This window comes from Vipera berus (genome assembly GCF_964194415.1).
Source record: "Vipera berus genome assembly, chromosome: 13".
In the NCBI taxonomy this organism is placed as follows: domain Eukaryota; kingdom Metazoa; phylum Chordata; class Lepidosauria; order Squamata; family Viperidae; genus Vipera; species Vipera berus.
The window spans coordinates 4,889,319-4,955,746 of record NC_138216.1 but is presented as its reverse complement, the minus strand read 5'-3'; the positions used below and the strand labels follow the sequence as shown (position 1 = coordinate 4,955,746).

Sequence of the window (66,428 nt, the reverse complement as noted above, 5' to 3'; positions counted from 1 at the left end):
ACCAGACAAAGGATCAAGCAGAAAACAATACCTTAAATTCAATCAAGGAACTACACCACACCTTCTCCGACACTGGCAGGGCAAGCGATTATACATAAATTGGGAACAAACCAGCGGTGGGATTCAGCCAGTTCGCACCACTTCGGCAGAACCGGTAGCTAATTTTTTGTCGCCCAGGCCCAGAATGGATTTCCAGAAGCGGCATCCACGCAGAGAACCGGTTGTTCACCTGTTTGAATCCCACCACTGGAACAAACCATACACCCATCCCCACTGATAGAGTTAGCTAGTTGGGTCGTGCGACGTCTGCAAGAGACCCACCGACTCAGACAGCCCCAAGGACCCCAACCCTGAGCTACAAATACTCTCTTCTCTTGAAAATCTAGAAGTCCGCCCATCCTAAAAACTGGCCGAGGTTGAAAAACATTGTCTCAAAAGGAGGAAGGCTCTCTCACGTGGCAAAACATCATGGGGCATCGCTTGCACGATGATGTCACAGCAAAGATGACATCATCATAGCTTCCAGCAAACCCTGATGCTTCCACGCAAGGCTGAGTTACTCAGGCACTGACTCATCTCTAGATAAAAGGCCAGTTCCGAATACAATGGAGAACTAAATTATACGAATCCTTTCCCACCAATCAAAGGTCATTATTTTAATTAATTCCAGCATCTCCCCTGCTAAAATGTCTGCCACGTGGCCCCGGAGCATTGATGAGCAATGAAAGCAATTCAACAGCTGAAGACAGAACCAAGGTTATATATTCTGCTTAGAACCCGTGCCATTCATTCCTGCGTTAAGATGAAAGAAATGGTTGGGCCTTCAAACAAAGCCATCCATGCCGGTAGTCCTCAATTTAGGACCACAGCTGAGCCCCAAATTTCTATTGCTAAGTGAAACATTTGTTATGTGAATTTTGCCCAATTCTACGACCCTCCTTGCATTGGTTGCTACGCAGTGAATCACTGCAGTTAAGTTAGTAATAAAGCTTCCCAATGACTTTGCTTGTCATAAGGTTACAAATAGGGGATCACATGACCCCAGGCATAGCAACTGTCATAAATATGACCCAGTTGCTAAATGTCTGAATTTGGATCACGTGAGCCTGGGAGACGCTGTGGAGGTCGTAAGTGTGAGAATAACTCACTTTTTTTCCCCAGTGCTATCAAATGGTTGTAAATCAAGGACTATCAGTGTTCCAGTGGCAATAGTTGCATCAGGAGTGAGATGGGCGGCATAGAAATTGAATACATTTTTTAAAAAAATAAATTGGAAAATGCTAACACTCTTTTCCAACAACCCAAGAGACGGCTCTACACATGGACATCACCAGACGGTCAACACAGAAATCAGATTGACTATATGCTCTGCAGCCAAAGATGGAGAAGCTCTATACAGTCAGTAAAAACAAGACCAGGAGCTGACTGTGGCTCAGACCATGAGCTTCTCCTTGCAAAGTTTAAGCTTAAACTGAAGAAAGTAGGGAAAAGCACTAGGCCACTCAGGTATGAATTAAATCATATCCCTGTTGAATATACAGTAGAGGTGACAAATAGATTTAAGGAATTAGATCTGATAGACAGAGTGCCTGAAGAACTATGGACAGAGGTTCGCGACATTGTACAACAGGTAGCAACCAAAACCATCCCAAAGAAAAAGAAATGCAAGAAAGCAAAATGGCTGTCTGAGGAAGCTTTGCAAATAGCTAAGGAAAGGAGGGAAGCGAAAGGCAAGGGAGAAAAACATACATATGCCCAATTGAATGCAGAATTCCAGAGAATAGCTAGAAGAGATAAGAATGCCTTCTTAAATGAACAGTGCAAAGAAATAGAAGAAAACAATAGAATAGGGAGGACCAGAGATCTTTTCAAGAAAATTGGACAGATGAAGGGAACGTTTAATGCAAAAATGGGCATGATAAAGGACCAAAATGGCAGGGACCTAACAGAGGCAGAAGAGATTAAGAAGAGGTGGCAAAATTACACAGAAGAACTATACAAGAATGAGCTTAATGTCCCTGATAATCACAATGAGGTGGTCACTGACCTCGAGCCAGACATCCTAGAATGTGAAGTGAAGTGGGCCTTAGAAAAGCTGAGCAACAACAAAGCTAGTGGAGGTGACAGTATTCCAGCTGAGCTATTCAAAATCTTAAAAGACAGTGCAGTAAAAGTGCTACACTCAATTTGCCAGCAAATTTGGAAAACTCAACAGTGGCCACAGGATTGGAAAAGATCAGTTTACATTCCAATTCCAAAGAAAGGCAGTGCCAAAGAATGTTCAAACTATCGCACCATTGCACTCATTTCTCATGCTAGTAAAGTCATGCTTAAAATCCTACAAGCTAGACTTCAGCAGTATGTGGATCGAGAACTACCAGAAGTACAGGCAGGATTTCGAAGAGGCAGAGGAACTAGAGATCAAATTGCCAACATACGCTGGATCATGGAGAAAGCTAGGGAGTTCCAGAAAAACATCTACTTCTGCTTTATTGACTATGCTAAAGCCTTTGATTGTGTGGATCATAACAAACTGTGGCAAGTTCTTAAAGAGATGGGAGTACCAGACCATCTTATTTGTCTCTTGAGAAACCTATATGCGGGTCAAGAAGCAACAGTGAGAACTGGACACGGAACCACTGATTGGTTCAAAATTGGGAAAGGAGTCCGGCAAGGCTGTATACTGTCGCCCTGCCTATTTAACTTATATGCAGAGCACATCATGAGAAAGGCAGGGCTAGATGAATCAAAAGTTGGAATTAAGATTGCCGGAAGAAATATCAACAACCTTAGATACGCAGATGATACCACTCTAATGGCAGAAAGTGAAGAAGAACTAAAGAGCCTCTTGTTGCGGGTGAAGAAGGAGAGTGCAAAAGTTGGGTTGAAACTTAACATTAAGAAAACCAAGATCATGGCATCTGGCCCTCTCAATTCCTGGCAAATAGATGGGGAAGAAATGGAGGTAGTGACAGATTTTATTTTCCTGGGCTCCAAGATCACTGCAGATGGGGACTGTAGCCAAGAAATTAAAAGACGCTTGCTCCTGGGGAGGAAAGCCATGGCAAATCTAGACAGCACACTAAAAAGCAGAGACATCACCCTGTCAACAAAAGTGCGTATAGTCAAGGCTATGGTCTTCCCAGTTGCAATGTATGGCAGTGAAAGTTGGACCATAAGAAAGGCTGAGCGCCAAAGAATTGAGGCCTTTGAACTATGGTGCTGGAGAAGACTCCTGCGAGTCCCTTGGACTGCAAGGCGATCAAACTGGTCAGTCCTAGAGGAGATCAATCCTGACTGCTCTTTAGAAGGCCAGATCCTGAAGCTAAAACTCAAATACTTTGGCCACCTAATGAGAAGGAAGGACTCACTGGAGAAGAGCCTAATGCTGGGAAAGATTGAGGGCAAGAGAAGAAGGGGACGACAGAGAATGAGGTGGCTGGATGGAGTCACTGAAGCAGTAGGCGTGAGCTTAAATGGACTCCAGAAGATGGTAGAGGACAGGAAGGCCTGGAGGAATGTTGTCCATAGGGTCGCGATGGGTCGGACACGACTTCGCAGCTAACAACAACAACAACATCTTCTGGGCTAATTTTGCTCCCATCTCCCTAAAAAAAAGAAAAAAGGAAGAAGAGAAGTAGTAGTAGCTGAACATCAGAACTACCCAAAGTGGAAGACAAATGTAGATTTTAAATGGGTGCTTTAACCTACCTAAAGCTTTTTGAACAAGTGGCTCTCTTACTGAAATACAGGAATTATTATTTTTTCTTTGTGCAAAAAAATTGGGTTATCTAACCCGAACAGCTGCAGGTTTCTTAATTATGCACCGCTATTGTCACCAGCATGCTTACGCAAATTGCTTGGCGTGGGAAGTGTTTTAAAAAAATCTTTTTTAGGGGATGTTAATTGGATCACGAAGAAGAGATGGGTTGGTTTCTCCTTTCCCTCCCCCACTTTCTGCTTGATTTTTAAAAAAGTATTTCTCCCTTTGCAGAAAGTCTGGCTGAGTCTACCTAAAACGCAGAGACCGAAAGGGGGAAAAGCTATGGAGCTTCAAGGAAAATGCCTGGGTTAAACTGCTAAGGACTTGTTCGGCCCTTGAGTAATTTCAGGTAAAACAAAAGGAGATTTTGGAGCTTAACAGCAATGGATCCAGACCACTTCCTAGGATGTTTACCACACAAATAGTGAGGAATAGTCATTTGCTCTGTTATAATGAGAAGGCTCTGTTCAGTAAACCAGTTTAACCTGCAGTGCCATATAATTTAAACAAGTTTAATTTGCATTTAGCACCTGAAAGCAGGACAAGAAGCAACGGATGGAAACTAGTCAAGGAGAGAAGCAACCTGGAACTAAGGAGAAACTTCCTGACCGTTAGAACAATTAACCAGCAGAACAACCTGCCTCCAGAAGTTGTGGGTGCTCCAACACTGGAAGTTTTTAAGAAGAGACTGGACAGCCATTTGCCTGAAATGGTATAGGGTTTCCTGCCTGAGCAGGGGGTTGGACTAGATGACCTCCAAGGTCCCTTCCAACTTACTTATTATTATTATTATTATTATTATTATTATTATTATTATTATTATTATTATTATTATTATTATTATTATTATTACAAATAGTGAGGAATAGTCACTTGCTCTGTTATAATGAGAAGGCTCTGTTCAGTAAACCAGTTTAACTTGCACTGCCATATAATTTAAACAAGTTTAATTTGCATTTAGCTGGGTTTGGCTAATCTTGGAAAGCTATGGTTTGTGCCTCCAGTTGATTTCAGTCAGAAACACACACACACACACACACACCAAGGAAGTCCATTAAACACAACTTACGTAGAGTTTTCCTCCTGTGCAAATTATATGCCGAATTAGCGGACTGAATACTCAAGAATTATATTCACAGACTAATATTTATCCAGTCTGCCCCCTTAAATAAAGTGAAATTTGGACTTGTCCTTAATTGCAAACGTTTGCAGGTACCGACTGTGATAAGGAGAAGGCGTTTCATGATAAGCATGGGTGCTTGCATATTTTTTTTCCCCCTTTACCCTTCCCGCGTCCTTTCCTTTTGTGCGGTGCCTGCCAATCTGCCAAACCTCCCTTGATTTATCAGTAGCTTTGCAAAGGTCAAGCTAGCCCAGGGAGCCGCCGCAGAACTAAGGGCAGAAATGAACCTCGCGGACACACCTCTGAGCACGCACAGAGTGCATTTCAATTAGGACCAAGCCGCAATCCCTTCGGAGCCCGTCTTTTGTTCAAAGCCCGCCCCCTCTCTCATCTGATGGGTGGCACCTCCTGCCAATCACAAAATCTCAGCCGCGAACTCCTTAACTCCGCCTTCCTTCTCCCAGCCTGGGGGGGGGGAGTGGGGGTGGAGGAGGAGGAGGAGGAAAAAAAAGGCAAAATGTAATTGCTGGCTTCTCCTGCCAATCTGGAGACCAAAGCCCGCCTCTTGCAGCTTTCTCCTTTTTTCTCCCCCCGCCCCACGCGCTGGTTGTCTTGAGGCGGAGGAGGCGGGGCAACGCCTGCGGTTGGCTGCGACGCGACTGCCACGCCAGGGCGGACTCGCTCCGCCTCCTCGGGGAGCGGATCTCAGGCCGATTGGCCGCTCGGCCAGCCAATCCGGCGGCGGCGGGCCAATCCCCGCGTCGCCCTCTCTCTCTCTCAGGTAACCCGGAAGATGGCGGCGGCGGCGGCGGGGACGAGGCGAGGCGCCGCTGCCGGCCGTGCCGCGTGAGGGAAGCGGAGCGGCGGCGGCGGCGGCGTTGGCGGCGGCTCCTGCCCTCCTCGGCCTCCTCCTCCTGCTGCTGCTGCCGCTTTGCGCCGTCCTTCTCCGGCGGGAACCCATGCCGGCCTTTCCGAGCCCCGCCGGCTGAGGCGAGACAGGCCCGGCTGCGGACCGCGCTGAGGACTCGGGATGCCGGGCCGGCTGCTGCGCCCCGCGCTCGGCTGCGGCGGCCTCGGACTCCTCTGCCTGTGGCTGGGCGGCAGCCAGGCGGCTCCGCTGCCGCCCGCAGGGCCAGGTGAGAAGCCGGGAAGGGCGGGGGAAGGAAGCCCCCCCCTCTCTCACCCGGGGAAGGAGGCAGGGCGGGGGGGGTGGCTGTGGAGGAGCCCGCAAGAGGCGGGGCTTGGGTTGCCTTCCCCCCTCCCGCCATGACCCCCCCCTCCCTCGCCTTCGCCTCGAATCGCCCAGCCTGGCCTACCTGGCCGGGTTGTTGTGAGCCTCAAGGGCGGCGGGGGTGGGGTAGGGGGGGTGTCTGAAGCCCCTGCAGGGAAAGATTGGGGGGGGGGGTTGTTTCAGTCGAGGCCCTGCAAGAAAAGAGAGAGAGAGAGAGAGAGAGAGAAAAGCTTTTCTTTCTCAAGTTCGTTTCTCCCCCCCCCCCTTCCAGCCTGTCCCCTTATTTGATCTCTCTATATTGTGTTATTTTATTGGGTTTTAAAGATGTATTTTAGTATATGGGCATTTATTTAATCTTGTTTTAACTTTCGTAATCTGTATTTTTATTCTTGCCCTGTTCACCGCCCTGAGTCCTGCGGGAGAAGGGCGGTATAGAAATATTATTAAATTAAATTAAATTAAATTAATAAGATTAATTGATTCATCCGTTCTGGGCCTTGGAGAGAGCCCAGGGTGGGATGGAGGCCCTCCAGGGGCCCCTTGGATTGCTGGTGGTCATTGGGGTGGGGGGGTGGGGGAATGCTGTTGCTTGTATTCTTTTTATACTGGGATTTCAGGGGGGTTTTTATGGCTTGTAAGCCCCCCCCCCAGTCACTGAGGGTTTAGCGGCTTTATAAATCCAGTTGGTCAATCAATCAAATGAATAAATATCCCCATATAAATCCAATAAATGTCGCCATATAAATCCCATAAATAAATATGATAGCCATATAAACTCAATAAATACATACGCAAATAAATACGATTTATATAGCTGCCCACCCAGACGGGTATAGGTTCTGGTTAAGCAGGGGGCTGGACTAGAAGACCTCCAAGGTCCCTTCCAGCTCTATTCTATCTCCCTCTCTTGTGACTCTGGGCAGTTCTTTTCCTTGTTTTGTGTGTGTGTGTATGTGTGTCTTCTCTTCGTCTGGTTGCCTTTCCCATTATGGACCTCCTCCACCAGCTTGGGACCTTGCCTGGATCGCTCTGTCTCATCCCCAGTACTCCAGCGTCCATCTTCTCCAGTGTAAGGGTCACTCTGGCAGGCCAAGATCTCTGGAGAGGGCTGGCATGCAAAAAAAAAAGAGAGAGAAGAAAAACAAGCTGGTTTGGTTTGATTAGTTTCATTTCAAGATCCATTGCTTCTTGTCCTGCCTTCAGGTGCTTTGGAAAATAGGTTGACCGCCTCTTTCGTGTGGCTGCTGTCATGCTTAAACATTTGTGTTTTAAACATCTGGAGTGAAGGGAGACTCCACGGTCTCCAGAGGCAGCCTGGTTCATGGTTGAACACCTCACAAGGTTAGGAAATTCTTCCGATATGAAATCATAGAATGTTGGGAAGGATCTCTGGTGATCATCAAGTCCCACCCCAGGCCCTTTGCAGGAATTCTCATTCCTTAACAAGTGGCGGACCAGTCTCTGGTTTAAACGTCTTTTCCATTATGAAATAGCTTATTGTTATGACATTCTTCCACATGTTCACCATCTTTCTGTTTTAAGTCCTTTGCCTCTTGGCCTTGCTTTCATGTCCTCCCTGATCCCATTTTTCTGTTCCTTTTCTTATGGCACTTCTTCATCGTTAATATCCATTTGCCGACCACAATCAGCAATTACAATTCATCATTTATATCTCCCACTGGGGTACATCCTAGAAAGCCTACAGCTTGCAAGTAGCTTAGGTAGAAAAAAAAAGTAATACCGGTATGTAGACAGAAAAGAATATAGGTGTAATCTCTCTCTCTCTCTCTCTCCGTTATACATTTGCAGATGTGTGTGTTGATGTGAGAAATGAAGAATCTCACCTTAACATGGATGGAAGGGGGGAAAAGTGAGGATAAAAGAAAGATTGTTCAGTGCTGCTGTTATAAATCACACTTCACCTATTTTCTAAGCAAACCTGAGTGTTGGGTAGAAGCATCCCAACGTTAAGATTCTTTTTTTTGCATTTTGACCTGATTTTTATGTGTTTCCTGTGTTGGTGTCTAAAAATTACTCCGTTAACAAACAGCTTTATGCCAATAGGGATGATATACTTTAGTTTGTGAAAACAACTGTGTTAAATAAGTTAATTTTTAAAATGCCATGAAATACTCCCCTGTGAATACAAGAGAGTGAAGTTTCTTATAGGGTATAATCATCAAATCTTCCTTTATGCATGTATAAAGGTTTTCCTTCACTGGGGCAAGCCTATTGTGTAGGTAAATGGCACACACATTAGTAGCACAATGTAAAAAAAAAGGGAACTACAGTGGATAAGAGTAATTATCATTATCACTGTGCAAATAACTACCCTGTCTTGGTTCCATTTCTTCCCACGTATTTAAGAACCCCCCACAAATTATTCTGTGTCTAAACCTAGAAATTCAGTTTGTGACAAGTTGTGACAAATAACTGGACATAACCTTTCGGGATGTGTTCATTCTTTATAGAAGCAACTTATTGGTTAATATGCCTTTTGGATTTCAAACATCTTATGAAATGGTTCCCCACAGTGATTCAGATGCTAAACTAGTCTTAAGGGAATAATACAATTGAATCTGTTAGCTTGATTCATTGAGTCATCTTGGGTGTTAGGTTTATCTCAGGTCTTGAATAAATTATAATTGCTCTCAGAAGATTATCGTCATTGTCTGAAGTTTAGTAGAAATCAAAAGTAGCTTAACATTTTCACATCTCTCTTTTGCTGCAACCGATGCGTTCTTTCTTTGTCTTCCATATCTTTTTCCCCCCCTGAGACTTAATTTGGAAATTATTGGCCTGTGTTTAATGAAATAGAAATTCTGCAGAAGCAAAAAGGAATTTGAAAATGGCCAAATGTCAGCATTTGAAAGAGTTCCTGATAATACTGTTGTGAGGAGCTTTCAAAATATAGCATGTGCAGAGTGTAATATGTTGTATTTTCATACGTAATGGTAGACCTGGGAAGTACGATGTGCAATACCTGAAATGCAACATTTCATTCTGGTGTTTTTACAGTTTCTGTGTTGAAACAGGATGTGCGGCTGCTTTAAAACTGATCTGTGTGCCTATCCCTTGATAAGTTTCCTTCTGCTTTTCAAATAGAATGTTCATCTTATTTGCAACAAATTCCCCACCATACAGGTAGTTCTCGGGTTACAACAGCTCATTTAGTGACGGTTTCAAAGTTATAACAGCACTGAAAGAAGTGACTGACGAACATTTTTCACATGACTGTTGCAACATTCCCCAGGGTCTCGTGATCAAAATTCAGATGCTTGGCAACTGACTCCTATTTACGACGATTGCGGTGTCCCAGGGTGACGTGATCCCCTTTTGCGACCTTCTGACAAAGGGGGAATCCAGCTTGACTTAAACCACTGTGTTATTAAAGAAGTGCAGTGATTCACTTAACCACTGTGGCAAGAAAGCTCGTAAAATGGGGCAAAACCCATTTAACAACTGTCTCGCTTAACAAGAAAGATTTGGGGGCTCAGTTATCGTCGCAAGTTGAGGACTGCCTGTACAATACTAAGACTTTGGTTCGGTGTACACTTACCAAAGTGCCAGCTCCATTGTTGAATACGATAGCCGTTACTTTCAAATAAAATGCATAGGGTCAAATAGAAAAGGCTTCAGGAGTAATTGTCATTAACCTATAAAGATTTACTGCCTTACATTTCCATTATTTAAACTGGGACACATGCTGCAGTCCCATTCAGAGCTGGATGATGAAATGCACAAACCAGCAAAATATTGAAGGGAGAATTTAACAGGTCGCCTTTTTTTTTTTTGGCCAGTTTTGATGCTTACGACCCTTGGCTGTGCTGTTAACAAAAGCTAAGCCACTGCGTTCTTCTTAGTAACTGATCTACCAGTGTCCGTCATTGCAATCCCACAGCTGAATGAAGATATTTGCTTTTTTTTTTTTTTTTAGAAATAGTCAGTGAATGTTCACTTGCATGTTGTGGCCAAAGTCTACATTCAGGTGTGAAAGCAAAACACCTTTGACCTCATGTCATGAGACACAAGTTTTACATTGGGCAAGGAATGAACTGTTGCTTGAAAAGGTTAAGGTAGATCTTTGTTTTGCTTTCCAAGTGTACCTGCCTGATTGTCTAAATCAGTATTTCTCAAAATTCGGCAACTTTAAGACGTGTGGTCTTCAACGCCCAGAATTCCCCAGCCAGCCAGAGACGCTGATAGGAATGGTCCCACAGCCCAGAGGATGCTACTGCATTTGTGTTGCTTTGTGGTCTAGTGGAGTCCAGATGTTTTGACCAGCTTCACTGAGTGACAATTAAAGCACCCCCATCTGCAAATCATAAACTTGCCCGGCTGTAGGTACGTCCTGTGTGTAGATTGAACATGGTGAGCACAAAATACACATACTGTGTTAGTAGCAACTTTGCCCCTCCAGCTGAAAGGCCTAAAATTTGAGGCACTTTCTGTCCAGTTCCATGTCTGTAGGGAATTACAACAATCCACCTTTGCTTTCTGAGCTGTTCCAACTGTTGTTTTGAAATTTTTTCCCCCCATTCTTTTATTGTTTTGGGGTTTGGTCTTCAGTATGCAGGCAATTTCTTCCTGCTTTCTGTACACAGGATTTTGTTTCTTGCTACTCCAGTTTTGTTACATACCTCCCTGGATTTTGCCTGCTCTGCGCCCTTGAACTTAACAGACCTCTTTTGCTTTAGGTCAGCGTTTCCCAACCTTAGGAACTTGAAGATGCGTGGACTTCAACTCCCAGAATTCCCCAGCCAGCTATGCTGGCTGGGGAATTCTGGGAGTTGAAGTCCACGCATCTTCAAGTTCCTAAGGTTGGGAAACGCTGCTTTAGGTTACAGTGTGATCTTCATGATTTAGACTTCTCTCTTTTCTTAAACCATTTCGCAGTTCCGTTTTTCTCCCCCATTTCCAGGGGCAAAATTTGAAATGGGCAACTTCCAAGTAAAATGAAGAAATATATTATCGTTGTTTTAAGAATGAACGAAAAAGCCCTACTTTGTTTTAACCCTATATCATTAAATGCCGGACCAAATAGTGAATCTCCTAGAGCTAATTGAAAACACCAAGTCTTAACTTTGGAATTATGTCAGGAGAGGAACGTCGTCTATGTTAATATAACCAGCCACAAATCTTTTGATACATTGGCACCTACTTTTTTGCTCCGTAGGTTATTTACAAATCACACCGCAGGGATCCCATATTATGCTGTAGCAGCTCATCCTGTACCCCAAAGCAGCAAATACCTACTTCTCCACCCACCCCACTTTCTAAGCTGTTACTTGGGACCTGCTTATTTTAATAAGTAAGTTGGAAGGGACCTTGGAGGTCATCTAGTCCAACCCCCTGCTCAGGCAGAAAACCCTATACTATTTCAGGCAAATGGCTGTCCAGTCTCTTCTTAAAAACTTCCAGGGTTGGAGCATTCACCGCTTCTGGAGGCAGGCTGTTCCACTGGTTAATTGTTCTCACTGTCAGGAAGTTTCTCCTTAGTTCTAGGTTGCTTCTCTCCTTGACTAGTTTCCATCCGTTGCTTCTTCTCCTGCTTTCAGGTGCTTTGGAGAATAGCTTGGCTGCCTCTTCTTTGGGGCAGCCCCTGAGATACTGGAACACTGCTATCCTGTCACCCCTCGCCCTTCTCTTCATTAAACTACACATACCCAATTCCAGCAACCGTTCCCTATCTGTTTTAGCCTCCAGTCCCCTAATCATCTTTGTTGCCCTTCTCTGTACCCTTTCTAGAATCTCAACATCTTTTTTACATTGTGGTGAAAAGCATAAAGTAGCTTTTGTGATGAGCAAAAATCTTTTTGAATCACCGAGCAGCGTGTGGACTACGATTATTCCCAGGCAGGTCAAAAAGGAGCCTTGACGCTTGGGTTGAATTGCGTTTGAAAGTTCAATCTCTGGACTGAATTTTTGTGAAAGATTCAAGGGTGGGGGAAAAACGGAACTTTGAAATATCAACACATATGAAAGATGCCAAGTTATAAAAGGTGTTATAAGATTTTGAGGGCACATACGTGTGTGTGTGTGTGTGTGTGTTTTAAATAGGAAAAAAAAATCTTATGGCGATGAGCAAATTCCCATGGCCTGAATAACCCTACTAGACTTGATTGGCTGATGACCTTCAATATTGGAGGCTCTGATTGGTTGGGATAATGTGATGGGGCTGAAGACAGCCCTGAACAGACTGCTAGGATTAACGCATCTTTTTACATGTACTGCTTTCTGAGTGGAAAGCGGAATTAATAGCTGTGATTATTTTGTTTGTTAAGGGAGAGGCAAGGTGACGTAGCAAGTTCACAATTGGGTGTGATATAACAGTGGCACACTCTTCCCTGTTCTTCTAGCTCTAATTTCTGGCTTTGCTTGTCCTCTTACAAATAGGCCTGAGATAACTATTTCTTTAACTTCTGATTGTACGGTTGCATTATGAACATATGTTGTGCTTGTGTACAGAAGTGCCGTCCCTCTTTCAGGGTGCCACTATTCAAATTATTAGTTTGTCCCTGCAGAAGAGTAGCATTAGCATCATATTAAAACTTAACTGGCTAACATTTAAAAAAAGGAGGAGGATGTTAAACCTTGGACTTAATCTATGCCCCGCTGGCTGAGGAATTCTGGGAGTTGAAGTCCACAAGTCATAAAAGGGACAAATTTGAAGACCCCTGGCTTATACGGTCCATGCTGGCTGAGGAATTCTGGGAGTTGAAGTCCACAAGTCATAAAAGGGACAAATTTGAACACCCCTGGCTTATATGGTCCATGCTGGCTGAGGAATTCTGGGAGTTGAAGTCCACAAGTCATAAAAGGGACAAATTTGAACACCCCTGGCTTATATGGTCCATGCTGGCTGAGGAATTCTGGGAGTTGGAAGTCCACAAGTCATAAAAGGGACAAATTTGAAGACCCCTGGCTTATACGGTCCACGCTGGCTGAGGAATTCTGGGAGTTGGAAGTCCACAAGTCATAAAAGGGCCAGGTTTGAAGACCCCTGTTGTCAAAGCAAAGGGAAGCTGAAGTGAGATTGTAAAGCCACTGTTTTGCTTAGTGGCCAAGTTCTCTTAAAAACCAAGTTGCCACTCCCATGTGTGGTTGCTAAATGAGGATGACCTGTATCTTGGATGGATAGTTCACCTCACTTATATTGAAAGAGAAGAAGACCCTTAGTCAGGCCTTGGGTCTTAGGAATTAATGGGGCAAATTGATCACTGTCACCCATCTTTCAAGGACCCCGGCACCTTCACGTTTAGCTCCATGAAGGTCAAAGCCGCCATGGCGAGGAAGGAACACCGCCTTTGATGCCTCCTTTTTTTGAATCAAACTCCGTAACGATCAAGGGCAAGCATCCTCATAGCTTTCCATCCAAGCCGTTTGGGTGAAATTGCGGCAGGAGTTGAGGGAATCTCCACCAGAATCAGAAAGGGAATCAAGCAGGTCCTTCTCAGGTCCAGGCACGCTCACTTAAAAATCAATTTACATTCACGAGTTGCTCGTGCTTCAGGATGACTTCTAGTGCAATATGAGGCATGCCTGTATAAGCATGCTTCTTGCAGACCCGAAAAGCAAATATGCAGATTAAGTAGAGTTTAAAGACTTGCTCTTTGATCTTTTTTCTGGGGGGGGGTTCGTGATCTCCAACTAAATCCCGTCAGAACGTGAGTTTTATGCCCTTGTTCTGTCCTAGTTTTAAGGAGAGCATCTTGAGATCTCTCTGCACTGCGATTATTCAGCGGCATAATTCTGCTTTTCAGACTCCCACATCCCGCCTGTCAAATCAGTACAGCACTGTAATTTTTATTCTCATTGAGATTTCTTACCCAGCATGGTATTTGTCCCTGTATATTGTGAGTCTATGGCCAGCATAAAGTGTAGATCTTTTTTTTTTAAAGTTTCATAAAATGTTGAACTTAAAAAAACACATAATTTTTGGACAACTACATTGGTGTTCAGTAAATTATTATTTTTTCCTCGGTAGCTATTATTTTTTTTTAGGAGAGGCTGTATGTGTCACAAGGCTGAACTGTGTTGTACGTCTTGTTGAATTTTCAAAGCATTATTATTCACTAAAATATAGCTTTGATTCTCCCTAGGTGGAAGCGAGTTTAGACTATTACTGAAATATTTGTTTGTTTATTATCTGTCATGTCTAGCTGAACAGTGGCATTCAACCTCAGGATTAGTGTTACACCTTGCTTTAGATTCATTTCACCCTGCTCAGACTCCTTTATCCTCTGTATAATTTCTTTTAGAGATTTTTCTTGATGGAGATTTTTTCTTCGTTGATTATAAGTATTACTCAAAGACTTGGTTTATTTGAGTGGGATGAAAATTCTGTGTCAAAATTTGGATACGTTTTTATATCTGATATTGCTCATGTCACATTTAAAAAAGAGCTTTTGTTCTAACCAACAAATTATAATAGTTAACAGTTTGGCAAATAAGCTTTAGGCGGTAATTTAAAAATCATTGCTAATGCCCGCCATCAGTGGACCCCTCCAAGGGATAATAATTAAGAATCTTTTTAGCCTGCGCATATATCTTATTTGGAAGACTTTATATAACGTTGTTTAGTTGAGCGAAAAATTGGGTCTGGGCCAGCAAAATGTAATAATCTTGGACAAAATCCCATTTTAATCTAACCTTTGGTTTAAGGTGTGTCCAATCAGATGCTGCTGTAAAACATTCACAGAGAATCTGTTTGTTCCCCAACATCCAAACAGTTGGAGACATCCTACTGTTGAATATGGAGATCCTGTTGATGTTACCCCACGTGTCTAATTTAGATAATTTGAAAGCCATTCACGTGCAATAACTTGTTTCTGGTGCAAAAATATTCCTCTGGTGGATTTAAAGCATACAACCTGCTTTACGCCTAGGACAACAAACAAACAGGAAAAAGATATCCACGCTAAGGCTTGTCTGCTAGTTGATGTACTGCAAGAAGCAACAATGAAGGCATCCCAGTGCTAATTAACATGTTAAATTAGAAAGAGTGCGTGGGAAGGGAAATTGTCAGAAATCAAAAGCCGTAAATTGAGGTTCACTGATCCTTAAAACCTGATAGTTTATTATTTATGCTGTCTTCCTTCCAAACGGTTCCTTAAATATGCCAACAAGCAGGGATCTATTATCAAGAGTAAATTGTGAGAAATGTTACATTCTTTTCCCCTACTACGGTTTGCAGTGTTTGCATCTGCTGTATAAGTGCCCTAAAACCACATTAAAGTAAGCCCCATTTTATTTTTCCAGGAGAAGAGGCAGCTTTTGAAATTTCCTATTCACTGGTGGTTCTTTCTGCCGGTGGCCTCTTAGTTTTGATACTACTGCTTGTAAACTGTGTTTCCTGTTGTAAAGATCAAGAGATCAACTTCAAGGTGAGTAGCATCAAGAAACAATTTTCTTCGTTGGACGAGTAATCCTCGACTTCACGATCACAACATTTTCGCTGCTAAGGGGAACGTTTGCTCGGTGAGTTTTGCCCCATTTTGTGACCCTTTCTTGCCATAGTTGTTAAGTGAACCATTGCAGTTGTTAAGCTAGCAACGTTGTTCAAGTGAACCTGGCTTCCCCACTGACTTTGCTTGTCAGAAGGTCGCAAAAGGGGACCCCAGGACACTGCAGCCGTCATAAATATGAGCCAATTGTCGAGGGTCTGAATTTTGATCACGTGACCCTGGGGAGGCTGCGGAGGTCGTAAGTGTGAAAAACAGCCACAAGTCCCTTTTTGCAATGCTGTTGTAGCTTCAGACGGTCGCTCAATGAACTCTTGCAAGTCGAGGACTACCTGGGGAGGCTGCGGAGGTCGTAAGTGTGAAAAACAGCCACAAGTCCCTTTTTGCAATGCTGTTGTAGCTTCAGGCGGTCGCTCAATGAACTCTTGCAAGTCGAGGACTACCTGGGGAGGCTGCGGAGGTCGTAAGTGTGAAAAACAGCCACAAGTCCCTTTTTGCAGTGCTGTTGTGACTTCAGACGGTCGCTAAATGAACTCTTGCAAGTCGAGGACTACCTGTGCGATTGCACTGGCAACATAGCAAAAGATACCGACAAAGAGAAATATTAACTAAGGAATGTTAAATGTCATTTTATGCAAAGGAAGCCTGGGGTCGTTTTCTTTAAAAGTGACTTCGCCAAGGTCATTTAAAATAGTTTAGAACCGCTATGCATTTTGAATTTTTGCCACATTTAACCACGGGATGCTAAGAAAGAGCTAGCGTACTGCAAACTGTAGCCCCTCGTCCACAGACTTGAGAAAGTCTCACCTTGCTTGGCTTTTCAAGGTCAGCGCCAGATGCCATCATCTTGTGAGGCTGCTTCACACTCCAGAACTGTCAGGATGAGGATTGATTTCTGGGAATGCGGAGAACGAAACAAACAAGATAGCAAACCACCTTCGTTCAAAACACCCGAACGAACGTTGAGCTTAAAAAAAGATCCTCTATCGGTCATTTTTTCCTGGGGTGTTCATCTCTGCCTCGTGTTAGCGTTGCCTTCTTCCCAGCCATCTTAGCACAGCAAAATGACACCAAAGCCTATGGCTTCCTGTGTGGGCCCAAGTACCAAGAAACAGTCACGCGGATCACACGAGACTAAAATAAAATAAAACTCAAATCCATGTGGATTTTATAGGACACAAATTGAACAGAATCCAGCAAAAATCCAAACACCAGGACTGGGGGTGGAGAGTGAAACTTGTTCTGTGCTTGGAAATGGTAACCATAACAGGGCTTGTAATGCGTGTCTCTTGAGATTTTTTTTTTAAAAAATCCTCCTTTTGCAACCTTCTGACCAGCAACGTCCACGGGGAAGCCAGTTTCCCGTAACAGTCGTGTCGCTAACACAACACCTGTGATGGTCTGCTCAGCAACCAAGGCAAGAAAGATTGTAAAATGGGGGCAAAGCTCAGTTAACAACTGTCTCGCTTAGCAACAGAAATGTTGGGCTCCATTGCGGCCGTAAGTTGAGGACTGCTGGTTGGAAATAGGGGAAGGTCGTGTTTGTATTGTTCAACTGCTCTCCGCGCATGACATTATCATCATTAAGAGGGGCTAAAAATGGCCTAGGCCCATTTCCCTCAATCTATAAATAAGAAAGAGTGGCTGGAACCGCACACCGCTTTGCCCGTGTTTTGTTCTGGGCGATGTAGAAGAAGAGTAAGCCAGAATCATAAATCATAAATTGCCTTCAGTGCAGAGGATCAAAGGTTGCGTAGCCGAGCAGTTCTGTTAAAAGACCATTTTCACCCGCCCAAGTTTTCCTGGTGGCAGAATTTGACACTTCTTATTCCCTTTTGCACTCCAGGTTAAAAGGTTTTGTAGCTCAATTAAGATTGGCTTCTGCAGCATCCGTGGCTGACCAAAAAAATGGTTTTTCAAAGAACTAGGGTGCTTACATGGTGCACGATGTGTTTTGCCATCAAGCCTGATTTGTCCAAATTTTAAGTTCAGTGGGGGGGGAAAAAATAGCGAAGCAAAATCTTTTTGGCAGCCATGCCCACGTGCAGCTTAAGCCACGAATATATTTTTAGCAACGCATTACTATTCTTGCATCTTAAAATGTGTAAAGACCTTTGAAGATTGTGTAGCGATTAAAACCATCCTTTTGGCCAAAGAGAAAAAAAAATGTTTTATCTTATCTGTGAACTATTGGGGGAGATATCTCCTTTGATCTTGTTCCTGTTATGCTTCGACAGGAGATGGGCAGCAAATACATTTCATAATAAATAAATAATAAATAGATATCGGATCTGCAAGTCCGTACAAGTCCAGGAACTAACCTCACAAAGGATAAGATCCAACTGTATAGTTGGCTGAATATCTGTTTCCAGTAGTCGTAACTAGTGAGGGAGGTTAACCAGCATCTGGTAGGCCACAGTATACTCAAGAAATACATCAATCGTGTGTTGAATGATACACCCTACATCAAGGTTCTCGGCCTTAGCAATTTTAAAATGTGCAAACTTCAGGGCTGGCTAGGAAATTCTGGGAGTGGAAGCCTACATGTCTTAAAATTGCTGAGGTTGAGAAACACTGCCCTAAACAAACCCCAAGTTGACTAATCTTTTTTTCTTTTTCTTTTACAAAAGCGTAATGTGCATTCATCCATAAAACGTGGCATTATAGCATGACTAACGGGCTTAGGAGCGTTTTGACGTCTGCGATCCATATAGACGTATAAACTGGGTTTGGCCTGCCATATGCAAATGCAGTTCTTTTCTGTCGGGCACGTCTGTGTCAGTCTGCCAATCTCTCTGCCTTGGTAGGAATTTGAAGACAATTTTGATGATGAACTAGACTTCACGCCGCCTGCAGAAGACACCCCGACAAATCAGTCTCCAGCGGAGGTGTTTACACTCACGGTCCCCAGTGTTTCTCTCCCGGCTCCATCCCAATTCCAACTTCCAACAGGTATGATGATCCCCATCAGATGCTTGCCCTTCTGTATCCTCCAGTATTCCATTATGGTGTCGTTGGTGTCGTTTCTTCTTGCTATCCTAGGCACAGCTACAATCCTGTGATATGGTTCAGAGAACTAGACCTGCTTAATTTTGAGGTTTGGGATCCCAGCCAGGCTGTTGTGTCCCGGCACAGGGACTCGTTACAATCCTTGACACGGATGCAACGTGAAGGAGGACTTGGTCAAGCCGTTAGTTAAATACCGTGGATGTCTAAGACTTAAGTATTGTGGGTGTACTTTTGAAAGAAAAAAATCCCCTTTAAGCTGGAAGGACGATCATTAAACTTTGAATTCTGGCCGAGTTCGGTGTGGCTTACTCTCCAGTATACCCTGTTGGGCGGTAAAGGCAGAAGTGAAAGTAGCTTTTTTTCCCCTTCCCCTAAACATGAACGGGATTAGCTTGTGCAAGTTTCTGGCGGATAGGAAATTTGTCTCTCGAGTTCGTTTGGGCTTTTCTACCTTGAATGCCGCAGCGAAGAGAAAAAGGAACACAAAGCTACTGAAATCACTTGGTCTCCCCTGGAAATGTTGACGAAGCTGGATGCCGTGTTCCCGACGGCACAGATGGCACGTGGAATGGTGGGATAATCTTCCTCACACAAGACAAAAGAAGCCTGGGACCGCTGTATTTGCAGGACATGGAAAGATAGCTAAAATAGGGGTGTGGAATCCCTGCTATTGTCTCCGTATACAATATGAAACCGGCCATTGTGCTAGGCCATTTTATAGAACAGGGGTCTGCAACCTTGACAGCTTTTAAGACGTGTGGACTTTAGTTCCCAGAATTCCTCAGCCAGCATAGCTGGCTGAGGAATTCTGGAAACTAAAGTCCACATGTCTTAAAAGTTATCAAGGTTGCAGACCCCTGATGCAGAATATTTGTTTGAGTGTAATCCATTATATAAGGGACACGGTGGCTCAGTGGGTTAGGACGCTGAGCTTGTCGATCAGAAGGTCGGCAGTTTGGCGGGTCGAATCCCGAGTGCCGCGTAGCAGAGTGAGCGCCTGTTACTCGTCCCAGCTTCTGCCAACCTAGCAGTTCGAAAGCACGTAAAAATGCTAGTAGAAAAATAGGGACCACTACGGTGGGAAGGTAACAGCGTTCCGTGCGCCTTTGGCGTCTAGTCATGCCGGCCACATGACCACGGAGACGTCCTCGGACGAGCGCTGGCTCTTCGGCTTTGAAACGGAGATGAGCACCGGCCCCTAGAGTCGGAAACGACTAGCACGCATGTGCGGGGGAACCTTTACCTTTTACCTTTTTAATCCATTATATAACTACAGCTATTCTGTTAACCCGTTTACTTAGAGTTTAATGTGTGGCATGAACCCAGCCTCGGAATTTTCTCTCTTCCTATGGCACTCCGTGGAATTGGAATAGATTGGTTCATAACATTATTGGTGGTGCTGCTTATACTGTAGGAAACCCATATGTTGGGTTGTAATCCAGGAGTCTCGTTCCTCTGGCAGATGCTGTTACCTCAACAGAACAGTTTGTGATCTCAGGGCAGATGTTGGAAACGAGACACGGAGAATGCCTTGGCTTCAGACTGATAGGACAGGACAGGGCAGCTATGATTTTGCCCTGCTGTATTGTAACACAAGAGTGATATTGGATTTCTTTGGGGGGGAAAAAAAGGCTTTATCTAGCCAAACTGCGACTGCTTCTTTTAACGTCTTTGCTTTCTTTACCCCACAGAAGATCTGAAAGCTCAGGTCGCTCGTCAGAATCTCAACTACATCCAAGAAATAGGAAATGGCTGGTTTGGGAAGGTAAGCAATCTGCATCCTGATTATTCTTCCGTTCACTTACCTATCACTTGTTGTTGTTGTTAGCTGTGAAGTTTTGTCCGACCCATCGCGACTCCATGGACAACATTCCTCCAGGCCTTCCTGTCCTCTACCATCTTCTGGAGTCCCTTTAAGCTCAGGCCTCCTGCTTCAGTGACTCCATCCAGCCACCTCCTTCTCTGTCGTCCCCTTCTTCTCTTGCCCTCAACCTTTCCCAGCATGAGGCTCTCCTCCAGTGAGTCCTTCCTTCTCATTAGGTGGCCAAAGTATTTGAGTTTCAGCTTCAGGATCTGGCCTTCTAAAGAGCAGTCAGGGTTGATCTCCTCTAGGACTGACCAGTTTGATCACCTTGCAGTCCAAGGGACTCGCAGGAGTCTTCTCCAGCACCAGAGTTCAAAGGCCTCCATTCTTTGGCGCTCGGCCTTTCTTATGGTCCAACTTTCACTGCCATACATTGCAACTGGGAAGACCTATCACTTAGAAATATTTTTAATGGTAAAATGGAGCCCACAACAACAAATCTCTTGAATCAATTGTGATGTATAAGCTGGCCATCTTGTTGGTAAGAAGCTTAAGGGTAGGGGTGTCCAACCTTGGCAACTTTTAAGACCCGTGGACTTCAACTCCCAGAATTCCCCAGCGAGCCATGGATGCTGAAGTGGAACTGAGGTTTAATTCTTTTTTGTTTCAGGTTCTGCTGGGGGAGGTTTACACTGGCACTAGCGTAACCCGAGTCATTGTGAAGGAGTTGAAAGCCACTGCGAATCCTAAGGAACAGGAGCGGTTTTTGAGACATGGGGAGCCCTATTTGTAAGTAGCCCCCTTGGCCTTTCCTAAGGGTACATTTGGAGCAAGTATAAGAGCAGCGATGACCTTGGCCTCCCCAACCGGGCACGTCACCAATGCCCAAAATCTCAAGCCAGGTTTAATTGTAGGAAGGAGAGCCTAGAGCTCTGGCTAGTTGACCAATGGGAATAGGAGGAACGTTGCAAAGACGCGTAGATGTTGGCTAACGGCGTTAGTCGCTGCAAAATGTTTCACTGCGTTTAGCTTTAAAATATTTTCCAATACGTCAGCGGACGGAGACTCATTCTCCTTTCCCATCCAGGTTTTTAATGTCACAAGCCACCTAGAGCCTTCGGAGAAGGGCGGGATATAAATGGGATTAAAATAAAAATACGAATCATGGTTCCTGGTCTTGATGTTTACTTTCTGAACTTCTCTTCTTTACAGTATCCTTCAGCATCCCAATGTTCTCCGCTGTACCGGCCAGTACGTGGAAGCCATTCCTTATCTGTTGGTATTTGAATTTTGCGACCTGGTGAGTCAATGAAATATCAGTCGCCCTCCATTGGAGTTCGGTGTCCATCTTGCTGATGGTTCCCTTAGAAATTCTGCCAATTTGAGGAAGGTGAAAGGAACGCCAGTTGACCTCTTGCATTTGTCCATGGCTTCATCTGAACTGTTGTGGCTTGCCTGGATTCCAGGTAGCTAGAATAAACAAGCCAAGTGGACAATAGGAACAATGAACTGGTCTGATAAAATAGAATAAAGGTCAGCTGGAGATCTGCTAGGGTTATTTTGCAAGGCGGGTTGCTCTTCTAACACATTTTAAATGCTTTACAATGCGTTTGCATGCAGCCAAAATGTGTTAACAATCATTATTCGGTGAGATGAGAGGACAGTTGCCTTTCCTAGCACAGCCACCCCCTGCCCTTCCAGATTTGGTTTTTTTTATTTATTTATTTACACACACATACCTGTGAAATACATAGATCTCGGCCAGTCTGGCCTCTTTTATGCTAATTCTGTAATAATTTCTTGCATCTCTAGAGATATTCGGTGCTAATTTATGTTTCGCTTAATTTCCTGGCCTCTGAGGAAGGTGACAGCGGTTGTGTAAAATAAACTGGCATCATCTTTTTTTCCCCCCTCCTTCTTCTTGTGAAAAATGCATACTGTTTGGATATGTTTTATTTGCATCTGTGTGTTTTCACAGTTCTGATCATTTCAGCTCGTTTGCAAGCAGCTTTGGCATATTACACCTAAAAAAAACACAGGAACAGCTTCAGAAACAAACGGCAACGATTCCGGACTTTGATCCTCAGGACAAAATCTGATGCAATGAACTTTGCACACACAGGGGGCTGGGAGTCCCATAAGCATACCTGCTGCTCTTTTCATTATGGCTGCTGGAAGAAATTGCTGCCTGTTTTAGTCAAATTCAAGCTTGTCTTGGAAGCAGAGGAACATAATATACAGCAGCTGCGAAAACACTTCCCTGGCTGCAAATATATGAGCTGAGGGTAGCTTCTGTAAGTGAGAAAAAAGAGTGGGAAGTGATGCTAGTGTTAATTTGCATTTGTGCCCCTCAGCCCTGCGGAACACATGCATTTATAGCTACAACTGCACGCAAGAACGTGGGTAAAAGGAGGTGGTAAAACCGTCTTCTGACTTAAGCAGATGAGACCCGGTTACATTGCTACACCATCGCATTCCCGTGTGGCAGCTGGCGTTGGCATTTAGAAGGGGTCGGGAGCAGAATTTTAAAGTGGTAAACCTGGCCTCCTTTGTCAGTATTGGTGGGCCTGTTCTAATTTATTTAGATTCATTGATTTATCTAGATATCAGAGAGAGAAGCAACTTAGAACTCAGGAGGAATTTCCTGGCAATTAACAATTAACCAGTGGAACAACCTGCCTCCAGAAGTTGTGAATGCTCCAACACTGGAGGTTTTTAAGAAGAGACTGGACAGCCATTTGTCTGCAATGGTATAGGGTTTCCTGCCTGAGCAGGGGGTTGGATGTGGGAACGGCCAGAATTTGGTCTCCCAAGAATTTGGCTTTTCACCTTTCAGCCTTTCTGTGCTTTCCTAGTTGGGCCTCTCTGTAGCTTCAGTGAGGCCCAACTAGGAAAGCACGGAAAGGCTGAAAGGTGAAAAGCCAAATTCTTGGGAGACCAAATTCTGGCCGTTCCCACAGTTGGACTAGATGACTATTACTACTTCTTCTTCTTCTTCTTCTTCTTCTTCTTCTTCTTCTTCTTCTTCTTCTTCTTCTTCTTCTTCTTCTTCTTCTTCTTCTTCTTCTTCTTCTTCTTCTTCTTCTTCTTCTTCTTCTTCTTTTCTTCTTCTTCTTCTTCTTCTTCTTCTTCTTTTTCTTCTTTTTCTTCATCATTATTATTATTATATCTGGTGATGATGATATTATCCATTCAGTTGTGTCCCACTCTTGGCAATTCTGTGGGCCTGGTTTTTCCACATGTTCCAGTCTTGCACTGCTTCTTTGAGTTGTTTGACACTCTGGCTGGTATCAGCTTTGATGGTCTCCAGCCACCCATTTTGTTCTTGGACGGCCTGGTTTCCTTTTACCGCGAACTCTCCCAAACAGAATTGTTTTCTCCAGTCAATTCCGCCAAAGGAAGTGAGATGCAGTTTCGTGATTTTGCCTTCCAGTCTGGTCTTATTCTCTTCAGTACTTACTTGTTAGTCCCCATTGCTGTCCAAGAAATAGGCAGGAGCTTTCTCTTGTTTAGCTATTCCAAAATTAAGATTTTTCTGGCCTTTTTTTCTAAGCCAGCAATTGCTCTCTACTCTCCCTTTGTCCAGGATGATTGTGTAGTAAGCTTACACGGTCCCATTTAATCTATAATTAACTAATGGTGTTTTTTTTTCCCCCCCTCTGTCGTCATCGAGGAGGTTACCGCAGGTTAAAAATAGGGTAGTAACCAGTTTAATAGCTGTAATAAATTAGCCGCTGATATGTGGCCCATCCGGCACACCAAATTCCTTGTTGATAGAATGACGAATGGTGAGCGGAGATTTGGATTATAAAGCGGATGTGCTGTTTCAGTTGCCCGGTTAGCTTGCTTGGCAAGCAGGTCTGTGTTGCGGAGGAAGTCTCTGATTTTTAGTCACCTGGGCAGGTGGAAAATTAGCTTTTTGGTCCCTGTTGGTCTGCTCTGCCCCTTTTTTTATTTATTTATTTATTTATTTATTTATTTATTTATTTATTTATTTATTTATTTATTTATTTTAATTCCATTTATATCCCGTCCCTTCTCCGAAGACTCAGGGCGGCTTACAAGCTTAGCAGTAGGCTTCATTCTATGTATATGCCTGCTTATTAGGGCTTTCACACACACACCCAAGCGGCATTATTACAAAGTCAGCTTAATTGCCCCCCCCAACAATCTGGGTCCTCATTTTACCTCCCTCGGAAGGATGGAAGGCTGAGTCAACCTTGAGCCTGGTGGGACTCGAACCTGCACTAATTGCAGGCAGCTGGTGTTACTTTAAGGAGGCATTAGCCCACTGCTCCACCAAGGCTCTTTTGGCTTCTTGTCTTGGATTTTGTCACTTAGGGAAGGTACATTTTTCAAGGGTGAACTCTTAGCTCTCTATACTTGTAGACAGTGCTTTTTTTGTAAAAGAAAAAGGTGCCGGAACTCACACATGTCATACAACCCACCTTGCCTACCCTACAAGGTTCCATTCAAAAAAGGTGCCGGAACGCCGCTCTGAGGGTTCTATGACAAAAAAAGCCCTGCTTGTAGAGATGGGAAGTTTATACTGTAGCTCAGGGGTCCTCAGCCTCCGGTCCATGGACCGGTACCGGGCCGCGGCATGCCAGCAACCGGTCCGCACAAACAAGCAAAGCCCCATCCGCGGGATGTGGGCAGCACACAAAACCACACACCCTCCGGTGTGTGAAGACCTTTTAAGCCTTCAGACAATGAAATATTGACTGAAGTGCTTTTGTGGCTGAAACGCATCGTTGTGTGTCTGTGTGGTAACTTATTTCTCTGGAGCCGGTTCTGATTTCATCTACGGTACATCATGGGTCTTATGACATGTTTAGTATTTACAGTATGCGTTTGTATTTCCCTTTGAAAATATTCCGGAAGACTTGAACTATTATTGACAAACATTGCAAAGCCCAAATGTAAATGCAAAGCCCAATCATCACAACTGGTGCTTCACTTTTCTTATTTATATTTTTTCTCTCTTAATTCCTCACCCTTTTTTTTTTCTCCCAAAGAAGAGTGATGGATATACTTTTTCACCTTCCTACAATTTTAAACCACATGTTTCATATCCGGATGTGAAATTTAACCACTGGATGGCTTTAATCAAGGACCAGCAGGTTTTTGCGTGTGTCTTCTATGGTTACCTTAAGGGATTTGAAATTTAATGACAGTGCGCTGTCTTTATCAGTTTATAACTACTGCTAGTGATGTTGATGGGCAAGTATTTTTTTTAATAAAAAGTTTTATAAAAGTTACAATATAATCCCCAAAACCAACCCACCGAAAACCACCCCCCTCCCCCACCCCCACTTCCCAGAGCTGAGTACAGGGTTACAAATATAATAATCATAATCTAACTAACATTAACAAACTATATAGATAACCAAGTTCATCATGCGCTTTAACTCCCCTTTAACATAAATACACACAAAATAAAAATAGACATAATAATAATAAAAACATAAATTAATATCCATTATTAAACAATACTAATATTAAAAACAATAATACCATATAATTAAAATTAATAAAAATTCCACTATAATAAACTACTAGTAATAATAACAATCTAAAATTTATTCATAGGCTAGATGGAACTTTTTAGTCCCATATTTATTTTGAATATACGGTAATCTACCCATCTTCTCCAGGCCAAAATGTATCTTTCTTGTGAACGATCCTTCAGATAAGCAGACATCTTAGCCATTTCTGCTAAATTTGACACTTTAAACGTCCATTCTTCTATAGTAGGCAAACTATCCTTCTTCCAATATTGCCCTACCAATAACCTTGCAGCTGTTATCAAGTTCAACATCAAGTTAGTTTCTTTAGCATCACAATGTGTAATAACACCCAATAAAAATAGTTGTGGAGTTGATGGGCAAGTATTAAACGATGTGTTTAGTTGCTGTTTTCGTTAAGAGTATCTGGCAGGAGAGGCTGTTTATAACCATCCTCACATTGGTTTTACAGGGTGACCTAAAAACCTATCTCTGCAACGAGCAAGATAACATTAAAGGAGATGCTCAAATAATGCTGCTACAGAGGATGGCCTGTGAGATTGTGGCGGGGCTTGTCACGATGCACAAACACAATTTTGTGCATGGGTAAGTCTTTAAAACCCTGAATGCCACGGTGGTTCTTTTACGTAGTCTTAGCGTAGTCTAGTGTCATGGATAGCTGGGGCATTCTGGGAGTTGAAGTCCAGACTTCCTTAGAGTTGCCAAGTTTGAGAAAGATTGCTCCAGATGGCACTGTTTGCTAAGACCTGACCTAAGATCTCTTGACTCAAAGGATGCTGGCCAAGAAGCAGAAGAACTTAATGTGCAACACAATGCCGATCATTCAGGTTTAAAATAGCGAGACAGATATAATGTCGAATGGCTGTTGCTATGGCACTTTAGAACCAAGCTGGATTTAACGCTGAAATCTAGCCTCACGTTCTGAGAGAGAGGCTTTTCTCATTTCATCTTGTATTGAGATTCCGGTTTTTCTCACTGCGATATTCTTCTGTTGTTACTTTTTTTTTTAACAGAGATTTAGCTTTAAGGAATTGCTTCCTTACATCTGATTTAAATGTCAAAATTGGGGATTACGGAATAGGATTCAGTAGATACAAGGTAAGTCAACCCATTTAGAAGTGCTGAGGTTAAAAACCTGATTTTGACAGAATCGAATTTTTATTCGAAACCCCGTTACTCAGTTGTTGGATGTTACCATGTAATATCCAATACATTTCTATCCCTACCGATACTGACTTGCAAATAATTATTAGAAATTGCCAAGCTACGCTGAAGCGCCTCCGTTCTTCTCTTCCTAATTGGTTTTGCTGACATTGGTCTGTTTTGGGTCTGTGTTGACTCAGGACAACGTAAGGGTGTGTGTTTGTGTGTGTGTGTGTGTGTGTGTGTGTGTGTGCAAATATATCCTCCCACCCCATTCCAATCAATTGGACCCAGCTTAATGAGACTGTTGCATTTTCCTTCAGGGGAGAAAGATTTCCCATACTGCTTACCTCTGAAGACCATATTCCAGAAAATGCTACGAGAATACAGCATGCCCAATAACATTTTTTTTTAACCGAGAGAAGAGAATGTGTGTAGCTCAGGGCTGAACTGTGGGGTCCTTGGTGCTCTCCGAGCTTGGTGGTTTTCTTGCAGATCTTTCATGACCCAACTAGGGAACATCATCAGTGCTAGAAGGGAGTGGGGATTGTGGAGAGATGGAGGAGGAGAACTGTGGGGTCCTTGGTGGTCTCTGAGCTTGGTGGTTTTCTTGCAGATCTTTCATGACCCAACTAGGGAACATCATCAGTGCTAGAAGGGAGACACTGATGATGTTCCCTAGTTGGGTCATGAAACGTCTGCAAGAAAACAGCTAAGTTCAGAGAGCACCAAGGAGCCCACAACATTTTCCTTCTCCTTTTGCTAACTGTTTATAATATTCTTGTGCTGCTCTTTCAGTTCTGGAAAAAAAACAAGGGATTTCTAATTCCTGGGACACTTTTCAATAGTGGAAAATAGACCCAAGGGTGGCGGGTGCAGCTAAACAGGCGGTTAATTCCTTTTGATATGGCCTTCCCTTAAGACAGGGATGCGGTGGCTCAGTGGGTTAGGACGCTGAGCTTGTCGATCAGAAGGTCAGCAGTTTGGCGGGTCGAATCCCGAGTGCCGCGTAGCAGAGTGAGCGCCTGTTACTCGTCCCAGCTTCTGCCCACCTAGCAGTTCGAAAGCACGTAAAAATGCAAGTAGAAAAATAGGGGGACCACTCTGGTGGGAAGGTAACAGTGTTCCGTGCGCCTTTGGTGTCTAGTCATGCTGGCCACATGACCACGGAGACGTCCTCGGACAAGTGCTGGCTCTCCGGCTTTGAAACGGAGATGAGCACCGGCCCCTAGAGAGGGAAACGACCAGCACGCATGTGCGGGGGAACCTTTACCTTTACCTTTTACCTCCCTTAAGACCTACTTTTGAATGTCCTTTCATGCTAGGAAGATTACATTGAAGCAGATGAAAACAAACTCGTGCCCCTTCGATGGACAGCTCCAGAACTAGTGACCAGCTTTCAGGATCGTTTGTTAACAGCAGAACACACAAAATACAGCAATGTCTGGTAGGAAAATGGCCAAGTTATAATTTAAGGGTGGCGGTGGTGGATTCATAGATCGCCAAATCCAACAGTGATTCCATAAGGCGATGTTCGCGGTCTCAGTAACTCTTAATTTATTTGTCGTCTTATTTAACTCTTAATTTATTTGACGATAAAACATTTGCCCAGCTTCTAGATACCGGTAAGCCAAACCAATAAAACCTGCCCCTGTAAACAGAATTCTCCTCCTAAGGACTTTTCATCCAGTCCAACCAATTAAGTCCCCCCCCCCACACACCCCCAGCTGTATTTTAAAACTTAAGACCCTCCCCACTGCAGCCCTTTGTGAAACAGAGAGGCACCACGTGAGTCGGTTCCCAATATTTGTTCCAACCTACTCTTACGCAGTGGCTCAGTGGGTTAGGACGCTGAGCTTGTCGATCAGAAGGTCGGCAGTTTGGCGGGTCGAATCCCGAGTGCCGCGTAGCAGAGTGAGCGCCTGTTACTCGTCCCAGCTTCTGCCAACCTAGCAGTTCGAAAGCACGTAAAAAATGCAAGTAGAAAAATAGGAACCACTACGGTGGGAAGGTAACAGCGTTCCGTGCGCCTTTGGCGTCTAGTCATGCCGGCCACATGACCACGGAGACGTCCTCGGACAAGCGCTGACTCTTCGGCTTTGAAACAGAGATGAGCACCGGCCCCTAGAGTCGGAAACGACTGGCACACATGTGCGGGGGAACCTTTACCTTTTACTCTTAAGTAGCAATTCCTCCGAAGGTCTGAACAACCAGGGTCCAAAAAACTGGGATTCCACGAGCCCTGTCGTGGACTGACATCTTACTGAAGCCTCCTCTTTCTGCAGGGCCCTGGGAGTGACACTCTGGGAACTTTTCAGTGGCGCCACGAAGCCTTATTCTGAGCTCTCTGACCAGGAGGTTTTGACCCAGGTCATCAAAGAAAAACAGACCAAGCTGTCGGAACCACCGCTTGAGCAGCCCTACGCCGACCGATGGTAAAAACGCCACATTTTTTTTAAACTTTCAGTCGAGCTCTGTTATAAAATAAAGATTTTCAGTCTGGTTCAAAAAGCTTGAAGCGTTTTGTTAGCCTACAAATGATGGGGGGAGGGGGAGGGAAGAAAGGAAAGGAAAGAGGAAGGAAGGAAGGAAAAGAGGGAGGGAGGGAAGGAAATAAAGTGGAAGGAAGGAAGAAAAGGGAGGGAGGGAAGGAAGGAAAGGAGAGGGAAGGAGAGAAGAAGGAAGGAAAGAAAATAGAGGGAAGGAGAGAAGGAAGGAAAGAGAAAGAGGGAAGGAGAGAAGGAAGGAAGGAAAGGAGAGGGAAGGAGAGAAGAAGGAAGGAAAGAGGGAAGGAGAGAAGGAAGGAAAGGAGAGGGAAGAGGAAGGAAATTAAGTAAAGGAGGGAAGGAAGGAAGGAAAGAGGGAAGGAGAGAAGAAGGAAGGAAAGAAAGTAGAGGGAAGGAGAGAGGAAGGAAGGAAAGAGAAGGAGAGAAGGAAGGAAAGGAGACGGAAGGAGAGAGGAAGGAAAGAGTAAAGGAGGGAAGGAAGGAAGGAAAGAGGGAAGGAGAAGAAGGAAGGAAAGAAAGTAGAGGGAAGGAGAGAGGAAGGAAGGAAAGGAGAGGGAAGGAGAGAAGAAGGAAGGAAAGAGAAGGAGAGAAGGAAGGAAAGGAGAGGGAAGGAAAGAGGAAGGAAAGAGTAAAGGAGGGAAGGAAGGAAGGAAAGAGGGAAGGAGAAGAAGGAAGGAAAGAAAGTAGAGGGAAGGAGAGAAGGAAGGAAAGAGAAAGAGGGAAGGAGAGAAGGAAGGAAGGAAAGGAGAGGGAAGGAGAGAAGAAGGAAGGAAAGAGAAAGGGAAGGAGAGAAGGAAGGAAAGGAGAGGGAAGGAGAGAGGAAGGAAATTAAGTAAAGGAGGGAAGGAAGGAAAGAGGGAAGGAGAGAAGAAGGAAGGAAAGAAAGTAGAGGGAAGGAGAGAGGAAGGAAGGAAGAAGAGGGAGGGAGGGAGGGAAGAAAGGAAAGTAGAGTGAAGGAGAAGAAAGGAAAGAGAGGGAAGGAGAGAAGGGAGAAAAGGAGGGAAGGAGAGAAAGTAGAGTGAAGGAGAGAAGAAGGAAGGAAATAGAAAGGAAAGGAGGGAAGGAAGTAAAGGAGGGAAGGAGCTGAGATAAGGGTCATTTGTGGATTGTCTCCCTGAGGTTCAAGTTGTTCTCTGGCTTGTAATTTCTAAAGCTAGTTCAACAATAAAAACTTTCCAGCTAAGATCATTTTGAAAAGCGAGGTTACTTTAAAAACACGGCCAAAGAACTGCGCTTGCCCTGGCGTAGTGCCCTTGTCACAAACCGTACCTGAACTCTTATCCCAACAGGTACGAAGTTCTGCAGTTCTGCTGGCTGTCTCCAGACAAGCGAGCCACGGCCGAGGAAGTCCATAAGCTTCTAGTCTGTCTCTGCACGCAAAACCAGAGGGACTCCGTCATCGATCCAGAACAGTGGGACGAACTCAAGCTGAACGTTTCAAACCGAGAACCTTTGGGGAGCTCCGCCTTCCCGATCCTGGATCGTTTCGCCGGCAGCCGATTTGGTCGCGAGATGGAAGAGGTCCTGACGGTAACCCAGACGAGCCGAGGACTCAACTTTGAGTACATCTGGGAGGCAGCCAAACATGACCACTTTGAGTGCAACCTGTCCAACCCCGTCGACAGGAAGACTTACACAAACATGTTCTTCCCGGTGGAAGTGTTTGAGAACACGCTGACCGAGCAAGGGCCCGGCGCTCAGGTTGAAAGCGGGCAGGAAGTTTCCCTGCTGGTGCCTGGAGAACTTCCTGTGTTTAACGCCCGCAAGCCCTCTGTTGGAAGCGATTATTACATCCAGTTAGAAGAAAAGATTGCAGGCCGCGGTAGCCTCAACTTTGACCACCAGGTGGCTGAATTGACAACCGAAGTGGACAATTCTGAAGTTCTGAAGGGCAAAAACGGTCACGTTGTGCTTCTGGAACACTTTGCTGCCGAATCTACCACAGATGAGGATATCTTCTGTAATCATCATACAGATCCCAAGGAAGAGAATTTGCACAGGGTTGGCCCGGTTGACCCTTCCCCATATGGCGGCGTTGACAAAAATGAACCATTGGCAAACGGGCTGGGTGGACTTGGCTTCGCTGATATAAATGATATCCGTCTGGAGCTGCGGGCGATGGCATTCTCAGATCCTGAGGGATCTACCCGTGGCCTGCCCAAGAAGGAAAGCTCCCCGCCTGCTTCTCAAAATGAAGTTGATTGCTCGCAGGAAGATACCCCGCAGGAATCTGAACTTAGCCAGCTGACTTTGGAGGAGCTCTCTGACAACTTCCTGTTTCTTCAGGAGAAGAAACTATTCACGCAGACGGCGAGGAACGAAAAGGGCAGCGATCTCGGTAGAGCACCTGACCCAACGGATAAACCAGACCCGCCAAATGCGAGCTCTTTGGGAGTTGAAGGTAACATGAGTGGGAAAGTTCATGACACTGAAAAGGACTTTCTTGGGCGAATAGGGGCACTTCCCGGTCCCCCTGTGGTCGACAAGCAGCTGCTGTTCTCGTTTTCCAGCCCTGAGACAAGTCCTCCTCAGCGAGTAGTTGGAGATAATTCTACCCAGAGTCCTCCTGCTTCTTGCATCGGAATGAAAGAAGTCCCTGAGTTTGGTTCAACCGATCTCCAATCCACCCAGGTCAAAAACCGGACCGATGGCATCAGCTCATGTCCTGGTGTCACCCTCAATGCTCAAGAAGAAAGAGAGGAAAATAATCAGGAGCCTAAACACTGCAGCAGCTCCTGGGAGCTGAGCCACGAAATAATCCCAAAGAAATCTGAGCACGAGAACGCCGATGTTCTAAAGGGAAGTGGTAGAACTTCTCAAGTTCAAAGATCTGACAGAGAAGGTCTTCTCCCCACCGATCGTATCAGTCATGACAGTCTACTGGAAGACAGTTCCTCGGGGTCAACCCCAAGCCTGGGACAACTGGTAGATACCCCGGACTCGTTTGAGACGTTAGACATTCATGAAGGCTTAGTATCCTTTGAACCAGAGAGCCCTCAGAAATGTTTGCCCCCCGATAAACCCGCCGACAGCGGCTACGAAACTGAAAATCTAGAATCTCCCGAATGGACGTCACACCTTCTGGGCACCAATTCTAGTGAATCGGCTTTATCTAGCGCAGGCGGAGATCTTTTGCAGGGGAACCCCGTGATCGTCGTGTCGGCAGAGGTAAATTCTTACGCCGACCCGAGCAAGGTGGATCATTTTGAAACAACTCAAACAGTCCTGGAGGGCAGCCATAATTCATACAGAGATTCGGCCTATTTCTCCGATAACGATTCGGAGGTAGATAAGAAACCAGAGGTCACGAATCCATCCCCAAAGCCAACAGTGTTGGCCAAGCACCACCCGGATTCCTTCGAAGTGGAAAACGCTGGGAATGCAGAAAATCCTTTAAGCGGCAACGAAGTAGCTAATTGTCAGTTCATCCATGACTTGACCTCGCCGTTGGATGTGGGTGGAGAAGAGCACGAGTCTGATGAAAGAAAACAGGCGCGGCTTCAGAAAACCGAGGACACAACTTTGTTGCCCCGGCTCCCTGACCTAGAACACCCCGATGAAGATGAAACAAATGAGGCTGTCCCTAAAAGTGTCTCCTGCACGGGCACCAGCACAGCCGATTTTTTCCCCGAGGGTGACCTGAAGCTCACGCCCACCTTGTACGGTGCTCCGGAAATCTTTGAAACGTCCATTTTGGCTCATCTCGAAGGCCACAAGTTGAAAGAACCAGACGTTGAAGGAAAATACCTCGGCAAACTTGACGTTTCTGGGATGCTGGATCTCTCCTTAGATGAAGAGGACGCCGACGAGGAGGATGGAAACAGCGACGATTCAGAGGACGACATGAAGACCTTCCATCTCCAGGGACTGAGCTCCGACAGCGATGAGGATGTCGTGACGCATCAAGTGCCGGAGGTCATTAGCAACGTCGACGATGGGAAGCACCTGAGAAGCTTGCTGAAGCAGCCGAAGCAGCACGAGGGGAATCATTCTACCGAAGCCTTTCGGAAGAATGGGAAAAAAGCAGTAACGTTCTTTGATGATGTCACTTTATATCTTTTCGATCAGGTATCTTTTTCCCCTCAACCTTCATTCTTTCAGAATAGACTCTTCTTTAAAAAAATGGTTATTTCCTTTTCTGCCTAGGTAAGGCAGAAAGAAGCCTTTGTCCTGTGTAAAGAAGACAGATTAGACTCTAACCTTAGCTGGCAACCGCTGTCTGTGCCCACGTAGAGGGGCACACTCAAGGGCCACGTCACTAGCCTGGCTTGGTGTGAGACCCCGGTACAGTCAGTGACGCGGTTCACATCCCTCAAAAGAGACAGCGAGAAAGGACGGGAGATGTGAAGGCAGCAAAGTGGGGCCATCTTGGGGAAAGCATTTTTTTAAAGTATTTTAAAGATTCCGCTGTTTCTACAAAAACCTTTGTTTCCCCGAAGAGACTTGAAAAGCCGTGTCTTGCTGCGTGATTAAAATTGCAGGTAGTCCTCAACTTAACGGCCATAGCTCAAAATTCCCGTTGCTAAAGCAAGGCAGTTTTTTTATTTTTTTTATTTTAATTCCATTTATATCCCACCCTTCTCCGAAGACTCAGGGCGGCTTACAAGCTTAGCAGTAGCCTTCATTCTATGTATATGCCTGCTTATTAGGGCTTTCACACACCCCCCCCAAGTGGCATTATTACAAAGTCAGCTTAATTGCCCCCAACAATCTGGGTCCTCATTTTACCTACCTCGGAAGGATGGAAGGCTGAGTCAACCTTGAGCCTGGTGGGACTCGAACCTGCACTAATTGCAGGCAGCTGGTGTTACTTAAGGAGGCATTAGCCCACTGCTCCACCAAAGGCTGTGAGGGTTGCCCCGTTTAAGTGAGGGTTGCCCCGTTTTGCAACCTTTCTTGCCACCGTTGTTAGGCGAGTCACTGCACTTGTTAAATTAGTAACAGTTGAATTTGCCTTCCCCATTCGACTTTGCTTATCTGTGTGTGTGTTTGTGGGTGTGTGTGTCACAAAAGGGATCACGTGATCCCGAGACACTTCAACCGTCATACATCCATGCCAGTTGCCAAGCGTTTGATTTTGGATCATGTGACCCCAGAGGTTGCTATAACGCTTGTGTGAAAAAAGTCGCCTTTTTCAGGGCCTTTTTGTCCCTTTGGTTACTAAACAAGCTACCTGTGAGAAGCTAGCTGCGTGTTGTTGTTGTTGTTTTCATCCTTTTTTTTTTAGGAAATGCCAACCAAAGAACTCGGAAAGCGTATTGCCGAATCCAACTCCAATCACACTCCTGCCCTGGCTGCCAGTTTTGGTTACTTGAATAAATTCACCAGTTCAGAAAGCTCCACGGACGAAGAAGGTACCCATTTGGCTTGTCTTGGTGGTTGTTGTTGTTGTTGTTAGCTGCAAAGTCGTGTCTGACCCATCGCGACCCCATGGACAACGTTCCTCCGGGCCTTCCTGTCCTCTACCATCTTCTGGAGTCCATTTAAGCTCACGCCTCCTGCTTCAGTGACTCCATCCAGCCACCTCATTCTCTGTCGTCCCCTTCTTCTCTTGCCCTCAATCTTCCCCAGCATTAGGCTCTTCTCCAGTGAGTCCTTCCTTCTCATTATCTTGGTTATGAAGATAAAAATAGGTCCCCTAGCCAGAAAAACCCTAGGTTTTGGAATTGCCAGCTAACGCCGTTCCTCTTAACATCCGCAAGAGGTTTGTTTTCCAGGGAAATTTCTCCAAACCTCCGTTTTTTTTCCAGGCAGGCAGATCTCGCTTCATCACATCCACGCAAGCCTTGCCTTTTCTTTTTTTTAAACTGTTTTGTCCCCTTATCTGACAATTCCAAAATCCATGAAAATAACATGCACCGTCTGGGAAGGGTGCTGCCAATAAGTTTACTTTGCACGCAGAAGGCTAAACGGTTGGTTGGGAACCCCTGTTTAATCAGGGCATTTTTAAAACCAGGTGACCCCACAGAGGAGAATTATTTATAGCTCGGGGTTTGAAACGAGGGGGTCCTTGGATGCTCTCTGAGCCTGGTGGTTTTCTCGCAGACATTTCGTGACTCAGCTAGGTAACATCACCAGTGCTAGGACGATGCTGTCCTGGATCGAGAAGAACCACGGCTTTCGATGAGTTTCCATGGACCTCAGATGTCCCTCTTCTTCTGTCTGAAATGTCCCTCTGGTCTGCTTTCTCCCAGGAGGTTTCGAGTGGGACGATGACTTCCCTTCTCCCGGGCCCTCCGTGATTTTAAAGGCCGCCAGCACCCTCATCAGCTCCAAGTCTTCCTCTCTTCAGACCTCGAAGTACCTCTCTCCTCCACCGCCCCCCCGGAGCCCCGAGCAGGACTGGTTCCGCCCTTCCCCTTACTCCAGGTTCTCTATCTCGCCGGCAAACATGGCCAGCTTTTCGCTCACTCACCTCACAGACTCGGATATCGAACAGGGAGGCGAGTATTTTCTTTCGGCCCGTGAATCTGGCCGCTCTTACAAGCCGTTGTCCCCAGGGTGCTTATTCCAAAGGCAGCTGGACGTTTTGTTTTTCCTGGCGGACGTTCCGCATCTCATACCCAAGGAGCTTCTTCAGTTCTTGAATAAGAAGCGAAACATCTTCAAGGAAAAACAAAAGTCCAGCTGCCTTTGGGAAAAGCACCTTTGGATCTATCTATCTATATCTATCTATCTATACCTTTCTATCTATCTCTATCTATCTATCTATCTATCTATCTATCTATCTATCTATCTATCTATCATCTATCTATCTATCTATCTATCTATCTATCTCTATATCTATCTATATCTTTATATTTATCTATCTTTATATCTATCTAGATAGAGATAGATAGGTATAGATATAGATATATAATTTTACAATCAAATATTTAACAAAGCAACGTGTTGTCTGGATCAATCAATAATTCAGCGATATACATAAATCTTTAGCATAAGTCTAATATTACAACCTCAAGTATTTCCCCTCTTTTTCCAGTAGTACATGTTTTCCCATATGGGCAAATACAATTATTATTATTATTATTATTATTATCAACTGAATAAAAACATCTTTGTTGCGTTTATCAATACTTTCAGTTTCTAAACAATACATATCTTAATTGCATTTGCACTTCATATCCTTATATTCCGTCAACGTCCCGTTATTGCTGTAGGTTTAACGAAGCCGGTCTCCAGCTGCTTCTTGGTCGCTGCCCCCCCCCTCCTTTGAACACTTTATCCTAGATTTTGGGGTCCCTCCTCTGACAGACACCTGGCTTTGAGGAAGGTTATACTATCCCAAATAGAAATAGAACAGAGAAAGGAGGCAGCAGCAAGCCAGTAGGCTCACCAGATCATTTTCCTGCTAATGTTCTGGAAGAATGAAATCCCGGGGCTTTTGTCCACCGCAGAAAGAGTCCATTTCACATAAGTAGTGTATGACAGGTCAGCTGGGTTGCAAATAGACGTCCAAGCTTATAAACATTGCTGGACCTGCTTTGCAAATGGGGGAAAAGCTGCTATTGTTACAATAGATAATAATAATAATAATAATAATAATAATAATAATAATAATAATAATAATAATAATAATAATAATAATAATAATAATAATGTTGGAAGGGACCTTGGAGGTCATCTAGTCCAACCCCCTGCTCAGGCAGGAAACCCTATACCATTTCAGACAAATGGCTGTCCAGTCTCTTCTTAATAACTTCCAGGGTTGGAGCATTCACCACTTCTGGAGGCAAGGAGTTCCACTGGTTAATTGTTCTAACTGTCAGGAAGTTTGCCAGTGTTCAACTAGGGAGCATAATACACATTTTTGTTTTTTTGTCTTTTTCTTTAAATTTAATTTTTTTTCAGCGTTTTTGTTTAGTTTTGTTTGTCACTCGTTTCTTTTCTTTTGGATTTTAATTTTTCGAACAAAATAATTTTTTAAAAAAAGAGTCCTAGCCTGCTTTTAAAACACGAGTCTGTACTTGCTCTCAGTTGTAACTCCTACCAGTCCCACTTAGCGCTACCAAGATGTTTGCAACTGGGATCCAGCCTGATCTTGAGAGCTACTCAGCGATCAAGCAGGTTCTTCGTTGCCCCCATTTTCATTTTCATTTTTATTTTTTAAAACAATGGAACTGGGACACATTTTTGTACTGTGCCAGTGGCCTGGTACTGAGTGTTTGGGTACGCACTCCGATTCCCTAGAGAAACACTGTTTGCGCTTGGCGAAGGGGCTGATTAGATAAGCCGCGTCGCTGGCTGTAGCCGGTAAGTCCAGCGTTCGAGATAGGGCAGCTTTCTTTGATATCCCCCAGCAGTGACATTGAAGCGTGCGATTTAGACAGTTGTGCTTGGGAGACTTGCAGGTGTGCCCACCTTGCGGATTTTGTAACAAGAAGAGGGAGAACACCGCCTTGAACATCAGACTGCCCCTTGCAAAGAACTAGGGGTGGGGGGGGGAAACCTGGTTCCAACCCTTGAGGAAACTATTACACCATCCCTATGGGGTGGCTACCTTCAGCACACCTTTTGCCTAGGGAATTTTAAAGATTCTCCCCCTTTCGTTTCAGTGGAGTCAGTCAGCTACAAATTGCCCCAACAAATTTAGGCCTAAAAAAAATTATATATCTGCAGAGTTTAAACCGGTGTTTATTGACCTTGGCCACTTTTAAGACGTGTGGACTTCAACCCCCAGAACTCCCCAGCCAGTGCAAGCTGATGACGTACTTAAACTCTGCCCCCAAACTCTGCCTGCTTTTCTGCAGAGAGCCAATAGATGGCCTAAGAGGGCTACAGAAAGAATCAAGGCTGCCATCTAGTGGCAACCCCAGATACTTTTTGGTAGCCTTCTGTTAAAGGCAATTCCGTCCAACTAAAAGAGACAATATAGCTTTTGGGGTTGAATTGTGAGGTCCTTCGTGCTCTCTGAGCTTGGCTGGGGAATTCTGGGGAGTTGGAATCCACCCATCTTAAAAGCCACCCTAGTTGAGAAACGCTGGTTTGGGGGGGGGTGTTTCTTTCCACAAGCAGACCCTCCCAAGCGTTTGTAATTGCAATAACTTTGTTTCCTCAACAGGGAGCAGTGAAGATGGAGAGAAAGATTAAGAACCGATTAAGCTGTCGGTCTGTCCCGGCGATTGTGGGGGGCACACCCCTCCGCTTTGGACGAAGAGCCGCTTAAAAGATAAAAAGTTTCGCCTGAAAACCGGCTCAAGCCGTGCAGTCCAATCACCGATAAGACGACTGAGAGATCACGCCGTCAGAAGCAGAATTTGGAGTGGATGTATTTCACAGCGTCCTTTTTTTCTTTTTTCTTTTGGGAAACCAGCGCATTTTGCATTTCCTCTTTAAAAAAATCATCCTCATCATCATCAAAAAAAGAGACCTCCCTATTGCTAGCTCTCTCTCAGTACTTGAAATATCCTCCAGAGAGGATTTGTACCACAGTGACGTTCTGGTTTATATATAGGATTGTAATATACTTCTTTTTTTTTTTTCCCCGGAGGGTGGGGGTGCAACCATGTATTATCTGTGCGAACGTGTAAAATTGTATATAGTCGAGCTGCAGAGAACGACATTCCTCGATCGGGCTGAGAGCTGTTGTGTAGCCAGCCATATTTTGCGGGTTTTTGCTCCTCGCTTAGCTGTTAGGCGTGCTAGTTGGTGTCCTTGCCAAGTCCCTTTGCATTGTACAAAGCATTCTGGACCAGTGGGAATTGTAGTACTGGCTTATTTAAATTGGTTCCATTTTACTCTTGTGCCTCTTTCCACACAATCCTCTTGTCAGAGAATACAGAACTTCTTGTTGTCTTTTTTCTTTCTTTTTTTTTCTTTTAAGGATTTCTGCCACTTTTTATGCGCTGCTCCTGTTTCTAAAAGGGCGGCTCGCTTGGAGATGAAAAGGAACATGATTCTCACTTGCAATTAACGGGGGGGTTGGTGGATTGACCTGTTTTTATTTGTAGTTGGTTAAAAATGGTGGTGGCGACGGTGACGGCCTACTGGTTTTGGGGTTTTCCTTGTGTGTGGGGTTTCTTTTTATTTTATTTTTTGGTAAGGTCAATTGTCTGGGATTTTGTCGGATGTGCGTGTTTGCGGTACGCCCGTCCAAACGATCTCCTTGGTTACAGGACAACTTCTAGAATTCTCCATGTCAACTTTTAAGGATCCGTCGGCAGTTCTGGTCGCAGTCTTGATAGGAGATTGTTTCACTTTTCTGCCATTCGTGATCTTTCTTTTTGAAGTCAGGTACTTGTCCAAAAAAAAAGAAAAAAAAAGATGCTCGGGCTCCTTGATCTTCTTGGTTCTCAAGCATGAGTGTGAATCACAACAACCTTCAGTAGATCTTTGGCTTTTCAAGGACTGATGTGAAGGAGGCTTCCCGTAGGTTCTCTCCCCTATGAGTTCTCCCAATAATGGTCCCAAGATTTTTAAGGCTGCAGCTTATGGGCTAAATAGGCAGCAGTTCATTCAACCCAGTTGTTCTAGCCCTGCTTCGGGGATCTTTTCTTGAGCTCCATCAACTTTGTGCACGCCTTTCTGAACGCTCCTAAAACAGGAGAAGGCCGACTGCGACAAGCACGGCTTTAGTTCCGCGTTACGTAGGCAGGCTTCTCGGCAGCAGAACAGTTCTCGCTCTTTCGCTCTCTTCCAAGCTTTATTCTCCTTCGAGAAACGAGCATTTGTGCCGTTTTGTGTTATTTTGCGCTCACAGCTCGGCAGAGGAAGAACGTGCTTGCCGCCTACTTGTAAAGCTGTTGGGTCGTCCTACAAAGCTTATGAATTTTTGAGAACTTCTCAGAGAGTGAAAAAATAAATAAATACTGTAGGGTCAGACAGAAACGTGGGTGTTTTTAACCCTTCAGGTGGATTAGTATCTTGGAAGCTACGTGAAGGATAGCAAAGGTCATGCATGAAATAGATAAGCATCTAAAGAATTCCGAAAAACAGTAGCATCCTGAGAAGTGCTTTTTGCTTCTGGGGTTCAGCTTCAGCACCTGCCAAGGTGCTCTGCTCTTACGGGGTGGCCCTTGACAGATCCAACATCTCCTCCTTGACTGACAGCCTCGGGTCTGGCCATCTCCGCTCTTTGAGAACCTGGCGGTCTGAAGGGAGGCCTCTCCTAAGGATCGTATGTAGGGAAGTCAAAACTGATCGTTCACAACTCTTGTGTTGGGTCGCAGCGCTGGCTAGGCCCTTGACCTTGTGTGTTAGGACTTTGGATGTTGTCTGTGTGCAGCTGTCCCCAGGCACACGCTTCGAACAACGTTAGATCAACATTAGATCAAGGCAGAAGACATCTTAATGGCGAAGGCCAGTTGGTAGAATTGAGCGAAATGGACCTTAGCATTCCTTCGTTTTGGACTCTTGCATTTGACCCAACGTGCATTCGACATTGCGGAGTTTCTGGGGCATCTTCCTGTTGCCTTGCCCCTCCCCTCCCTTCACTTCACTTTAATCCTACGTCTAAACCTCAATCCGAATTGCAAAGTCCTCTTTCTGGACAAGCCTGGGGCAACCTCTGTCTCACTGAAAAGGCCGAGTTTCAGGTTACACCACTGCCCCAGGCTGCGCCAGAAATCCTTTCCGTGTGGTTGAAATATACGTGCGTCTCTTTAGGTATTCAAGCTTTTAAAATTAAAGTACGAGCCATTGAAAGTCCTACATTAGTTTGTTTTTTTAGCTGAGGTGGTAACCTCAGCTTCCCAAATCCGGCCCAGATGGTCCAAGTTTCTTAAGAGACTCCCTAAAAGATTGATTTATGTATCTTCCTAAACAGATTATATATCTTTTCCTTGAGTCGAGGTTCCTGAATAATAATTATTATTTTTGCACTATTAATTTCCCTGGCGATCTGGCCTGGTTTGGAGAATTGGAGCAAGTTTGGTGCATTGCTTAGAAGAAGAAGAAGTTCTAGCTGGCGTTATTTCTCTATTCTGCAGCCTCGTTTCTATCCAAGCTTGCAGATGGCTCCTCGTGGCCTGTGGATGCCTTAGTGGGTCAACCGTGGTCCTCCTGCTCTAGACATAAAAGAGTTGTTACTTCTCTTCCTGGCACCCCAGCTCGGAACCACCTTCGGTCTGCGACCCGTTCATTTGAAGAGCTGAACCACTTTAGCGTAGGTCCCTGTGTGGGTCTGCATCAGGGGTCTTCAAACCTGGCCCTTTTATGACTTGCGGACTTCAACTCCCAGAATTCCTCAGCCAGCGGACGCTGGTTGTATGCAGATTTTGTTTTTTCTTTGCGGACGCTGGCTGAGGAATTCTGGGAGTTGAAGTCCGCAAGTCATAAAAGGGGCCAGGTTTGAAGACCCCAGCTCTACATACACGCGTGTGTATGTACCAGTATGGAGGCAATTGACCGAGGACGCTTTCCTGTTGTGATATCCAGCCCTTTTGAAGGCAGCTGAGCCTCGCCAGATGTTCCCAGCGGCCCCAACAGTCCGCTTGGTCCTAGCTTCTGAGGTTCTTCCCGACAACCAAGAGGTTATTCGGGCAGCACGTGCCGGTGGTGGCCCTTTGCACTAAAAAAAGAATGCGTGTGTGTCCGGAGTTCAGGAGCATGGCAAGCAGGCCTTTTGTTGGGAGTCACTTGAAAGGAAGAAGCAGCGTCAAGCCGGGTGTCTTGACACACTTCTCTTACCTAGGAGAATGCTTTGTTTGCGGTCGAGCTGCCGTTTGAGCCGTGCGTAAGCACGCAATTTCAGGAAGGCTCCTAAAAGGCCCCAAGGTAAACCAGTTTCTCAGCCTTTTTTTGTGGGGGGTGTTTTTTTCCTCCCCCCCCCTCTCTTTCGGAATGGATTAATATTTCGGAATTAATATTTGTAATTAGGGTTTCAGTGGCTAGTTCCTTTCCGAGTTCCGTCCTCTATAAATAAACGCTGCTGTGTTGTTGTTGTTTTCGTTTCGTTTTTTTTGAAACGAAAGTTTTTCTTTTTTTAAAAAAAATAAAATAAATTAACGACACTAATGAAAGCTGCTGGTGTGTACATTTTAAACTGTTTTTAGATTAGTATGCAGATTTTGTTTTTTTGTTTTGGGGGGGTTTGAGAGAGCGAGCGAGAGAGACAACTTGGGGGTGGCGAGAAAAAGAATTGGCTAAAATTTTATGGAGCAAAGGGGCTATTTAGATTGGAAGCATAAACGTGACTGCTTCGGGAGAAATAGCCTTACTAATAGAAACTGGGCGAGGAAACGAATAGCCTCAGCTTTAATTTGTCAAAATTGCTCACTTCGGAAGAGAGAGAGAGAGAGAGAGAGAGGGGAAAAAAAAGAAATTAAAATGTCTTTCAGGAAATATTCTAGAGGAGAAACATTTGATGAAGAGCAGATAACGAAACATTCTGTTCCGTAGCCTGGATTTTTATTTGATTTTTATTTTTTTACTATTCAGTTAAAACTTGAATGAATTTAAGACGTCCGGTTCTGTTTAGCAATTTTGTCTGATCTTGCACAGTGGTGGGTCATGGTAGAGCCGTTTCAATTCTGTGTATATACAATGTTTTATTCTATTTGTACATCAGGAAATTTATGTAACAAAATCATAGGGGAGGAAATTTTCCGATCGGGGGGTTTAATACAGCTATGAGGTTCGTGGCAATATGCTAGCTAATTAAATTCCAGGTCGAATTTATCTTTAAACTGTGTGTAAATTTTAAAAAAAAAAACCTGTAAGATTTCTACTGTACATTGATCATGCATAGTGTGATCCAAGGCTGCTTGTAATTTAAAGAACCTTATTTAATATTCAAAATAAAAATAAATATATATTTATAAGCCTGGAATCTTGATGTTTTTCTGTTGGATGCGTTCCATGGTGTGTGACATTGATTGATTGATTGATTGATTGATTGATTATATGCCATCAGGTTGCTTTCCTAGCAACCACACAGACAGATTTTTCTCCACCAAAAGTGCCGTTTAAAGAGGGCGAAATGTCCCCATAGACTTCATTGTCTTCAGGTCGGCTGGTTGGCCTAAGAAGCTCCGTGCTTGCTTTGTTCTACACAACAACGTTTGCCAAAGTTAAAAGAAAAACCATAATGTTTGCAGGTTGAATAAATGAATTCTTAAGTAGATATGAAATCTGATATTGGCCGGAGTGTATGTGTGTGGTTGTGTGTGTGTGTGTGTGTGTGTGGTGGTGGTGGTGGTGGGGAATCGGAAAGAAGCAACCAGGGGAACCAGTTTATAGCTTGGCCTGCACCCAAAGCGAACATTAAAATACAGTTCTTCTTTTCTCCCAGCCGGTAATTTTCCCCTTGGATCTTCTGTAGTTCTTATTTGAGCTAGACGGGCCATTCGTTCCCCACCGCAAAAATCTTACGGATCAGAGCCTCAGCTTTTGAGGATCAAAGTTCACCCTTCCTCATTTAGGCTGTGTCCCGGGTGGTTGCTTGCCCCCAACCACAGCTGCCCCACACCTAAAGAGTCTTGGGAGTTACAGATGAACGCATCCGGGAAACGCAACAGCTTCAGGAAGGCCGAGGAACGTTGCGTTGGGTGGCCACCTTCCTCTGCCTGCTGAAAGAAATGTGGGCAACCAGAGGTGGCTTCAGTTGACCGAAGGGCTTGAGAACCGCCCCCCCCCCAAGGTGTCCCTCAGCGTCGGCACCCCAGCTTTTCCCAAGTTCCCAGCCTCAGCCCTAGGATCCAAGTTTGAGCTGCAGCCACCTGGGGAAAATAATTCTGCTCCTAATCTTGCCATTCTTGGCTTCTTTGCAATAGACTGGGCCATGCCAGACTCCTCCTCCTTACCTGTTAGAGCATTAAAAGTGACGTGTCCTAGCCCAGGTGAGCAGTCTGCAGCAGATTGGGATGGGCAGTCGGCCTCCTTCCTGGGTGATGGTCCCCTTCTCCATCTGAGGCCGGGTCTGTGTCTTTAGGATCCGGGCCAGACGGGAATGGTTAAGGATGCTGTCGGCATCTGCTTCAGGTAGGAATCTAATCTTTTCTGGCCTCTTTTAATTCAGTGCCACCCTGGGCAAATATTTGGGAATGAAAGAAGGGGGTTCTCAAATCAACAGCTCTTTGCAGAGTGGCCTGCAAAAACACACTTCTACAGCGGACAACTAGTCTGTCTTGAAATGTCTGCCTTTAAAAATCCTCTCCCTTAAACGGGGACGGCTTCTTTGCACGGTCAGCTTAACAGAACGACAAGAGTTGGAAGGGACCTTGGAGGTCATCTAGTCCAACCCCCTGCTCAGGCAGGAAAACCCTATACCAATTCAGGCAAGTAGTTTTCCAGTCTCTTGTTAAAGACCTCCACCGTTGGAGCCCCTGCAACGTCTAGTTGTTCCACTGATTTAATTGTCCTGTCGGGAAATTCCTCCTTAGTTCCAGGTTACTTCTCTCCTTGATTAGTTTCCGTCCCTTGCTTCTGGTCCTGCCTTCTGGTGCTTTGGAGAAGAGCTTGACTCCTTCTTCTTTGGGGCAGCCCCTTGAGATCTTGGAACGCTGCTATCTTTCTTTTCATTAAACTTTTCCTGGGTTTCAAATGAATACAGGGAAAGCACATCAAGGGACTGATGACTGAACCTCTTTCTCAAAAAAAAAAAAAAGGAATATCGAGACTTTTAGTCATAAACGAGAAAGTCACCCCAGTATGAACGAGCAGAAGAGTTATTCAAACACCAGTTCGCCTACTTGGGCACGGACCTAGGTTGGCAACCCCCCCTGGGTGTGCAAGCTAAGAATTGTGGTTTATTGCAATGGCTGGGCCCGTGTATTAGATCCTTAGGAGACCTCTTTCGTTGAACGGAATACATTTTGCCCTGACAGTGAGCTGAAAATGGAAAAAAATAAAATAAAATAAAATAAAATAAGGCTGGCTTAATTTGATGCCTCTCTGCCCATTGGCTCATCCAAAGGTAGCTGTCCACTTGGAATTCCCTTCCCTTCTTCTCCCTCCCCCCCCTTCCCCCTTTCTCTTTTGGATGTGAACACTCGATTAACCTTTGTTGCAAGGACAAGCGATTAGATTGTTCTGGATTGTACATTGTGCATTGCTTTGTCTTAACAACTCTCGGCTGGGTTATGTGTGTGTGTGTGTGTGGGGGGGGTGTTTGAGCACCAGTGGGCTGTGGATTTACTGAATGTGTTTCATTCAACTTCTTTCATCCGAGATTTAATTTGGGTGCTTCTTACCTGGGAAATTTCCCCAGTTCTGCAAGACCCTTTTGCGTTCATCTTTGAATCCTGTCCAATCATTTGCAAGTTTGGCTGCCTTAGCAAATACCCAGATAAGGTTATGTATCCAGCTATTTTGCCCTTCGAGAGCAACAAACGTTTTTAAAGGTATGTCCAGCAGGCCACAAAAATGTCCTCTGTTCATTTGGGAATAATAAGCTCTTAGTGGCATTTCTTTGCCACGGAGTCAAACCAGGGAGGGAATTCTCTTTAAAGGGTTACTCGGCCCCAATGCCCAGGAGAGTAAAAACAATTGTGTGCGAGTGTATGTGTGTGTGTGTGTGTGTGTGTATATATATATATATATATGTATGTATGATGTATGTATGTAAAGTATTTGTTAAGTATTTTAGAATACCTTGCTAGCCCCAAATACGGGCCAAACCTTATTGCCTGTATCAGCCTAACCTAAGGCCATCCACAAGCTGTAGTCACAACTGTGACAAATCATTATTTGTGTAAATTTTTTGGATTGCTAACAAAGAATTAAAGGGAGACTGATATGGCCATTTCAAACTCATTTGTTCTCATCAGTCAGCCATACCCTTCTGAGATTTGAACCTGGGCCGACTGCACATTAGGCAGTTGTTTTGAAATGGCCATATCAGTCTCCCTTTAATTCTTTGTTAGCAATCCAAAAAATTTACACACACACACACACAAACACACACACATATATATAATGTTATGTTATGTTATGTTATGTTATGTTATGTTATGTTCATTACATTACATTACATTACATTACATTACATTACATTACATTACATTATATTATATTATATTATATTATATATTTATTATATTACTAGGGATTGCATTTTTAGGACCGTGTAATCCCTTAATTCAGGGTAGAGTCGGGGTGAATAGAATAGAATAGAACAGAAATACAGAATAGAATAGAATAGAATGAATAGAATAGAATAGAATAGAATAGAATAGAATAGAATAGAATAGAATAGAATAGAACAGAAATATAGAATAGAATAGAATAGAATAGAGCTGGAAGGGACCTTGGAGGTCTTCTAGTCCAGCCCCCTGCTCAAGCAGGAGAACCTACACTGTCTCAAACAGGTGAATGTCCAGTCTCCTCTTAAAAATCTCCAGTGATGTAGCACCCACGATTTCTGGGGGTGACTGGATGGAACTGAGCATTTACTGGCTGGATGCCCTTCCTGATGCCTATGTGGAGTTCGCAGCAGATAATTATTATTACTAGGGACTACACACTCGTAAAAAAAAAAGGGAGCATGCAGACTTTTTTTGTCCTGGAAATGCTTCTTTCTCTCCTATGCTGTGTTGTGTGCATGTCCATTTAGAAATAACATTGAAATTTTGGCTGCAAAAGATAAAACATAGAATGCCCCTTTGAGGTCTTCTAGTCCAATCCTCTGCTCAAGGCAGGAGACTTTACACCATCCCAATCAAATGATTGTCCAGCTTATTTTTGAAACCCACCATGATGGAGCACCCAAAACTCTGGAAGGGTATAAATAAACCAACCAACCAACCAACCACCCCCTCCCTTTCTTCTTTGTAAACATTATGTTTTCATTCTTATTTGAATGCCAAGAAGCTTTGGATAGAATTACTGTAAATCAGTCTTTCTCAGCGTTGGCAACTTGCTGGCTGTGGAATTCTGGGAGTTGAAGTCCAGACATCTTAAAAGTCTCCAAGGTTGGGAAATACCCTGGTAGACCTTCCATAGAACGTCTGTCGCAGTTCAAAACATCCCAGAAACTGATCCTTCTGTGTGATTTTAATATGCGAGAGAAGTGGGTTTGATGTGGAGGTTTTCACAAGTCTCTATAAGGGCCCCCTAAGAATAAGAACTGCCAACCTAGCAGTTCGAAAGCACGTAAAAATGCAAGTAGAAAAATAGGGACCACTACGGTGGGAAGGTAACAGCGTTCCATGCGCCTTTGGCGTCTAGTCATGCCGGCCACATGACCACGGAGACGTCCTCGGACAAGCGCTGGCTCTTCGGCTTTGAAACGGAGATGAGCACCGGCCCCTAGAGTCGGAAACGACTAGCACGCATGTGCGGGGGAACTTTTACCTTTACCTTAAGAATAAATGGAAATATGTAGTTAAATGAGACAGTTGGGTGAATACCTGCCTTTAAACATAAGAAGACAAGACGCTAGCATAAAACCCTCCCAGGCAAGAAATTCCTTGAAAAATCAATATATAGCTTGAGAACGGGAAATGTTCTAGGTAGGTATCATTTCTTTCCCCTCTAGAGAATTTTTCATCAAATAAATCTCTCAGAAGTAATCTAGTCTTTTAAAATATTATTATTATTATTATTATTATTATTATTATTATTATTATTATTATTATTATTATTATTATTATTATTATTATTATTCACAGGACTCCCCGACTTCCATGGGTTCTGGCATGTCTAGAACAAGATCCAGTTAAGTGGGCAGCTGATGAAGATGTAACTAGATAAACCCTCAAGTTGATGTCTTTTGGATCAATGTTGGGCGTTTCTTCTGCGAGAAGATGAAAGTCTAGTTCCTACATCTTTGGTTGCAACGCACCATGAAGGTCAAGAGCAAAGGAACCAAGCGTCGGAACGCCATCAGTGAAGATGCTTTAGGCCAAGAATCTACCCAGAGCAAAGAGGATCTTCTGAGGTGTTCACGGCGCAAGGAAAAGAGGAACAAAGAAAGCCCAAAGGTGACCCCCAAACTCTCTTGGAGTAGCAAAGATCGGCGCTTGCGGAGGCTGGAGAGCAACGAACGCGAGCGCCAACGCATGCACAAACTCAACAATGCCTTTCAAGCATTGAGAGAGGTCATCCCCCATGTCAGAGCGGAGAACAAGCTCTCCAAAATTGAGACCCTCACCTTGGCCAAGAACTACATTAAGTCCCTCACCTCCACCATTCTCAGGATGTCCAATGGGCACCACCCGGTGGTTGAAGGCACGGGCTCTGAAGGCAAGTCCAAGCTCTATGAACACTATCAACAGCAGTGTGAAGAAGGAGATGAACCCAAGGAGCAGCTTCAGAAGTACTCCACCCAGATTCATAGCTTCAGACAAGGCAGCTAAAGTTGTCTTCCAGGGCTCAGGAAGGCATCCAACCGTCCATTGGATGGGCGTGACTTTTCTCCATAGTTTTGCAAAAGGGGAGCCCAGTTTTGAACCTCCGATTTATGAGAGGACCTGAGCACGAACCCATCTTACCTTCATAAGTATAGGGTTGCAGGATCCAATCTGGATCGGTCACTGGGACCAAAGGTTTTATCTGCTGAGCTTTCAGATTGACACTTGACCCCATCTTCAGGGAACTTCCCTCCAGCAGTGTGTGTGTGTGTGTGTGTGTGTGCCTTAGGCTGTTCTCTGTGTGGCACTACACGCAAAGCACACACTCTGCTAGAGGGAAGTTCTCCACCACGAGTCCAAAAGCTTGGAAGGCTAAACCCCTCGTCCTGGTGACCAACCCATATTGTATCCTGCAACGTTATCCTGAGACATGTCTATTCGCCTTCCTTCGTAAGTATAGCAGGGGTAGGCAACCTTGGCTCTTTTATGACTTGTGGACTTCAACTCCCAGAATTCCTCAGCCAACATGAAGGAACTATGGCCCCTTCATGACTTGTGGAATTCAACTCCCAGAATTCCTGAGCCAGCATGGGGGAAACTTTGGCCCCTTCATGACTCGTGGACTTCAACTCCCAGAATTCCTGAGCCAGCATGAGGAAACTTTGCCCCCCTCATGACTCGTGGACTTCAACTCCCAGAATTCCTGAGCCGGCATGGCTCAGCTTGGAAACCTCTCCCTTTCCCCTCAGCATGGCTGGCTCAGGAATTCTGGGATTTGAAGTCCACGAGTCATAAAAGAGCCAAGGTTGCCTACCCCTGGATAGGTTGGAGAGGGTCTAGAAGACCTCCAAAGTCCCTTCCAACTCTGACATTCTGTTAAAATCCATCTGGAATTAAACTTTTTTTTTGTTTTAATAGTTTAGTTTCTTAAAAAGTAAGAATGTTGTAATTTCTTAAAAAAAGAAAAACAAAACAAAAAGAAGATTCCTAGAATGAATGTAAATGCTGCAAGCTGTTAGTTCTCCAGACGTTGTTCAAGTTCAAGTTCCTATTAGTTGTAGCCCTTGTGTCCCATGGTGAGGGATGTTAGTGTTAGCTCCTGAACATCTGGAGAATAGACCCCACATTTCTGACTTTAAGCTTCAAACTAGATGAACTCACGTTAGTTGTTAGAATTTGTATGAACGTTGCATGTGTGTTTTTAATTGATAAATCAGCATGATAAATCATCTAACCTGGGGGGGGGGCAGGCATTGTGCATAAAAGGGGCTTTAACACCATAGTCTCCTTTGGGATCAGGAGAAAATGATTTTTGTTTTGTTTTTATTCCAATAGAAATAGGAGTTTCAGGATCGAACCCCAGGAATTGTTTTTTTAAGAGTTTTGATCTACGTAGCCTATATTTCGTGTTTCGATATTATAAAATCCACAGATAGCCTTGTCTTTAGCTGTAATTTGTCTGTGTTGTGCGTGCTGAATGCAGATGTAGATTTTCAACCGGTGAATTCCGTAGCCAAGACTGTTTCCATCTTGATTTCTGTATTCTGGGACTGATGTTCTGAACAGATGTTTTCTCCAAGCTGCTCATAGAGACTGGATGACTGCAGCGTCCTTGATCCCTTTCTGGAAGTCCTCTGGAGCTCTCTGGCTTTATTATTATTATTATTATTAAGTTAGAGAAGCAAAATAGAAAGCCACGCATGTGAGAAATTCTCCACCGAATAATATCCAAGCATCCTTAGGTATGTTAGGGTGGCACGGTGGCTCAGTGGTTAAGACACTGGGCTTGTCTGCTGGAAAGCCAGCAGCCCAAGTTTGAGACCCGAGTGCCTCAGGATGGCATGAGCTCCTGCTCTCGCTTCAACTCCTGCCCACCTAGCAGTTTGAAAGCATGCAAATGCGAGTAGATAAATAGGTACCACTTCGGTGGGAAGGTAATAGCGCTCTGTGACATCATGCTGGCCACAAGACCGCAGAAATGTCTTCGGACAGTGCTGGCTCAATGGCCTTGAAATGGAGATGAGTACCGTCCCGTGGTGGGGTTCAGCCGGTTCGCACCACTTCGGCAGAACCAGTAGCTAATTTTTTTGTTGCCCAGGCCCAGAATGGACTTTTGGAAGCGGCATCCCCAGAGAGAACCGGTTGTTCACGTATTTGAATCCCACCACTAAGCTGGACTATAACTCTCAGCTTCCCCTGTCAGCATTGCCCCACGGCCAAACTATGTAAGATTATCAGCCACTGTAAAAGGAGGGAAATTTGGCTTGTGCGTCTCAATAAGCCATGTTCTAAACCATTGTTTCTCAACCTTGGCAAATTGAGGGTGTGGACTTCAATTCCCAGAATTCCCCAGCCGGCTATGCCCTATATTCTTTCCTCCCCCAAATATTAGGTTTGGTTTTGACCATCCAAAGCTTTGGTGATCCTTGAGCCAACATGCTGGAGATCTGAAATGTTGGTATCCTGTCTTAGTATCAACTGTAAATCATCTTTAATAGCAACCAACAGCAATGTATTTTTCACAGGCTTTTGGACTAGAAAGCAAATGGTAATTGATTGGGTGAACGGAGAGGTGTTTTGACTGAAAGAAGGAGTGACCGAGAAGTTTATTTTGAATTGATGGGAAATTCTGTCCGGAAGAAATAGCAAACATTGACGATTACAATAAAAGAATGAACGCCGTTATTAATAAAACAGGCTGGGTTTTTCCCCCCCACTTCTTTCTATTCTTCCTTTTCTGCTAATGGACAGGAACATTTCTGGGTGAGCTTTCGATTCAAACTCCTGTTGGCGTCGGTTTTGTTTTTCTCTAATTTCCATAAAGCATATATTTCTAACAAATTTACAGTAATTATGAACCGGGGAATAAAATCCAGCATGCATATGCAGGGTTAAAAAGGGAGACAAGAAAAGTCATTCTTAAAACTAGTGATCAATTCCTTAATATTCCTTCCATTTAAAATCTTCATCCGGCATTAAACAATTATGATTCCCCCCCCCGATTAATAATAATAATAATAATAATAATTTTATTTATATACCGCCCTTCTCCCGAAGGACTCAGGGCGGTGAACAGGGCAGACATATAAAAAATACATAAGATATAAAATAAGAACGGCTGGCCCAAAGTCTGGCTTCATGCCTAAGGCAGGACTTGAACTCACCATCTCCAGGGCCTTTAATCAATACACCAATTGACTTTCAGAGTTGATACTAGTTTAGTGTAAAAATTGGAATCCCCCAGTTTGTCTCTTTTTCTGCAAGAACATCAAGTGACAACCCTCAAACAACCCTGGATAGGTCTTGCAAGAATTCACACTTCTCCACTTGAAGATCCCTACTTGTAAGGAAGTAATGAAATCTTCCCAGCCTAGCTGGAGATTAGATACGTTTTGCTTACTATTCCATTACTTCATAGCGGAAGTAGCAGGCTGGACAACAGTGTCCTCCTTCAGCAGTTCCTATGGGGTCATCTGCACCCTGAAGTGTCAATCTATATGCAGCAGAGTTCAACCAGAGTTTCTCAACCCTGGCAACTTTACAATGTGTGGACCTCAACTCCCAGAATTTTCCAACCAGTGATGGATGGATGGATGGATGGATGGGGAATTCTGCGAGCTGAGGTCCACACGTTTTTGAAGTTGCTATGGTTGATGAACACCGAGTTCTGAAAGAAAAAGCATCTCCATGTTAGCTGAAGTGGGAGGGGAAAAAAAAGACTTCTACAATGGATGGATGGGTGTCTTCTAACACTCAACATTATGCCACTGATTCTTTAATCCCATTCAATAGTGTGTGTGTGTGTGGAGGGGTGTAGGGCACCCAGAAACATATATTTAAGTAAAGAGCTGGTGCCCATATATAGTGCAGAACTATTACGTTTGGGAGCAAGCTGCAAGTCAGAACAATTCATCCAGACATGACAGTCACACAGCAAGTCAGGCGATCTTTTCAACAGCCGAGAGCGGCTGTGTGCCCTCCCTGTTTCGCCTTTGGTGACATTCAAAATGTCCCCGTTGCAAGAGAACAAAGGCCTGGAAAAGGTGCACAGAGAATTGTTGGGAAAGGTCACCGTTGTTTACCGCTTTGGCAAAAGTGCCCTTGATCAAAGTCAAATCTTCTGCATCACTTAGGAAGAACAGGATAAGACTTATTAAACACAAACAATGCCGTCTTCATGGAGAACAAGATGATTTCGAGGTGGCTGCGGAGAACTTGATCTGTTCTCCAGAGTTTGATCACCCTTCCTAAAGGGCATTGTTTTAAGTTCACACACCTACAGAGACATGGATTGTTCTCGGCTGGCATTTTGAGTGCAAATGTCACACTGGATAGGACCGCGACATCCTGCTGGATGGGGTTCAAGACAGAGCTGAATTCTGTGCTGTTCGGAGCCATGAGAGGTGGAATCAAGTTGATCTCTAGAACAGAGGTCCCCAAACCTTTTGGGCACCAAGGACCGGTTCAGTGGAGAAAGGCTTTTTCACGGACCGGAGAGTGCGTGGTTTTGTGTGCTGCCTGCATCCCACAGATGGGGCTTTGCTTGTTTGTGCGGACTGGTTGCTGGCATGCCACAGCCCAGTACCAGTCCATGGCCCGGGGGTTGGGGGCCCCTGTTCTAGAAGACCCCCCTCTCCGTTGCTTTCTGTGGGACTTGAGGAACATGCTTAAGATATTCCTTGGGGTAAATTCTCAGATGGGGTCACCTTCTCCAGTCCAAAGTTGGAAGCTGGACACAGAATTTAACCTGGAGATTCTGATCCCAGTTCCTCTACTGCTTCCAACACTGGTTCTTCCGATCTTGGAAAACATCCAGTTTTGGTCACCACGATGTAAAAAAGATGTTGAGACTCTAGAAAGAGTGCAGAGAAGAGCAACAAAGATGATCAGGGGATTGGAGGCTAAAACATATAAGGAACGGTTGCTGGAATTGGGTCTGTCTAGTTTAATGAAGAGAAGGACCAGAGGGGACATGATAGCAGTGTTCCAATATCTCAGGGGCTGCCCCAAAGAAGAGGGAGTCAAGCTATTCTCCAAAGCGCCTGAAGGCAGGACAAGAAGCAACGGATGGAAACTAACCAAAGAGAGAAGCAACCTGGAACTAAGGAGAAATTTCCTGACAGGAGAACGATTAACCAGTGGAAGGGCTTCCCTCCAGATGTTGTGGGTGCTCCATTATTGGAACTTTTCAAGAAGAGATTGGACAACCATTTGTCTGAAATAGTATAGGGTTTCCTGCCTGAGCAGGGGGTTGGACTAGAAGACCTCCAAGGTCCCTTCCAACCTCCTCCTCCTCCTCCTCCTCCTCCTCCTCCTCCTCCTCCTCCTCCTCCTCCTCCTCCTCCTCTTCTTCTTCTTCTTCTTCTTCTTCTTCTTCTTCTTCTTCTTCTTCTTCTTCTTCTTCTTCTTCTTCTTCTTCTTCTTCTTCTTCTTCTTCTCCCAGGGGGTTGGACTAGAAGATCTCCCAGGTCCCTTCCAACTGAGTTATTCTGTTATTCATTCCTATCTTCCCAGCATTAGACACACACCCCACCAATGAGCAAGCTTGAAACTTTTGACCTTTAAGCAGTTAAAGAGTCTTGCTGTACCAGCCCAGGAACACTCGAAAATCACTTTGCACAAATTAAGCAGGTAAAGATATTACAGTATCCACTTTCCACCTTGGTGCCAACCCAAACACAGCTCCTCTTAATCTCTGAGGAAGACACTTATAGGCAGAGCAGAAAAGCCAGTTTTTTTTGCTGGGGGGGGGGAACCCCACCCTCTTCCCTCCAGACTCTTCGGCACATCTGTTCCTCTCTCTTCCAGCTTAGAATTGAAGCAGCCAGAGAAGAATTGGCAGAGAGGAAGAGCATGTGAACACAAAACTCTACTTGAAAATCAGGTCCATGGTTTTGGGTCTCTGCCCTGCCTGGATTGCTCATTTGCAAAACTAGGGATAATGGAGGGATTTGGGGGAGGGGGGGCAACTAAACCTGGCTGGCAGCTTCTCATAGAGAGGAATTTAGCTCAGAGAGAAATACTCTGTCTAGAAACCTTGACGAAGGATTTATAGCCATGTGCTTCTGGGGGAGGCACACGTTTACTACAGGCTAAGTTCGACCACGATGTAAAAAAGGTGTTGAGACTCTAGTCTAGAAAGAGTGCAGAGTAGAGCCACAAAGATGATCAGGGGACTGGAGGCTAAAACATACAAGGAACCGTTGCTGGAATTGGGGATGTCTAGTTTAAGGAAGAGAAGGACCACGGGGTGACATGATAGCACCGTTCCAATATCTGAGGGGCTGCCCCAAAGAAGAGGCAGTCAAGCTATTCTCCAGAGCACCTGAAGGCAGGACAAGAAGCAACGGATGGAAACTAATCGAGAAGCAACCTGGAACTAAGGAGAAACGTCCTGACGGTTAGAACAATTAACTGGTGGAACAACCTGCCTCCAGAAGCGGTGAATGCTCCAACACTGGAAGTCTTTACGAAGAGACTGGAGAAGCCATTTGTCTGAAATGGTAGGGTTAGGGTTACATCACCATGAACGCGGAGAGCAAGATGGACATCACCAACGAATTCGGAGTTCTTGGGTATGGTTAGGAGGGCACTTACTTTTCTAGCCTGCCCTATCTATGTTTCCAGGCAAAATACATGGGGAAATCCCATTGGAGGAAAATTCCATTTAGGGTTTCCTGCCTGAGCAGGGGGTTGGATTAGATGACCTCTAAGATCCCTTCCAACTTTATTATTACTACTTACGACTGCAACTGAGCCTAAGATGTCTGTTGCTAAATGAAACAGCGAGTTTTGCCCCATTTTACTATCATAAACACGAGTCATTGGCCAAACGTTTGAATTTTGATCATGGGACCCTGGGGGGACGCTGTGTGAAAAATGGCGATAAGTCACATTTTTCAGTGCCCTTGTAGCTTTGAATGATCATAAAACGTACACGGTTTACATCTGGTTTTATTGTCCCATCTGGGCCATTTCTACATTTTATTGTGTTTCGATTCTTGGCGTGGGTGAATTTTTATTTAAGTATACATGTACATTCTTCGGCAAAATATGTTCCACTAAAATGTGAATATTTCATAAAGAGGTGTCCACGTCTCAAGATCCACTCATGCATCCGTGCCACAGTTTTTTCTTTCCCCCACCCCCCACAACAATAAATACAAAAATATCCCTCTGAAAAAAACAGCCACCAGTGCAAAAGAAACCATCCTGCTTTTAAAACAGAACCGCTATTTCCCCCCCCCTTAACGCGCTTCCCTCTTCTGTATTTTTCCCTCCGTTTACTTGGTGTCAGAGCTACACACACACCTAGCTCTAAAGGGGAAAGATATGTAAAAATATTGATTTCAAATGCAAAACGTCTCTGCAAGTGTGCCCTGATGTTACTGCCTCTTTCTCTGAAAAAGCAGCACCAGGAAATACAACTCTTTGTTTTGATTAAGGTCAACAGGACTCAGCAAGGAGGCAGTGATGTCTTCATTTAGCTATTTTAGTGCACTTTGAAAGAAAAGAAAAGAAAAGAGAGAGAGAGAGAGAGAGAGAAGGGAGGGAGGGAGGAAGGAAGAAAGAAAAAGAAAGAAAGAAAGAAAGAAAGAAAGAAAGAAAGAAAGAAAGAAAGAAAGAAAGAAAGAGGGAGGGAGGGAGGGAGGGAGAAAAAAGAAACAGAGAGAAAAGAAAAACAAAGAAAGAAAAAGAAAGAAAGAAAGAAAGAAAGAAAGAAAGAAAGAAAGAAAGAGGGAGGGAGGGAGGGAGAAAAAAAGAAGGGAGGGAGGGAGGAAGAAAGAGAAAGAAAGAAAGAAAGAAAGAGGGAGGGAGGGAGGGAGAAAAAAAGAAACAGAGAGAAAAGAAAAACAAAGAAAGAAAAAGAAAGAAAGAAGAAAAAGAAAGAAAGAAAGAAAGAAAGAAAGAAAGAAAGAAAGAAAGAAAGAAAGAAAGAAAGAAAGAAAGAGGGAGGGAGGGAGAAAAAAGAAGGGAGGGAGGGAGGAAGAAAGAGAAAGAAAGAAAGAAAGAAAGAAGAAAGAAAGAAAGAAAGAAAGAAAGAAAGGGAGGGAGGGAGAAAAAAAGAAACAGAGAGAGAAAAGAAAGAAAGAAAGAATATATCTTTGAGTTGCTGAGATGGAGAAACTGCTCTTTTTAGTGCTATAGAATTAACTAACTGGCTTAGTTTAGTCATGTCCGCCCTGCCAGGAGGCTGGCTCACTATAGACCAGGACCTGCCTGTGCCACAACATCTAAGAAAGCTGGGATTGGGGTCAAATATACTCCACATGGGGGCTTATAATAAAAAGGGTTCATTGACTCTCTTCGCCTACATATTGGGTCCTGTACTAGCCAGCATAAACCAAGGCTTAGTTGATGGGAATGGATCCAGGCCTACTAGAGAACATCAGACTGCACCAGGCCTAAGAAATACCACAATAAATTAAGGGGGTTAAAACAACAACACAAGCAGAATTCTCTCTCTCTCACACACACACACACACACACAAACACAAACATCCAGTTCTCCCACTGAGGTGATGGGACATGCAGACTCTCCATTCAATCGTCTCCCAAGTTTGATCTTCTCCATCTTGTATCTTCTCCACCGGGGGTGAATCTAGCTCCCAGAATGCTCATCAAGAACTGGGGAATTCTGGTAGATGGTCACAACCACGTACCTGGGAGAGACACACACACACACACACACACACACAGGTTGGAGCATCATTTCGACGAGGACTGGGTTGACTTTGGCTGCTCTCGCAGAAGGGAAGCAAGATGAAAGGGTTGGTAGACCGCATGCTTGGAGTTGACTTGGTCTCTTGAAGCGAGTGTTCAAAAACCAGCCTAGTCTTCCGTGTAGTTTCCGTGATCTAGGACACGCGGAATGAGCCGGAGGTGGCAGCTTTAGTCAACACTGGACAGCGTTTCTGTCCAAGCCTTGGGCACCATCTACAAAAACGCTTGTTTGCGATTGGTAGCTTCCGTGAACCTCTAAGCTACTAAGGTCACGAGGAGAGCTGCTTGGATCATCCTGAGCTGCCATCTTGATGCTTTCGGTTGCGTTTCCTCGTATGGTGATGTGCTCCCATCCTCCCTGAAAAATTAGGAATGAGAGGGAGTAGCTTAGAAAGAGGTGTTGGAAAAAATCACTGGATCTTACTCTTTGGGGAGTGGTAGCAAAGCACTGTGGGTATTTACACCAGGGGAGGAGAAGTCCTTATGACCTGCAATCTTCTTCTTATGGACCTTTCTGGATTATGGAGAGCACCAACAGTTGGCGTTTCTGATGCTCACCCCGATGCCATAGTCCCAAGAGACTCCCTTTGGTTCCAGAGGCTGGACTCCAGTCCGGTGGCAGACAGTTCCACAGCTCAGACTGTGACTCCCTTGGACCTTGTCAGCTATCACCCAGATCTAAAAAACAAAGATATAACCGGAGAGACATTACAGCTCCACCTTCCATTCACATATAATGCCCATGTCAAAGATGGGCAACCTTTGGGAGGCCAGTGGGGAATTTTGAACCGGGAAAAGATGGCTGAGGTGCTCTCACAAAATGGCAGTCCGGAGGGGTATTTTTCTAGTCATAAAATATCTACCACGGCAGTAGATCGACTGATCACAAGGCGCCCATTTCCTAGAAGTTCCTCCAGGTTCTAGAAAACGGAAAAACTTGGATGGGAAGCGAAATGTCTTCAGGGGAAAATACCAAGAAAGACCAGTCGCCTTTTGAAAAAGCACCTTTGGGCTAATTCCCTTCAGTTGTGAGGAAAATATTTTCTCTGGAATCGTTAGGCCCAATTCTGTTGAAGTCCACTCATCTTAAAATGGCAGAGGCTGAGAAACACTTGGCTTTTAAGTGCTTAAAAGGGATCCTTTTCTGTTAGGGTCCCACCTGATCCAAGGGTCCGACAGAAACTTTGCGGACGTTGTTCGAAATGTGTTCCCAACTAGATCCTTGAGGGTAACTGGGTGTGATTCCAGCACGAAACCACAAATTACCTATAAAAGACAAAAAGGAGTTGACAATATCATGTGCGCGTCTGTGTGTGTGTGTATACACACACAATTACAAAGCATCAGAATTTTGATTACGGGACTGTGGGGATGCAGTGATGGTCGTAAGTAGGAGGATTAGTCGTAAATCACTTTTTTCAGCGCCGTTGTAACTTGTGAACAATGGTGAATTAATGGTTAACAATTAAATTGCTAAACACAAGTTCAGTGATCTTCTAACGTAATTACAGTTCCTTTCCAATGGAGCAATTACACAACTAACAAGCAACTCCAAGAAACCAGGATTTTTCTCAAAACCACCATTAAAAAAAAACAAACACACCCAGGACTATCGGATTCTCTCCTCACCATTTTTATCCACGGCCAGCACAGCCGTTCGTCCCACGGAGACTTGCTTTAACTTCTGCTTCAGAGGAGAAGGGACGTGGTACCAGCATTCGCCTGGATGTTCCCAGAAAACCAGCAAGAGGTGAAATAAACAAGAATTACCTCCTGACTTGCTACTGATTTGAATTTATCGAACTAAGGCAGGCATGGAAATACAAGCTTGGCTTTTGTTTAGATGCGGCCGATTTTAGCCACTTGCAGGATTCTTGGATTACGTTCAGCGATCACCACGTTGTGTGAAGCCAACATTTTTGATTTTGTTGGCTGGGATTAACGGGCAAAGGCTGGAAAAAAAAATCCTCATTTTGGCTTTTAACCCTTTGTGCAGGGTGGAAAAAAAAACCTAAAGTCACCCTCTGCTCTCTTTTTTAATTGGTGGGAAACTTAAAAGCGTTTACGTTGTTCCTTGAAAAAAATATTAACAACACAACTCCTAACCTAACTGTGACTGGTTCAAAACATAGCAGCAACCCTGGGTTGAGTCAGTGTGGTGTTGTGGTTAAGAGGCTGGATTAAAAAAACCCAGGAGATGGTGAGTTTTAAGCCTACTGTCAACCTCCAGCTCGGCGTATCCAATTAAAAGTTCAGGATTATTTTCATTTCTGAAAAGCTTCCTGTTTATTGAATACACGGCCTGGTAAAAACGAGGTAAAACCAAATCTAAAAGCATCAGACCAAAGCATATAACAATGACTTTCCAGCCAGCCCCCCAACCCAGATGTCTATGTGACTCATGTAAACAAGTTCTCTTTGTAATAATAATAATAATAATAATAATAATAATAATAATAATAATAATAATAATAATAATAATAATAATAATAATAATAATAATAATAATAATAAAGTTGGGAGGGACCTCGGAGGTCTTCTAGTCCAACCCAGTGCTCAGGCAGGAGACACCATACCATTTCAGACAAATGGCTGTCCAGTTTCTTCTTCAAAACCTCCGGTGTTAGAGCATTTACAACTTCTGGAGGCAGGTTGTTCCACTGGTTAATTGTTCTAACTGTCAGGAAGTTTCTCCTTAATTCCAAGTTGCTTATCTCCTTGATTATAGTTTCCATCTGTTGCTTCTTGTCCTGCCTTCAAGTACTTTGGAAAATAGATTGACTTCTTTATGTCAACCCTTTAGATATTGGAAGACTGCTATCATGTCCCCCCCTGGTCCTTCGAGAATAGGGCGGTATAGAAATTTAATTAAATAAAATTTAATTAAATAAATAAATTAAATTAAATTAGACATACTCAATTCCAACAACCGTTCCTTATATGTTTTAGCCTCCAGTCCCCTGATCATCTTCGTTGCTCTTCTCTGCCCTCTTTCTAGAGTCTCAACATCTTTTTTTTACATTGTGGTGACCAAAACTGGATGCCTTATTCCAAGTGTGGCCTGACCAAGGCCTTGTAAAGTGGTATTAACCTTTCACGTGATCTTGATTCTATCCCTCTGTTAACGCAGCCTAGGATTGCATTGGCTTTTTTGGCAGCTGCAGCACATGGCTGGCTCCTATTTAAGCGATCGTCCACTAGGACTCCGAGGTCCCTCTCACAGTTACTACTACTGAGCAAGGTTATGAGACCCGTCTGCTATCTTCTTCACACCTGCTAGAATGTCCTTGAAAGGTTTTCCTGCTGCCGACTCACAGCAAGCTTCCGTAGAACTGGAGAGGTTTCGTTTCTCTGACTAACCCATTCGACCCCTGCCCCCACCCCCTTACTCTAATGGCAAGATGAAAAAAAGAGAGGCAGGTAGCTGCCAGATTTTCACTCTTGACACGTACCGGAGGTACGAAAACTGGCTGGGCGACTTTGGGGCTGGCTGAGCATCAGGAAACCAGAGTTGGCAACTGCTCTGTCTTTACTCTCGACTGGCTTAAAAACTAACCTTCTGGTTTTTTGAAAGACACTGAACCGCGACAGAAGGCCGATCCATCTTGGGCAACAGCCCAGACTTGGTGAAACATTCCTATGGAGACCGACACAAAGGGTTGGTCTGTTCCCACGTGCAGCCAGGAGGTGCCCTAGTGGGGGGAGAAAGTGCAGGTGAAAAAACCTTTCTGAGCCTTGGAGACCTTCAAGAGATGAACTTCCATCTCCATCCCTTCCCGGTCCTTCTTTGGGTCGTGCAACCTGTGGCCAGGTCGATCTCCGAATAGTTAAGCAGGAGCAGTCTTCCAGTCCAATGTACAAATAATCCTCGATTTACAACAGGTTTTTTTTTTTGGTGGCCATTTGAAGTTACAACGGTCCTGAAAACAGCGAGTTACGACTGTTTTTCATACTTACAGCCATTGCAGCGTCCTCCTGGTCACAGGATCAAAATTCAGAGGCTTAGCAACTGGCATGCACTTATGACGGTTTGCGGTGTCATAAGTCATCCCCTTTTGCGACCTTCTGGCAAGCAAAGTCAGTGGGGAAGCCAGACTCACTTGTGCTAGCAAAGTGGCCAGAAAGGTCGTCAAACGGGGCAAAACTCACTTAGCAACTGTTTCACTTAGCAACATAAATGTTGGGCTCAACTGGGGTCGTAAGTGGAGGACTGCCTGTACTGCCGAGGAAACACAGACACGACCCAGTGTCGTCCGGATGTCAACTGAGCTTCCTCAAATGAGATCACACAAAATAATTTCCAGAGAGCTGAGGAAGGATCCCTGGGAGATTAAAATGACTGGTTTGTAGTAAAACCTCCGTTCAACCAGGTCAGAGGAAACCATAAGAGAGAGGGGGGAAAGTTTTACCGCTGGGTTTTGGGGTGTGACCTGCAGCCGGCAGAGCACGTCTCCCTTGTCGCTGATGGCCCAAAGGGGAACAAACTCTTCCTTGGACCCAGGAGGTTGTGACATGATAGAAACATCTCGCAAAGCGATCGGAGGCCCTTCCAGCCAGGGCCCACTTGTGACCATTTTACATTTCCTGCGTACAAAACAGAAGGAGAGGATGTGAGGCAAGACTTCCAGCACTGATGGTGTTCCCTAGTTGGGTCATGAAACGTCTGCAAGAAAACCACCAAGCTCGGAGAGCATCAAGGACCCTGCAGTCGTCGTCCTCCTACTCCTCCTCCTCCTCCTCCTCCTCCTCCTCCTCTCTCCTTCAACCCCCACTCCCTTCTAGCACTGATGATGTTACCTAGTCAGGTCATGAAACATCTGCAAGAAAACCACCAAGCTCAGAAAGCACCAAGGACCCCACAGTCGTCGTCCTCCTCCTCCTCCTCTCTCCTTCAACCCCCATTCCCTTCTAGCACTGATGATGTTACCTAGTCGGGTCATGAAACATCTACAAGAAAACCACCAAGCTCGGAGAGCATCAAGGACCCTGCAGTCGTCGTCGTCGTCGTCGTCCTCCTCCTCCTCCTCCTCCTCCTCCTCCTCCTCCTCCTCCTCCTCCTCCTCCTCTCTCCTTCAACCCCCACTCCCTTCTAGCACTGATGATGTTACCTAGTCGGGTCATGAAACATCTACAAGAAAACCACCAAGCTCGGAGAGCCCCAAGGACCCCCCCCCCCACAGGTCAATCCTGAGCTACAAATACTCCCTTCTATCGAAACTTAAGGAATGGCCTTAAGCCAACCACACGCTGGCTGAAGCATTAATTGGCTTCTTTCAGAAAAACATTCCACGCGGACTCTCATAAATAGCCCTTGGTGAATGAAAGAACAAACGGATTATGATGCAGGGCTTACTGTCCCTCGCCATTTATTCAGCAAGCCCTGATCCAAACAAAACACAACTCTGTGCAAAGTGTAAACGAGTTCAACCAGTGCTTTAATCGCTTTAGTTTTAGGTCCTTCACTCCTGACCTGGTGCTTGACGAGCTGAAAATACTGGGAATTTCTGTCCAACTGGAGGGCTAAAAGTGCCCAGCTAGGAAAAGCTGGTCTGAAGGTCTATCTATTTATCTTTTATCAGATGCCAAACCTACATCCTTTACCAGCCAAAGCAAACGTTGTGTTTGGAATGGCATTGGATGTTTTAAAGAAACAACCAAGAGGAGAAACAAGGAGTTTATTGCAAATGAAAAGGGGGGGGAGGGGGTAACATGCTTTAAACCAAGGGTGTCAAACTCAATTTCATTGAGGGCCACATCAGCATTGTGGTTGCCCTCGGGGGGCCGGGTGGGTATGGCCAGGGTGGGCGCGGCCTACTGGGTGGGCGTGGCTAGAGTACGTATGCCCTACTGGGTGGGCATGGCCAGCTCTGCATCCTTCGCATCAAGGGTGCCTATGGGGGCCTGGGCAGGAGTGGGGCATATCTGAGGGTCTCTGACAGAAGGAGGGTCTCTGGGCCAGGGCCAAGGCAGCGGGGACCGTTCCCTCACTGTTTCCAGGATGGCTTCGGGGGCCACATGAAACCACTTCGTGGGCCGGATCTGGCCCCCGGGCCTTGTGTTTGACATGTCTGCTTTAAACGGACCTTAGGGCTTTGCAAAAGATGATATGGGTTACCTGGCCCAGCGTCTCCGGCGCACGAAGTCCTTCATTGTTTTGTAGCCGTGATAAGACCTGTTGGGAATAGAGAATAACAGAATAACAGAGTTCAAAGGGACCTTGGAGGTCTTCTAGTCCAACCCCCTGCTCAAACAGGAGACCCTATACCATTTCAAACAAGTGGTTGTCCAATCTCTTCTTAAGAGCTTCCAGCGATGGAGGACCCACAACTTCTGGAGGCAGGTTGTTCCTCTGATTAATTGTTCTCACTGTCAGGAAATTTCTCCTTAGTTCTAGGTTGCTTCTCTCCTTGATTAGTTTCCATCCGTTGCTTCTTGTCCTGCCTTCAGGGGCTTTGGAGAATAGCTTGACTCCCTCTTTTTGGGGGCAGCCCCTCAAATATTGGAACATTGCTATTATATCTCTCCTAGTCCTTCCCCCCCCAGATTAGAAAACCCAGTTCCTGTAACCGTTCTTCATATGTTTTAGCCTCCCTAATCATCATTGCTGCTCTTCTCTGCACTCTTTCTAGAATCCGTATTGATGATGCAGCTTTTAAAACAGCTTTGGGGGGGGGAGACAGAAAACCCCCCTGATTTTTTTCCCCCAGGCCTTCCCATCTCTAGTTGCTTCCAAATGTGTGTTTTTTTTCTTCAAAACTGCCACATTTTCCTCCCCCAATATTGTTATTCCATGTGTTTCCTCATCAGCTTCCATCCAAAGTGAGGTCAACCGCTTCCGTGATCGAACCCAATTATACGTGGGGAAGGATGGGAGCAAAGACAGAGATCCTTACGCGGGGAAATCGCCTGCGTATTGCCAACCTTCTCGGTCAGTCCCGCCTGAAATGCTGAAATCGATAGCCCAGTCAGACACCTGTGTCGCGGAGAGAAAAGCAAAATAACAACTCTTGATTCCATGGCCTCCACGACAGGAGTTGCCTGAACTGGGGGAAAAAAAATCTCTCTTTAATAATTTTCCACCAGTTATATGGAGACGCTCGATCATCCAGGACACGATTGTCCCAAAGCTGCTTTTCTAAAAAAAGACAACTGGAGTTTCTTGGTTTTTTTTTTCCTTCCCTTGAAAACGTTTCGCTTCTCCTCCAAGAAGCCAAACCACCAAGCTGAGAGAGCAGCAAGGACCCCACATTGTCCTTGTCCTCCTCTTCCTCCTCCTCCCCACACACCCCACTCCCTTCTAGCACTGATGGTGTTACCTAGTTGGGCCGTGAAGCGTCTGCAAGGAAACCACCCAGCTCAGAGAGCACCAAGGACCCCACAGTCATTGTCGTCGTCGTCCTCCTCCTCCTCTTCCTCCCCACACACCCCACTCCCCCTTCTAGCACTGATGGTGTTACCTAGTTGGGCCATGAAGCATCTGCAAGGAAACCACCCAGCTCAGAGAGCAGCAAGGACCCCACAGTCATTGTCATCGTCGTCGTCCTCTTCCTCCTCCTCTTCCTCCCCACACACCCCACTCCCCCTTCTAGCACTGATGGTGTTACCTAGTTGGGCCATGAAGCGTCTGCAAGGAAACCACCCAGCTCAGAGAGCACCAAGGACCCCACAGTCATTGTCGTCGTTGTCCTCTTCCTCCTCCTCCTCCTCTTCCTCCCCACACACCCCACTCCCCCTTCTAGCACTGATGGTGTTACCTAGTTGGGCCATGAAGTGTCTGCAAGGAAACCACCCAGCTCAGAGAGCACCAAGGACCCCACATTTCAACCTGAGTTACAAATATTCTCCTTCATCGGTACCGAGGGCCAGAGAGCAACTCCACTTACCCAACTCCACTGGGGCGATGGAGGCTTGGTGTTCACTTTGGTACATTCGCGTAAACCAGACACATCGCTCCACATATACCGGTCGGTGGGCAGCCCTCTGTTAAGGCAAACAGGCACAAGTCTCAGCTCATCTGCCTTGTGGGTCAAGGACGTTTGCAAGAAAAAAAAATGCCAATTGAGAGAGGTTCATTTTTGTGTGTGTGTGTGGTGGTGGGGACATGAAAATGACCCGGTAGCCTAATTCCTGCTGCAACAGACTGGCAAAAACATAGTTTTTAACCTGTCTACTTCTCCTACCTGTTAGTGTAGCCCGTGACAGGATTCCACCGCTGGTTTTCATAAATATAGACGCTCTTCACGTCGGTCTGTGTGTGAATATTCTCAGTGTTGCCTGCCAACCCTGTATAAGCCAAGGCACGAACATTATTCCCTTTTCATTTTCCTTTTTTTAATATATATATATATATATATATATATATATATATATATATATATATATATATATATATATATATATATGGATCTTTGGTCATTCGGGTTTTTCCCCGCGTAGAATTGACGGTGTAGGAGCAACGTTTCGACGGAATCCCATCCGTCATCCTCAGGCTGGTGGCTTCAGCTTCCTTCTTCTGGGAGAAGCAGAAGGAAGCTGAAGCCACCAGCCTGAGGATGACGGATGGGATTCCGTCGAAACGTTGCTCCTACACCGTCAATTCTACGTGGGAAAAAACCCGAATGACCAAAGATCCACATACAAACACCCGCGAAAACCTCAGAAAACAAATATATATATATATATGGATTTAATGATCTTCTTCCATCTAAAAACTCAAACTATGCTGCCGTCAATTACAGCAAATGTTGGAATGGTTGAAACACAGCATTATTTAATTAACTCGGGATATTAGTCAACCACATAAAGGTAGAATAGAATGATGGGGATGGGATGGAATGGTATAGAATAGATTTCAATTCCCAGAGTTCCCTGGACAATATGAATTCTGGGAGTTGAAGTCCACC

At 44.8% G+C, this 66,428-nt stretch overlaps 3 protein-coding genes across 7 annotated transcripts in view; 2 read left to right on the top strand and 1 right to left on the bottom strand.

Annotated features, from left to right (window-relative positions):
- The first annotated feature begins 5,787 nt into the window (after window positions 1-5,787).
- Window positions 5,788-41,778, top strand: LMTK2 (lemur tyrosine kinase 2). 2 transcript variants are annotated; one of them, XM_081338078.1, is made up of 14 exons: window positions 5,788-6,022; window positions 15,379-15,503; window positions 18,389-18,533; window positions 20,282-20,355; window positions 21,065-21,183; window positions 21,607-21,694; window positions 26,374-26,507; window positions 26,936-27,020; window positions 28,391-28,512; window positions 29,351-29,500; window positions 30,862-33,640; window positions 34,800-34,926; window positions 35,767-36,015; window positions 38,634-41,778. In XM_081338078.1, exons 1-14 carry the CDS (start codon window positions 5,917-5,919, stop codon window positions 38,660-38,662), a joined length of 4,332 nt encoding a protein of 1,443 aa, XP_081194204.1. In that variant the 5' UTR covers window positions 5,788-5,916; the 3' UTR covers window positions 38,663-41,778. The 2 variants fall into 2 exon arrangements, with proteins under 2 accessions (XP_081194204.1, XP_081194205.1); XM_081338079.1 differs by having other exon boundaries at window positions 35,767-36,019; window positions 38,638-41,778.
- Window positions 41,779-44,278: 2,500 nt separating this feature from the next.
- Window positions 44,279-51,621, top strand: BHLHA15 (basic helix-loop-helix family member a15). 2 transcript variants are annotated; one of them, XM_081338100.1, is made up of 3 exons: window positions 44,279-44,491; window positions 48,121-48,694; window positions 51,327-51,621. In XM_081338100.1, the coding sequence occupies exons 2-3, from the start codon at window positions 48,295-48,297 to the stop codon at window positions 51,380-51,382; spliced, it is 456 nt and encodes a 151-aa protein (XP_081194226.1). In that variant the 5' UTR covers window positions 44,279-44,491; window positions 48,121-48,294; the 3' UTR covers window positions 51,383-51,621. The 2 variants fall into 2 exon arrangements, with proteins under 2 accessions (XP_081194226.1, XP_081194225.1); XM_081338099.1 differs by lacking the exon at window positions 51,327-51,621 and having other exon boundaries at window positions 44,284-44,491; window positions 48,121-49,471.
- A 3,139-nt stretch (window positions 51,622-54,760) lies between these two features.
- The window catches only part of TECPR1 (tectonin beta-propeller repeat containing 1), a 31,176-nt gene continuing 19,508 nt past the window's right edge, over window positions 54,761-66,428 (bottom strand). Inside the window, exons 15-24 of one of the 3 annotated variants that reach the window (XM_081338085.1) lie at window positions 65,706-65,808; window positions 65,409-65,505; window positions 64,419-64,498; window positions 63,641-63,697; window positions 61,935-62,109; window positions 61,082-61,217; window positions 59,155-59,247; window positions 58,685-58,791; window positions 58,084-58,203; window positions 54,761-57,883 (exon numbers count right to left, since the gene is read on the bottom strand). In XM_081338085.1, coding sequence (XP_081194211.1) covers window positions 57,698-57,883; window positions 58,084-58,203; window positions 58,685-58,791; window positions 59,155-59,247; window positions 61,082-61,217; window positions 61,935-62,109; window positions 63,641-63,697; window positions 64,419-64,498; window positions 65,409-65,505; window positions 65,706-65,808 — 1,154 coding nt within the window. In that variant the 3' untranslated portion in view covers window positions 54,761-57,697. The remainder of the gene's footprint in view (window positions 57,884-58,083; window positions 58,204-58,684; window positions 58,792-59,154; window positions 59,248-61,081; window positions 61,218-61,934; window positions 62,110-63,640; window positions 63,698-64,418; window positions 64,499-65,408; window positions 65,506-65,705; window positions 65,809-66,428) is intronic. The other 2 variants (XM_081338083.1, XM_081338084.1) reach the window with 2 other exon arrangements.

What these genes read in the sequence shown, in the direction of transcription:
- BHLHA15 (XM_081338099.1), top strand. Translation starts at nt 48,295, where the DNA reads ATGAAGGTCAAGAGCAAAGGAACCAAGCGTCGGAACGCCATCAGTGAA.
- LMTK2 (XM_081338078.1), top strand. Translation starts at nt 5,917, where the DNA reads ATGCCGGGCCGGCTGCTGCGCCCCGCGCTCGGCTGCGGCGGCCTCGGA. An exon ending in CAGCCCTACGCCGACCGATG is followed by an intron (nt 29,501 to 30,861) that starts GTAAAAACGCCA and finishes TTATCCCAACAG; the next exon opens with GTACGAAGTTCTGCAGTTCT. An exon ending in AAGCTCCACGGACGAAGAAG is followed by an intron (nt 34,927 to 35,766) that starts GTACCCATTTGG and finishes GCTTTCTCCCAG; the next exon opens with GAGGTTTCGAGTGGGACGAT.